The sequence below is a fragment of the Protomyctophum parallelum genome (assembly GCF_964188405.1).
Source record: "Protomyctophum parallelum genome assembly, chromosome: 19".
Classification (NCBI taxonomy): Eukaryota; Metazoa; Chordata; class Actinopteri; order Myctophiformes; family Myctophidae; genus Protomyctophum; species Protomyctophum parallelum.
Genome location: NC_139717.1, coordinates 35,285,882 through 35,357,970, shown reverse-complemented (window position 1 = coordinate 35,357,970; position 72,089 = coordinate 35,285,882). Strand labels below are relative to the sequence as shown.

The following is a 72,089-nucleotide window of genomic DNA, read 5'->3' as shown; positions in this document are numbered from 1 at the left end:
CGCTCCGGCGTTCCGACACCCGTGACTCCGGCTGCCAGACTGAGGAGGTGAAGGTTGTTCCCCCTTCTATGAGGAGGATCCGGGCTCAGAGGGGACAGGGCATCGCTGCCCAGATGGCTGGCATTTCGACGTCGACCTCGACTGGGAGCATATCTGTCTCCAGCAGTGACTGCTCCGGCGTTCTGGTGCTGCCTCCTCACATGAACAGAGACGCCTCTCGTTTCCACAGCCTGCCCCGACAGGGTGCCAGGGTGTCCCTGAGCGCTGACCCTCTCTACAGCAGCACCCCCATCAGGTCAGAAGGTCAAACCACACCCCAGAGGCAGATCGGCAAGCTGCAGGTGGACGACACAGTGGTGCACCTGAGAAACGCCCCCAGGACCGCCACCCTGCCCAGGCCCAAGTCCCAGGAGGTGAGGGGGTCACAGGCGAGAGAGTGGGGAGGAGGCCCGGCCTGTGTGGTCTCTCCACATGCTGCCTACTCGACTTCCATCATCCCCAACGCTACCCTGTCCAGCTCCACGGAAGTCATAGCCCTTCATACCGCTGGCTATTCCCCAGCCTCAGCCTACCCCACGGCGAGGCCCCTGAGCCTGGCTACCTCTAGCAATACCTTGACTTCCAGTTCCACTGCCTTCACCCACAACCCCTGTCCAGCGCTGGCCACCTCAACCCCAACACACGGCCCGCAAGATGGCGGTCTGGTGGTCTCGTCGCCCCCCAGCGAATCAGGCCGCTCGGACAGCAGTGTACACAGCCACAGCACGCTAGCGGCCACTCCGCCGCCGGGAGAACAGTGGATATATGACACACCCGAGAACGTGGTGGCACCGCGCCGCCCTCTGACCTCCAGCTGTTCCACCCCCATCAACCAGCTATACAGCAGCCTGGAGATGTCCTCCAGGACCACCACAGACTCCAGCTCCCTCTACTCCCAGGACAACGACGGCTACTACACCTCCATGCACCTGGACTCCGGTCTGCGAGAGCGCAGCCACGGCAGCGGCCAGGGCCACGGGGCGGCGGCCGGGCGAGCCACCAGGCACAGCATGTATGAGTGCCGGGAGATGGCCAACCAGGACGACACCAGCAGCGTGTGCAGCGACCGCTCCCTGTCCCGCAGCATCTCTCTTCGCAAGTCCAAGAAGCCCCCGCTGCCCCCGGCTCGCACCGACTCCCTCCGGCGCAAGCCCGGCGGGAAGAAGCCCCTTGGAGGTGTCAGTGCCATCGGCGGAGCCAACGAGAACGGGGCAGTGCTCAATGAGACCCTGATTGCCAGCTTGCAGCAGAGCCTCCAGATGGGGCTGAGGGGTGGTAACGGGAGCGGCGCGTCCCCGTCGTCGCCCTCCCACAGCCCCTGCAGTGACTATGACGACCCCTGGGTGTTGCGTCCTCGCAGTCAGAGTAGCGTCAGTGCTGCCAGCTCGGCAGCGTCGCTAATGGTCAATGCTAACGGCGTCGGTGCGGCTAATGTATACGCCCTGTGCCACGTGACTCCGGCTCACAGCGACACCAGCAGTCTGCGCTCTGACTACGCAGAGTCCTGGGGCTACTACATAGACTATCCACGTAACCATGGCGATCAGGGGACACCGGAGACCTCGGCTCACGCCACAGCTAACATGTCCACTGGTCCTCACCTAGCGGAACAACAGAATGGAGGTGGCGTTCATCATGCCAACAACAACCAGGCGGCGGTCGCCCCAGGTCAGGACGGAGGGGTGACCGTGAAGGCCAAGACCAACACTTCGTCTCCGGACAGAGTTCACCGACTCACCTCCCCCTCCAGCGGCTATTCCAGCCAGTCCAACACCCCCACTGCCGGGACCCCCGTGCCCTCCTTTGTGAGATCTATGTCTCCCTCGGGGGGCCGGCCCAAGCCAAAAGTGCCTGAGAGGAAGTCCTCGCTCATCTCCTCCGTCTCCGTCTCCTCTTCCTCCACCTCCCTCTCCTCCAACACCTCGGACTCACTCAAGAGCCTCGGCCCCCCGCCCCCACTGCCACCCCCCCTACCCCCCACGTCCTCGGCTCCCCACCCACCTCCTCCTTCTTTCCCTCCCCCTCCGCCTCCAACCTCCAGCCCCAGTGCTCCGCCTCCACCCCCGCCGTTACCCACTACCCCGCAGGGCACCGCTCTGAGCCCTCCCCCTTGCTCAACCTCCCCAGAGTTCCCCCCTCCGCCTTCCCCCGACGCATTCATCCACCCTAGCCAGTCTTTCAATGGATCTCTCAGTCCTCCCCCTCCTCCTCCCCCCCCGTTCCCACCCATGGCACCCCCTCCACCTCCCCCTCTCCCAGCCCCTGCTCCGCCTTCTGCCGCCCTCTTTGCTCCAAAGGCAACGAGGGATGCTTCTCGTCCAGCTGTGACCAACAGCCCTACCAAGGACAGCAAGCCCCTCATAACCCCGTTTGCGCTGCAGAGTGTTCAACTCCGCTCAGTGAAGCGACCAGAGAAGCCGGTCAACGGTGAGGTGGACTATGCCATGGCTCTGGAGACGGAGGTAGTCCTCATCCAGAGTCTGAAGCCCCAGACCCCACAGAGTCTAAAGCCCCAGAACCCACAGGTGTCTAAATCCCAGAACCCACAGGTGTCTAAATCCCAGAACCCACAGGTGTCTAAATCCCAGGAACAGCCCACGGTGCTTCCCTTGACAAACGGCTCCTCCCTTGTGGAAAGCCCACGCAAGTCCTCCTCGTCACCTGTTCTAAACCTCTTAGAGAAGTTATCACCAGACCGCAGGAGCTCAGACACACCGCCAGATGTCACCATCCTTAACTGTATCTCTGAGCATCATAGCCATAGCCTCTCAAACAGAAAAGTGGAAGAAAAGCAGGGGGAAGAGGGTACACCGATGTCCAGTCCCCCAGAGACCCCCAAAAGCTCTCCCGTCAAACAGAAGCCCCCTGTAATCTCCAAGAAGCCCAAGCTTTTCAATATCGGCCCACTATTTGGCCAACGACCAAAAACCAGTGGCCAGCCGCTGCCCACTCAGTTTCAGGAGACGACCAACCATGTTTCCACTGAAGACCAAGTGGACGCCCCGCATAGAGGCAAACACGATGAAATGAAAGACAAGGAATGTGTGAGACTGGAACAGGAAGCCGAGTCATCATCAGTGTGCCCTGAATCTCTGACAACCAGTTGTGAGGCATCCACAGAGACCCGAGAGGGCACCCGGCTCCCTGGCTCCACAGACGAGGACACCAGTCCTGACCACAGCCAAGGCTTCAATGGAAACGCCCAAGAAGAAGGAGGCGATGAAGTGGAACCCGAAGAGGAGGATGAGGAAGAGGACGGAGATGGATCGAGCAGTACCACAGGATCTGTCAGCTCCAAGGAGGATGAGAATGGTGAGTCTCACTGAAATGTACTTAACACGTTAAAACCGGGAAAGCAATTTTAACCACTTTACTTACTACTTTACTTTACTTTACTTAACCATTTGTACTTTGGCTAATCATGAAAATGCGTGCAAATCTTTGATATTTTCAACATTTTTACTCAAATCTTTGCTTCTGGGGGTCCCTGGATCTAAATATTTTGAGATGGGGGACCGCAGCCAAATACAAATAATTTTGGGGGTCCTTGCCATGAAAAGGTTTACATTGGTCAGTGATGTTTAACTGCAGTTGTTTTTCAAGACAAATATCCAAATGATAATGTCATAATATTATATTATAACGTCAAGATAAAAATGTGGATGGTGCTAATATTGATGGGTGGTGCTGGTGAGTTATTGAGGCCAGCACTCAGGCTGAGCTTGCCTCTGATAGTTTCCCAGTGTTACTATTTTTGACTGCAGTTTGACTGTGAAGATAACAAGGTATAAAACTGTGTGAAGATTGAGAAAAGGAAGGTTGAATTGGTGAGTTGAAAAACCTTCTATAGGTTGTTTTTAATGTGAGCAAAACCTTATTCTTCAGAGGACTGCATTTTTATGGGATGAAATCACTTGGGCCATAAACTCAGGTTTTACTGCTAGTTTCCTTAGGGGCATTTTATCTAGCTTTGGGGCTTTGTTTGGTGAAGTTAAAAGCTTCAAAATCCTGTGGCTAAACATGGTATAGATTGAATACTTTCCCCTCTATATGGTGAAAATCTATTGAATGTCATCAAGATAGCCATCAAGATAGCCAGCTGTCCTGCCTCGTCCTCCTCCACTCCGAGTTCTCTCAGAGAGGCTTACCCACAACTGCCGCAGCCTCTCTCTCTCTCCCTCCCTCCCTCCCTCCCTCCCTCCCTCCCTCTCTCTCTCTCTCTCTCCCTCCCTCCCTCCCTCCCTCCCTCCCTCTCTCTCTCTCTCTCTCTCTCTCTCTCTCTCTCTCTCTCCCTTCCTCTCCTCTCCTCTCGCTGCTATGGCTCCTGCTGCCATTCCCTCTCCCCTCCTCTGTTTTTTCCTGAGCTCATCTTTTTTCCAGCCCCCACATCCTGGTTTTCAAGTATTCACTCCCTCACTCTCCCTTTCCCTCTTATCAAGCTCACTGCGTCCTGTCCTGTGTTACTTTTCTCTGTCCTGCTTTCCTCCCTGTTCCACCACTCTCCTCAATTTCTCTCTCTCCTCTCTCTGTCTCTCCTCTCTCTGTCTCTCTCTCTCTCTCTCTCTCTCTCTCTCTCTCTCTCTCTCTCTGGGGCAAGTGTACCGGTGGAGCTGTGTTTAGGGGGAGGGGAGGGGCTCCGAGGGGAGGTGGCGTAACGTGAGATTGCCTGCAGCGGTTCAGGCTAGTGGAAGTGCAGGCACATGCGAGCGAGGTGCAAGAGATGCGAGAGAGAGCAGAATGCAAAGTGCAGAAAGACCGGATAGAAGGAGAGGGGAATATTTCTGAAGCGAGAAAGAGAATGTAAGGAGACAGTCCTGCATCAACCTCACACACACACACACCACCTCAGCATCCATTCACTGGCATCCAGGTCTCTGCTCGCTACGGGACGAAGGATATCTGACCTGTGTGTGTGTGTGTGTGTGTGTGTGTGTGTGTGTGTGTGTGTGTGTGTGTGTGTGTGTGTGTGTAGGTTGTCACTCGTCACTCTGCCGGTAATGCGTCTGACCTTTGCTGGGGGGGGGGGAACGCAACCTGTGTACATGTTGCTGCGTGTCAAAGTGCTGCATCATGTGTGTGGGTGTTTGTCATGTACATGAACACGTGTGTGTGACTCTGCCCCTGCCTCGCTCTTTCTGCTCCAGGTGACGTGTTTGACTCCAGCACGGGTGACCCTTCGCCGGCCCGCACCGCTAACGGGGCCGGTCGGGGGGACATGGTGACCCCGACGCGGCCCCGCACCACAGAGGACCTCTTCGCTGCCATCCACAGGTACGTTTCGCTTCGCCGTTCACACGTCGGCAAAACTCAAACTGTCCTCATCTTTTATCCTCTCCGGCGGTGTTTGTTTCCATTTTTTTGAAGGTTGCTTGTTAGATTTTCCAATATCGTGATCTCTCTTTCTCTCTCCCTGTGCAGTGTTTATGTCCATCCCTCAATTTCTCTGTCAGTCATTACCCTCAACATGTCACCTTTAAACCTTCCATCCTTCCATCCTTGTTAACACTCCGCCTCTCCTCTCCCACCCCCTCTCCTCCTCTCCTCTCCTCTCCTCTCCTGCCCTGCCCTCCGCCTACCAGTCATAACTTCAGCCTGGGCTGTCCCATTCCAATAGTGATGAATAGCGTCTGTCCGTACGGTCCGCTCCTTGCCTGTCAGTGACAGCATATAGATGCATCATCGGCTATGCATTCTGAGGCTGACCAGAGTCAGGCAGGGAGATACGTACGTACAGTAGCATGTTCCGAGCAGGCTGTCACTCCAAGTCCATTCATTATTAAGCCTCCCGACAACCCCCCACCCCCCAACACCACCACCACTAGCCCTAATCTAGGTTAGAAGCCACGGGAGAACGAGTCTGTGTCTCTCTATGTCACTCTGTCTCCGTGCTCTGCGCTAGTCTCACATACAGTATGATGCACATACAGTGCGTGCCTCTGTGCTTCAAAGGGAACATGCATAAATGTATCATGCAACCCACTAGCGTGTGTGTGCGTGTGCGTGTGCGTGTGTGTGTGTGTGTGTTTGTGTGTGTGCGCGTCTCTTTCATGGTCACGTTCAGCCATTCCGGCTCTCTTGAACATCACAGGATTTCATTTCATGGCATTGTATTTCTGCTGGCTTTGGGTTGAGGTTGTATTTATGGACTGTGCGTGTGTGTGTGCAATGCATAATACACGAGTAGAGTAAGTGCATGCTCAAGCACAAGTGTGCACACATGTGAGCATAGTAGTACGATTTATTGTGCACTTTAATTAAATGTATGAGGCTTCTTTGTACATGCACGCATAAGCATTGCACCCGTTGTTTGTTTACTGTTTGACTAGTGTATGTGTGTGTGTTTTACTGGCTCTGGTCATGGATGCTCCTCCTCACCCATATATACAGTATGCAGTATAACACAGCGTTAGTGCTGGAGGGGCAGTTTAACACAAACACACACAACCAGTGCGGAATAAAACTAGGCTTTCGTGGCAGACAGTGCCCCCCAAAACAACTAGTGCACTACAAGGGCCCTTTTTGTGCCATTTATGTAATAATGCATAGACGTACATTGTGTGTGTACAATGAGACTCGAACACCAGCTGCTATCTGCTGACCCAAGGTCAGCCAGACTCAATATATTTACCTTATTTTCCTGCCTCGAGCTGCCTACCTCTTCTCCTCTCCTCTCTCTCCTCAACCCTCTCCACCGGCTCTCACCCGCTCAATGTCCCTCTTCTTCTCTGTGGTCATTCACACCACTTCCCCAACGTGTCTCTCTGTCTCGCACGCACACACATGCACGCACGCACGCACACATGAGCGAGTGCACACACACACACACACACACACACACACACACACACACACACACACACACACACACACACACACACACACACCAGTTTACCAGTCTACTATGGATTTGTAACATCTCTGTTTTTTGTGTCCATCTGCGTGTTTTTGAACTTTCTGTGTCATTCTGATGCTGTGCTTACAGCAGCCTTGTCTGGGTTCAGTGAAGTCGGGTGTGTGAGTCAGTGTGTGTCTGCATGCAACTCCTGCGAGTGTGTGAGCGAAGCATGCGAGAGAGACGTTATGTAATGCAGATGCTTTAATGTGCAGAGGGAACTCCCTGGAGACTATGTTAAATGGAGGTTGAATTTAGGGCATGGGTGGGTGCACATTCCTGCAGCCGTCCCAGACTCAATCTCTACCTTCATGTTGTAATTCTTGTGTATGTTCTGTCGTAACGTCTACCCTACTGACCTCCCACTGTGTAGATTCTCTATAATAATAGATGGAAGCATTTATTTAAACCTCTTAGTCTCTGGGTCTGATCTGAGGATTAAAGGTTTGGTCTCCCTGCATCCTGATCCCCTCCTCTTACTTTTACCACCAAATCCTTCTCCTTCGTCAACTTTCTTTCCCAGGTCTTTCACTGTCTCCTTCTCTCCTCTTCTCCTTCTCGCCCCCTCCCTCCCCCTTGCACAGCGAGGGAACGCAGATCTTGGGTGCTCCATGTCTAGTGAGGTGCGGAGCGGCAAGTAGCCCCCATCCTGTAATTGGCTGGCCTTGTTTTCAAACGCCATGGCGACACTAGCATTGCATAGCATCAATAATCCTGCAGTACAACCTCTGGACCAGAGATTAATTATGCCCCCCCCCCCCCCCAAACCTAGCTGTAATCTCATATATGCTAGCTTCAGCTTTATTGCTATGCTATGTACAGTTTTGCAGTCAACTCATTTTGCACCCCCTACTGAGAGAAGACTGGATTGTCCTCGTGATTAAAAAGCTCTGGGCATGTTTCCCAGGTTGTGTGTCTAATTCCATTGTGCCATCTCTAAGCATTCCTGCAGAGCTGCAGTATCTGCAATTTCCTTAACACAAGTTTTCATTTCAGTTAAAGCTTCCCCTTTTTGAGGAAATAATGCCACTCTGTGCTTCTTTAACACTTACAATGTGACGCACCATCGCTCTGGGCATTGTTGACATATGGCAAACTGGGACGCTGGTCGCAGTTGTGTATGCCAGTAGCTAATCTGAGCTATATTAAGTGTGGTCAGTTAGCCCAAATATAGTACCATAATGAAAGTTTGTAACTTATGTGCCTCCCTTCCCAAGAGTACCGTATGTCATATTGTTTGTTTTACATATCTCCTACTTCGCCTCCCATAATATTTGACACTGCTTACACTGCACTTAAATTGCTCAGTCAGATTTCAACAAAAAAATCAATAACCTGGCTTTCTGCATCTTTGCTTAGGTCCAAGAGGAAGGTCCTGGGTCGGAAGGAGTCTGAGGAGGACAAGGCAAAGGGGGGGACCAATTCTCAGTCTCCGCCCGTCACTCCCACGGCGACGTCCCCGAGCCCGGTGACCCCACTGTCCCGCCAGTCCGGCTCCATCCAGCGCAACATCCGCAAGTCGGCCACCAGCAGTGACACCTTCAAGGCCCTGCTCCTGAAGAAGGGCAGCCGCTCCGAGACCAGCTTCAGAATGTCTGCCACCGAGATGCTGCGCTCAACTGCCCCTAGTTTCCAGAGGACACGCTCGGAATCGGCATTAGACCCCTTCGCTGCCTCACCGTCCTCGCCAATAGCCCTGCACAGCCCCTGCGCTTCCCCAGGCCGCAGCAAGAGGGTGCCAGATGAGTGGAACCGCAGTGACGGACTGGCCCTCTCCTCGCCGACTTCATTCTGTTTGCCTGTTGGCGGGATGAAGTACGGCCGCTCGCGCACTCCGCCCTCCGCGGCCAGCAGCAAGTATAACTCACGTTGTCGTCTCCTAAGCAGCCCCATGACTGTGATCTGTGAGCGTGAGGGAGAGCTGGCCGAGAGTGAATACGGAGACACCACAGACAGCTTGTCCAGTCCCCTAGCCCGGACTCTCTCTTTGCTCCAAGACTCTAATGGCACTTTATCTGAAGAGAGCAGCAGTTAAAGAGCAGAGAACTCCCCATGGGGAGATGAACTTATTCATGGCTACCAGGGAGTTAGCAGGACAAGGAGCCACTAGGAGGCCCTCTAGCGACAACTCTCTGGGCACCACCCCTTGGCCACAGGTCCAAGCAAAGGGACTCCTCATGCCCTGGTGTGGTCTGGTGTAGTCCGATCATGGACTAGGATGTACTTAGTCTGATGTGAAGACCTGGTTCAGCTTTTCAAAAACTAATTTCATACAAATCAAATCTGCTTATGTTGATGACTCATGCTTTGTGTTACAAGAACAGTTTTAAGCCTGGTGTTCCAAGTTTAGTTTTTCATTTGTTTTGCAAATTTTTACTCTATCCTGTTAGAGCTGGTGCTGATTCCAAACAAATGCAGAAGACCGCGTTCCATTTGTAATGGTTTCTCTAAAGGATAAGTATAGTGGCAAGCTAATGTGAAATGAAGGAATTGAAAAGTGAGGAGTTGTTTAGTTTAATATTGCTGCTGTGGTGCTAAGTAGCTGGAGCTGCCTGAACAGAGTGGAAGGGTATGCTAAGGGCCTTGCCTTTTAGATCTTCTCGGCTTTCTGCTTCTTACCTATTAGCTTTATAGGACATTTTACAACACCATAGCTTGCTAGTGTTGTCTTAAAAACACCCATACTCTGGAATGAATATCTGGAAAGTTATATAAGGTACAACAGATAACTCCAAGGTACAGTTCCATCTATCGTTCCTGCCATGTTTCTCTTTACATTTCTGAGGCAAGCCGTTTAGTTTGCAGAGCTGGTATTTTCAGTGGTCAATGGCACCTGCAGAGTGCTGCCCTCTAGTGAGGGCTGCAAAGTGCTGCCCCCTAGTGGTGGTCATGAATTGGGCAATGGTTGGGTGTACACAAAACCATTGATTTTGAGTTTGTAGAGTTTGCATTGTTCATATATGTTCCTTTATCTTTGTTTGTTGGTGACATTAAAAAACAACTATGTGTTTAAAGATTGTTTTATTAAACCAGTGGCGTCATGACTCACATGTTTGGAAATAAAGTGTGAATTTAAAAATGTTAAACTATGAATTACATTAATGGGGGAAAAGCAAAAACATCTCTTTCCTGTTCCGCTTATGTTCATGTTGGTTACCAAAGAGCTCTAGAATTAAACAGCCTGCTGTTTATCCTGATGTGAATCTGGAATTTGTGTTAGTTTTTTCTGCGATCAGAATGCATATGGTCCAGATTTAAGAAAGGTGATGAGACATACAAGAACCTTCTAGGGCTTAAATGATTAAGATCGCTAGATTTCTTGATTTTCATTCTGCAGTTTTACAAGGTTCTTTATGTAAATAGATAGAAAGGTGTTTTAAGTAAAATTAAATTAGACTTATTTTCAAATACTTTGTACATTTTTTTAGTCCTCTGTTGGTAAGGAATGGTTTCATTTTTGTAGACTACCGGCATTTATTTCTTAAATGGAGTGACTGCATTGCGGCACCCTGGTCTCAGCCTACCAGCAGCCAGATAGTAGGCAATGGAAAGACTGTGGATTGGGTTATAGGAGGGATCTGGAGATTCTGGACGTACAGACTGTGGATTAGGTTATAGGAGGGATCTGGACGTACAGACTGTGGATTGGGTTATAGGAGGGATCTGGACGTACAGAAGGACAGACATAGAGCCTTGTTCACTGTCCACGGGCCATGTTTACAAAGCTTTATTCCACCAGGACAATTGTGTTCCTTTCCATACCTACCAAATAGTTTGCATTATGGTGCATACAACTAGAGGTGCAACAGTTAATTAAAGTTAAGCAAAATAATCGATAATCCGTTTTAATTTAAAAATGATGATTTGAAATATATATATTTTTTCCTTTTAAAATACCAGATTGACAAGCAGATCTACAAGTTTGCATTACATCCCTTTGCAGGTCACGTGTCAATTTATCCCCTGAGCAAGCAGACAAGCTCTACTAGCTCAATGATAACAATGTCCGCAGGAAAACAGGGTTAATATCCAGGGTAGAAGACGAATGTTATATAGTGCAGCTTTAAGACCAAGAATATATTTGAACATTTAATTGCCTTTTTTTGTACTCATACCGCAATGAGTCATGAAAATCCCACTCTGGTGCTTAAATGCTGAGCAAATGTTGTCTCTGGGTGTGACAAAGTGAGGTGACAGGCATGAGACGTCTTAACCTCCCTAACAGCCATAACAGCAAGCGCTTTAATCACCTGTGACCAAAGTGTGTCTCCTGGGCAGCTCGGCCCCGGGACATGATCGAGCACTCGGTCTCATCTCACGACGGGACGACTATGAAGTCTCAATCTTGTTAAGCTGACATATGGAGAGGGAGGGGAGACGGACGGACGGGGGGGGGGGGGGGATGATGACGTGATGAACTAGAGGTTGAGGTAAAGCAAACCGATAACCCTCTCTCTGTATATCTGTGTAATAAAAAACATGGTGATATTTAAAGTGTTTCTCGTCTCTCTCTCTCTCCTACTCTCCCTCTTTCCAGCCACCTCTCTGTGTGATTCACGGCCATCTGCCAGCCCAGCACCCCAAATTATCCACCTCATTTGGGCGGTCGCCATGGTACCAATGCCCATCCGTCATCCAGATAACTCTATAGGGCATCACTCACCCATCCCGGGCCCCTCCCTCCCCACATGGGGTCATCAGTTATGTCCCTCTCTCTCCTTCTGGATATCCCATTAGAACACACTGGATCACAGGCACAGCCAATAATAGTCTCAACCGCTGGCACAAAAAGAAAAAAAACTTGCATCATCATATAACAGTCTGTGACCTACACTTGTGTTTCCTGTTTCCACCATGATGACAAGGCGTAAATGTGACCCTGCAACCTTCCTCTTTTCCCTGTAGAGATGTTATGTCAAACCGCTCACCATTCTACGTTGGGCCGATCGGCCCCCTGCCTGTCCAGATTTCATCATGTCAGAGGGTCCCGAGGGGCGAGGAGGAGGGACAGAGACCCTCCATCTCAGATTCATCAGAGGCATAAGCCTATATAGCAATACTGCCCTGTATCTCCATATTTAAGCTTTTTATGATTTTTTCCTAAATGATGCCTTATACTTCACGTATAGGGCCCTATACCGTCATACTACAGTGTCATCTACAAGTTTACAATGTATCGGATTGTTTGTAGAGCTGCTCTTCTTTTGCGTTTTGCCATTAATATTAGTGAAAGCCGTTAAGTCTGTGGGTTTTATAAATATTCAACCAATGAAAATCAACTCCAGCTGCCTTTTGCTTTTCCTCAGACAGTAATCTTTCCACCTGGCTGACAGGCATCAATCACTAGACCTCCTATCCCTTCTACAGTATTCACTGCTCTCTGCCTAAATAAATATATATACCATCAAAAGTGTTAGGTAATAAGGACCCTTAAAGGTGCTGTTACGTGATATTCTTTGTCTTTGTCTTTTTTTCACATTCCGTGCCTCCGTGCTACACACACAGACATAAAGCTAGGCAAAATCACACGTGAAGTGAGGGGCGCTGTGGCTGCCACAAGACATCACTGCTTAAAGCATTCATTAAAGGTCCATAGACCTGACTGCCACATGACGGCCTGAGTGGAGTCCTGTTTTTTGAGGGGCATGCTTAAAGACAAACGTTAAAAGTCCATAAACTTGGCTGCCACATGATGCCATTTCTGAAAGGCAGTCATTGGAGGGGCTAGTGCCCCTCAAAAAAGGTTAGAAGGCTCTATATATTCTGATAGTAATCATTGCTACAGAGTGTTTGTTTAGTAATAGGTCTCCCCATCTCTTCAGCTCTTTAACCGTTTAAACCCTCCTAGTTGACCTGATTCCCAAGGGCTATAGTAGCACTTTTGTTTTTGCTATACAATAATTAAATCTAAATCAGCCTGAAAATACATTTTCAGATTTGTCACAAATGTCATCCAATCTGGAGAGAACCCAAAAATGATAATTCATCAGTTTCAGAATTTTATAGCGTTTCCACTTCTAATTTTGTCTGTTCATATATTTTTAAAATTTTTTTGATTCGTTACTTTCAATTTCACTTGTTTATCCTGTATCCTGAGTTCTTATTCCTGATCCTGAGTTCTCTCTCCACCATTGAGATATCCAATTATTGCATTTATTTGCAGATACGGGTGACAGACAAATAAAGCACTGTAAACATCTCAAATTCTAAACAAGATTTCATGTTTGGAACTTTTCAGTTTACTCACTTGTCAATTCCCTGGATAGTAGTGAACCTGAACTTGGAGTGACGTCAGAACTGACAAGTGTCAATCACCGTCACCTGAGTGTGAGAGACGTGTGCCACGCTGATCGTTCACGGCTGGACATGATTAGTTTGGTTTGAGGAAGGAGAAACTATAAAACTGTTTAGCTCAGTATGATAAGGTGTGTCTGGAGAGCGGAGCTCTGTTCGCGTTGCTGGCGTATTGAGCCAGCTGAGCTATTTGTTTGTGCACTCACTGCTGGGGGGTAGCCTACATGGAGAAGACTGGATCATCACCTAGATCTGCATATATGGAGCCGGCCACTGGCCAGCAACTCTACATATAACCTCTGAGTCTGAGATGACCTGTCCTGACATTCCATGTTTATCCTTCCCCACTGTCCTTCTAGCCTGGTTACTGTCCTTCCTCTTCGATGTCTACCTTTTAACTGATAGGCCTACCTGTCCATTCAAACTCTAGACGGGCCCACCTCAAAGTTATTAGTGCAGACGCGCCCGGCAGCCGGCGAAAACTAGAATTCAGTCAGATAACTCAAATAGATTTAACCAATATTTATTCAGGTTTTATAGCAGAATCCCAGGGGCATTGGGCATTGGGGCAAGTATGAACGTCACCGCAATCACAGGGTCTTAGAAAAATAAACATCAATTTCACACAAAAGTACAGCCCTCAGTGGTCAAGTGTATTAGTTACATATAAGCATAGACCGCTCTTAAGTAGCCTATTGGTGACTCAGATTTAACCAATATTAAGAATGAATACAAATATGCATATATTTTATCTTGGCGATCTCTTCTGCTACATTTTCTCCCCATGCTCAGCACAATTAAACACCATCATAAAACAAAGAGCAGGGAGATACAATAACAATCCCCTATGGGATTGTTATTGTATACAAGCCGTGGATAAGGTTGGGATGGGGTAAGTGTAGAACATGGGGAACATATCCCCACAGGGATATAATGGAAGCCACACAAATGAGAAATGTCACTAATTACAATTAAACCTAATGTTTAGGTATTTGCATGAAACTGTAATACATTTGGAGCTATAATAAATCCAGAATTTGAATCTTCACTACTGTTTTGCTGTGTTTTATGAACACTTAACAGCCTACACAGTCACAAATTGTGACTGCTAATATAATGTTTGTAGCAGTTTGAACTTCAACACTGTAGTGTAAGGCCTAAGTTTAAACAGCTTTATTCTCACACTCTGTTGATTCATTCATTGTTCTTTTTTGTTTTGTTTTAATAGTTTCCAACGGCCAAGAGCCTTTGCATTAATTGTCCTGGACAATCAGCTCTTATTATTCAAGGCACACATTACTACTAACCTACTTAAGGAGATACAACAAAGTAATCTCATCCTCGTCGCCACTTTGTTGTGTATAATACTATGCAACATGGTTTGTTTATTCACTGCATCATATCACATCATATCATATGTCATATAACTGAGATGACTTGGCTTGCATCGCCCTCTAGTGGTTATAGGTAATTACAATATATGACAGACCAAGAGGACGGGGGTCTGTCACAATGTTTGTTGCTGCACTAAAAAGACTATCTGAACACTAATGCTGTACTGAATGACACCATGACAGGCTTGTGTGCTGTGCAGGCTCTGGAGTCAAGCTACGCAGAAAAACTTGTTAACATAAAGTGGTCTTACTGGAGAAGAAGGCAAGAAGCTAGGCTATGGAAATGAGTATATCCATGGAATTAGCTGCCAAGGAGGCTCACCAGCTCAGCAGTGCAAGTTCTCTCCACAGAAGGGTTACAAGGGAGTTTGGCTTGGACCAGATGCTATCTGGGAGTGGGTCACCTTGCCATAAAGTAGTAGCCTATGTCAATTGCAGGAAATGTGAAAAAATGGGCACATTGAACATGCTTAGAGCAAGGGAGCTGACAACCCCCCAAAACAAGTAGCCAGGGAGCCACAGGCCCAAAATTGGACAGGACCTGTGATTATCATGCCGTACCTTTTATTTGTGTTTTTTCTATTAATTTGGTCATTAAGGTCCACTGAATGAGAGGCCTGCTCTGCCGGAAACATTGCGAAAAAATGTTATGGCCATTTTTGTATAGCCTGCCACACCATAGACAACCAATATAAGGCAACATTTCCCAAATGTCATCATGCTTTAAGTAGCATGTGACAATTGTGGCATGTCAAACTAGGGGGTTTTCATGATTCTATCCATTCCAAGCATTAGTTTTGCACGAAAAACACTCCTTGCCCTAAATTCGGCCATAACCACCCAAATGTGCTGACCTCATCACATTTGTGCTGACCTCATCACATTTGTGCTGACAGCTATGGCCGTTTTTTAGGCCAAGGAGTGTTTTTTGTGCAAAACAAATGCTTGGAATGGATTCAGAATCATGAAAACCCTATAGTTTGACATGTCACATGACTCACATGCTTTTTTTTCGCAATGTTTTCGGCAGAGCAGGCCTCTCATTCTGTGGACCTTAATGACCAAGTGAATAGAGAAAACACAAATAAAAAGTATTACTTTAGTATTACCGCATTACTTCCGGGTATGAGGATGATGTCACACGCATACCATCAATAACTATTATGCAGAAACATGCTGCAGTGTTCAATGATGATTTGGGAAGCATGAAGGAGATAACAGTCAAATTGATCTGACAGCAGACCAAGATTCCTCAAAGCCAGACCAGTTCCCTATGCAAGTATGCAATAAGGCCAGAAGTGGAAGCAGAGTTGGAATCCTTGATCAAGAGCGGGGTGCTGGTTGATGATGTCAGCCAGTGTGACTGGGCCACTCAAATTGTACCAGTCATTAAAGATGGAATGCCATGATTCTTTCTAAAACATGATCAGGTATTATTATTATATAAGGAGGAAGGATTTTTTCAAAAACGTTTACAGTAGCCTAGGCTATTTGTTAAAATGTCGGTTTTTGTGGACACGCCCACCAGTTCATTAAGTATGCCTGATTTGCCTGGTGGGTGGTGATGGGTGGTGAGGGTGATCCACCTGAACTGGCCATAGGCCGTCATCACAAATGTGATGAGGTCATCGCATTTGGGCAAGTGGCCTAATTTAGCCCAAGGAGTGTTTTTCGTGCAAAACTAATGCTTGGAATGGGTCCAGAATCATTAAAAAAAACCTTAGTTTGACACGTCACATGCTACTTAAAGCATAATTTAAATTTGAAAATGTTGTTAATGGTTAATGGTACCCCAACTTTCAACCCCTAGCCCTGAATTTACTATATTATTTCATTGACCATTTTTAATAATGTTATTTGGATGACCCTAACGATCATAAAAAACCTCGAATCATTACTATTGCAATGTAGTTCAAACCTTAGATCGACTGTCCTACTACTTATTTTTGTGTTGAGTGAAAAGGAGTGTCATATATTGTGATTACCTGTATAACCACAAGAGGGCAATGCAAATCAAGGCAGACGAGACGTGCTTCGTGAGCGGGCCGTGCTCCGTGAGCGGGCCGTGCTCCGTGAGGAGCCAATCAGCTGGAGGCTCAGCGGGCCGTGCTCCGTGAGCGGGCCCACCCCATAGAGTATTAAAAGGGCTCAAAGAAGAAAAACAACAAAAAAAGTGTTGTAACCTGCCGTTTTTTTTCTACTTTCTAATTATTTGTTTGGCCCGAAATATTGTGTGTGTTGTCATGATTTGTCACGACAAGAGTTGGCTTCGTACGACGCTTAAAAGGTCTTTAAATAAATAAAGCACGAAATGCCTATGGCACAAATGCATTGCGATTAATTTCCTGGGCCACTCCACTCGTTGTTCTGAAAGCTGTGCTTAATCATAATTACGTGCTCGGTTTGGAAAAGTTTGATGTAGTTTGTTGTAGGTAGCCTAATAGTTGAATTGAAAGCTTATTAGTTGGTAAGTGTGCATATTTGAAGAAATGCAAATCTAACAATAATAAAATGATATGCAATAATAGGCTAGGCCTATATGGTCGAATATGACATATGATATCAAGGCATTTAAGTAATAAGTTGCTATAACCCCGTACCCCTGTCCCAAACAAGTGATATACTTGTCCAGACCATAGACCACAGACACAGGACCATATGCATTGGGGGACAAAGTTCTTATAAGAATGTGTTGTTGCGACTGTAGGCCACATGAAAACCTGCATTTCCCGTCAGTCAGTCAGTAAGTGTGTCATGTCACGCCTCGTGTCATGCCTCCATATATGGTCACGCCTCATGACATCACACCTCGTGACACGTCACGCCACCATATATGGCCGTTTCCATATATGATATACGATCACAACACTGACCTCATCAAACCCTGGATATCCATACATGGAAAAGACTGGATCATCACCTAGATCTCCATATATGGAGCTGAGCCGGCCAGCAACTCTACATCTGACCTCAAACCCTTAGATCTCCATATATGGAGCTGACCTGTTCTGACATTCCATATGTTGATCCTTCCCCACCCGTCCTTCCTCTTCGATGTTTCCCTTTTTTTTTTTATGTTCTGTTTATAAATGTTTTGTTTTTTACAAATATAGAAGTAAATTGAGAAATAAAAACAGAGTGACAAATACAAAAAACTAAAACACACACACACAACAAAACACAAACTCCAAATCAAGACAACCAAAGAACATTCAAAACTCAACAAAACAATAAAAACAATATATAAAAAATAAATAACTCCAATATAGTCAATATACATAACAGATCATGGTCACAAACATCATCCAGACAAGACAGGTTGGCCAGTCAGGCGACAGTTATTCAGGTTCAATCGGGGGCACAAGTGTAAGGCGGTCAACATGAGAGAGAAAAGGCTGCCATGCTTTACTGAATTTGGAGATTTAGCCACGCAATGTATATCTAATTTTTTCCAATTTTCGATGTTTCCCTTTTGACTGATACCTGTCCATTCAAACTCTAGACGGGCCCGCCCCAAAGTTATTAGTAGAGTTCTCAGGCCCAAAAATGAAGGTCCTAACTGGGCCCTCATCAAACCCTGTACACTCAAGACACTGCCCCCGCTGCCACCCTTAGATCTCCATATATGGAGCTGACCTGTTCTGACATTCCATATGTTGATCTGACCTCATCAAACACTGTACACTCAAGACACGCTCCATGGCCAGTACAGAATTAATTCCATATGTTGATCTGACCCCCCCATGCCAAAGCACCAGCGCTCGCCCAGCAGTCTGCCGTCACCCAGGCAGATGTGTGCACGTGACCTCACTTCTCGCCCTCAGGGCGTCTTACTGGTATAGTCTGATTGGCAAGATGGTCTACTGTTATTTATCTTTCTATTCCCACAACAATATAGTCTACAGAAAAATATGGCATATTTTGAACATCATTGATCATGACTAATACATTTTTAAGAAATGTAATGTAATGTAATTTGTTTTAAATGTAATCGTTTGACAGCCCTAATACTATACACACACACACACACACACACACACACACACACACACACACACACACACACACACACACACACACACACACACACACACACACACACACACACACACACACACACACACACACACACACACACACACACACACACACACAGCCACAGTAGAGTCCTAGCTGTAGTCTACTCCTGGTGAGAGCAGGAGTAGACCACTGGTGAGACGTAGGAGGGGCCCGGACAGGAGTCAACCCACAGAGCCTAGTCCCTCCACATGCCAGAATGGTACCTCTCAGTCCCGGCATAGTAGTTCCGGATTGGTTCCAACGGATTGTGTGGCCCTGGTCTTTCCCTAGTGGGTCTGATCGAGGGTAGCTACTAGGACGTAAGTCGGGACTTCACCCCAGCTGGGTCACCCGAGTGAGGGGTATGATGTTCGCGAGACCCGAAACCCCGATGACCTTGGGATACATCACTGAGGATACTTTCCAGTTGCATCCATGCAATGTATTTTCGTTATATATATAGCCTATATATAATATTACCAGTAAGATCCGCCTGGGTGACGGCAGACTACTGGGCACTGGCCATATATGGAGCGTGTCTTGAGTGTACAGGGTTTGATGAGGTTAGATCAACATAATGGTATGTCAGAACAGGTCAGCTCCATATATGGAGATCAACGGGTGGCAGGTGGGGGGGGCAGTGTCTTGAGTGTACAGGGTTCTCTGCACGCGCACGTGCGCACACAACATTATTCAAGTGAAATGCATAACGCCAATATTGGGCTAATATAGGCTACCAATATGTGGGTAGCCTACAGGGATTTACCCACGGAATGAATATATATATATATATATTCATCTATACCAGGGCTGCCCACACTTTATTTTACTTCAGAGCTACTTTCAAAACAACCAGCTCATATACCCACCAAACAATCATCCCATTGCAGAAAATAGTTACAAAATGTAATTGAGGCTACATACAGTGGTGTCCCCTTCGTCTGTACCAGGCTGACTTCTATAGGTTTTGAAAGGTACCTTTCTTCTTTTTTTTTAATTTTCTTTTTTTTTACCCAGGGAAGTAGCTGAGCACAGGTGCTCATTTTCAGCAACGCCCTGCACACACACACACACACACACACACACACACACACACACACACACACACACACACACACACACACACACACACACACACACACACACACACACACACACACACACACACACGTCATGTCAAAGGTACCTCTGGAAGCCACACCTCTGATGGGTCGGGTTTAGTCTTAAGGGGTGTGTTTTTTTCACCCACTGTGTAATACAATGAATGGACGGTAGGTGGCAGTAGTACAGAGGCCAGAGAAACTATAAGACAAACGCACATGGAATGGGAAATAGAGCGGGGGAAATGGAAATGGTAGGGTTTTTATTTTTGGTATTTGACTTTGCTACTGATGATTGTACGCAACAACAACTATTGCATTGTGTGTTTGAGCTGACAGGCCCTTTTTTTATGTCAATCAATCAAGTCATCTCAGGTCATCTCAAGCGGCAGATGCAAAAATAGTTTTTTATATTAAAATTATATATATTTTTAGGGCCATGTCATGTGCTCTACCTGCAAAGCCTTTGTGATCTATAACTTTTGGGCACTGCTTAACGTCAGATCAGGGGTTTTGTCGGCCAGCGCCAAAAATGCTCCCCGACAGCATAATCGGAGCAAATAATGGGCAGTGTGTATGAGCCATAACGTGTTGACTACACTACACTACACTAATAAGGAAACATAATAATAACTAATAACCCATCCGTTATTACATGTGGAGTCAACTCCCGCAATTTCCTTCTTCCCATAGTGCGCGGCAACCGGCAACGTAACTCTGGGATGAGCGGCCGCGAAATTCTAGTATATATATATATATATATATATATAAACATTACATGCTGCCTTATATATGTATATATATATATATATAATATCAAGGCAGCATGTAACTTTTACATGTTATGCATTTATATTATGTTTTTAAATTAAACATAGGTTTATTGATTTTCTTTTCAGCATAATAAGTAATTTCAATACAATTATTGACATATATTCCCCCCCCCCCCCCCCCCCCCCCCCACATCGCCATGGCAGCACAAATACAAACAAAATCTTCGAGGAAACATCAGGAAACAATAAATAGGCCTACAGAAAAAAACCCAAAAAACCCCCCACATTACATACAGTTATATTATGTTTAAGTTGATACTGTATATCAAAGTTGAACTTGGTGCAGCCAGTTAGTCGCTGACTTATGACTTTGATGGTGAGCAGTACACTAACCTCGCGTCAGGCATTCCACGAGTGGCTACTACCAACTTGCCTTGCCTCTCTCTCCATCCAGTGCATGACAGGTCATGTCATGAGAATGTGGGCTGCATTTCAGCAATAATGCTATTTATAGTGGTAGTTAGCAACAACACCTATAGGCAAGCTATAATTGAGTCTTCTTCGCATAAGTGCCAAAACACCTGCCTTCCTGGTGTAATCTAGAATTTGAATGAATGGAACTAGCCTCCTGTGTTCTACATAATGGGTTTTTTACTTTAAATATCTGGTGAGTATATATTAAAACTAATTACACTTCACTACACTGCTTCTGTCAGCCGGGGCTAACAAATTTAGCTAGAATTAGCCTAGTGCTCCCTGTCTGGCAAGGCAGTACGCCTTCGCAAGTTCGCCTAATTACTTGTTATGAAATTAAATGTACAAATTCCACACAGACGATCTTTAGAAATGTGTCTGAAAACCCGTCACGTTTGCCAGTAAATGTTTTGATACCAGGACAATTTATTTACGTTAACGATACCAACTGACCACTGCTGCCTTTCCCACATGATGCGTTAAAACATGAAATTGGAGCATTTCAAATGATTTTTTTCCCCAATCTTATTTAGCCATCTGTTTGAAATGTAATTTCACCTATGACTTGCTGACCTTACTGAATGTAATAATAATTTGACTAGTACTAGCATTAGCTCACTGAGTTCTGCCTGGGATGTTCCACAGGCCGATGGCTATCCTGCGGGTTTCCTCATTTTGAGTCCGCCAGGAGGCGAACCAGTTTGGGCCTGAGCAGCGGCTCTCAGCACCCAGCCAACCGTACTGCAGAGTGAACAACATCGCCACCTTGTGACCAACATTCAACATGTCAGGTCGGTTATAGTAAACAAACGACTGAATAACCATTATCACTGGCATCATGCACCTGTCACTTACCACCAAATATACAGTAGATAGATGATGATAATTGATTACTTACGTGTATTTTTCCTAATCAAAATACACAATGAATAATTCACCCAGCTGATGGCTGCTCGGATGGTTATGATGAGCGGATTGAGAGCTCGGGGTTAAGGTATTTGAGGGTTAAGTGTCTTGTTCAGGGACGCTTGGACACAGTCTGAGGTCGGGAGGCGGACCTTTGACCCTCTGAACCCAGTCCGCCTCTCTACCCACTAAGCTACGGCCGCCCTAAATATTATATAAGAGAGCAGAATACTGTACATACTGTTTAAAGCTTTTCCACCAACATTCTTGGGTTTGTTCGTGTGAGAGGTAATGCATGCACATTATCTGCTTTTGTTTGTGTGTTGGGTCAACGGCAACATATACAGAACATGAAATCATTGTCCAGATGTTTTGTCTGCGTTGGCGTCCATTGGTTACTGAACTCCTTGAACCATCAGCCAAGTGGCTTGCGTGGCTGCCACTCAATTCCCTTTAGGCATTTGCTCGCTCTGCTTCTCTCGTGCCCCCCCCCTCTCCTTCTCCCAGCAAGAGGGAGGCTGGATAGTGAGGTCCATTGTGTTAGTGAGATGTTTATTAATGAGCAAGAGGCACAGAGGGAGCAGAGCTGCTATAGAAGGAGTAGTAATCGCTAATCTCTTAGTTAATGCAGCTCACCCAGAGTTGGTCTTCAGCAGAGGCTGAGTTTGTGTCTGACTTTTTTGTGTGTGAGTTTTCTTTTCCTCCGGCAAGCAAGTTTGACTTTGTTTCGCTGGACAGAAAGAGGAGGAGCATGTGTGTATTTGTAGTTGTGTAGAGTGTTGTGTTGCAGCCAAACTGTATCGTGCAGTATGTACTGTATGCGAGTGAGGGAGAGGTGCAGAGTGGGTCATTTGTAATGCATTTGTGAAATTGCATCTGTCCGACTGGCAGAAGATCTTGTCAGTCTCACTTCTTAATGGGCTTTCTTGTCTGCAGAAGTGCAGCCGTATGGAGGTCTAACTTGATTTACTTTATGATAATAGAATAGAATAGAATTTGTGTTTTTCTAGTCTTATTAGAAAAACACAATCGTGTGAGAAACTTTCTGTTTGAGAGGGTTTGTGTATGTTTGAGAGAGTGTGTGTGCCTGCCATGCCCCTGCCTGCGCCTGACATCCCAGCCTCTCGCCGCCTGGCACTGGACTGTCGTACCCTCCTAGATCATCGTGTTGGCAAGGGTAGGTTCCATCGCTACCATCGCTGCTGACTCACTGATGTTTCTCGCTAGCTGTCTCTCTCTCTCTGTGTGTGTATGGTTCTGATCCATATGAACAGAGAAGAATGTTTAATTCTGAACATTTATTCCTCTCTTATTTCAGATGTAAGTATCTAATAGATGTATAATTTTTGTAAGTGGAATTGAGCTTTGGGTGTTCATATTTCACTGAAGTTTTCTTGTGCTTTCAAGCTGTCTTGTCTCCATTAAATGCATTTAGCTTAAGTCCCAAGGCCAATGGAGTTGTGATTTAAAAGCGTCTGTACTAGCCTAACAGTTCAATCATCTGGGTCACTGGTGTGACAAACTTGTTTTAATTATGTGTTGTTTTTTTCTCCTGTTGAGTGAACACACACACACACACACACACACACACACACACACACACACACACACACACACACACACACACACACACACACACACACACACACAGTATAAAACATGTACACATACTTACATATAGTCTGTACTCTGTAGCAGATGACGAGACATCATTTGGCAGCATATCAGTCATGTCCATTTAAGCATTAGATGGTGGCAGTTCAAGTATAGCCACAGTAGAGCGCCCAAGGCCGCCTGCACCGCCCTCTGTAGGGCTTTCTGTTCGAGGGTGGTACAGTTCCCATTCCCATACCAGGCGGTTGCGCAACCCAACACAATGCTCTCAATGATGCCTGGAGACAGTACTGCTGCTGAGCCTTTTTCATCACATTAGTGGTGGGTGTATCCCATTTAAGATCATCAGTGATGTGTACGGATTGCCCAAATCGCTGACTCTTTCCACTGCAACACGGGGAAGAATCTATGCCTGATGGCTATTATTTTGGTTATGTTATGTTATTGTTCAGTCTGTGAGGATAGGAGCGTGAAATTATATGGCACCATGATAGAATACCGCAGGGCTCCATGATCTCCATGATTTGTGCAGATATTAATTAAACATTAGAGATGGTTAATCTGTGAAAATTCAGCGGACGTCTTACGTAGAATAGCGGAAAGAATTTATTGCGGGTGAAAGAGAGCCAGAGTTGAGGAATGTGAGATGGCCATGTGATTTTTAAAACAGTTTGGTAGTTGGTACTGTTAAAATGAACAGAAAAGAGTTGCCTGAAGCAACAGCAATGGCACACAATGGCCTATTAGTGAATGAATAGGCTACCGTTTGTTTGCTGAGACTGTGTGTACCAGACTGCAGCCTAGAGACCAGCAGTAGTAGCTCTCAGTTTCAGAAGGATGTTTGTATTTAGCTAGGCTGTCTAAGAACAAGTTTCATGTCATGAAGTAGCCTAACCTCTGATGAAATGAAAGCTGAGAGGCTATGGCTCATTGAAAAACCTACCTGTCATCTAATACAACACACATTTTCTATGAATGTTTCTTACAATCTTTCTCAAACAGATCGATACACTGTTGGGTGGGCGCCAGAGCATGTGAGCTGAGCTGAGCAGGGAGAAATGCCGCTTCAGGGGGCTGTTGTCACACTCGATATGCGCTCATGTTGCCCCCCCTCCCAAACCCCCCACGCACGCGCACGCTATGACGCTCACCTTGATTTACACACGGCTCACTCTGCGCTCCGCTCAGCAGGCCAATAAACCACAACTGGTATTGCTGCGTGTCTGAAACACTTATTTTGGCACAAAAGCGTCCCCATCAGTGTATAGAGCGTAGAGGGACAGCAACTATGATGTACACCATCCAAGGTTGCTTCTTTTGTAGGCGATCTTTTTTATTGAGACAGATGATGGGTTAATGATTGAATGACCAGGTTTGAGAGAGTGGCAGGGATTCCACTCGCATTGTGAGAGTGGTTCAGCCAAAACCCGTCACTTGTGTTTCAAATCGTATCCTTTGATTGGCTGGTGAGATAAAATAACTGACTGAGCTTATATACCTGCCTTTCAGAAGCTCTGGCCTATGGCCTCTGTACTCTTGTTGATTGATTAGGTCAGATAAAGAGCTGAAACAACAGTGGCTACTGTAAAGTACTGTTTTAGGATAGTGCTAGACACATCTGAGCAAACAGTACCGGTCCTGTAGTAAGAGCAGTGCTTTTAAAGGACAACTTTAGTTTTTTTCAACCAAGGTTCATGTTTTAGGTTGTTATTAGAGAAAGTAAAAGATGAGTGTTAATTTTTTTTTTCATTTGCTGCTTTATTTCGTTTTAGGAATTTTAGCTCTTTTTTTGACAGGGGGGCGGGGGCATTCGAGCATGGGGCTAAATATGTATTTTTTTTTTTTTTTACAAATTTTGATGGTGATTTATTTTTTTATTATTTACTATAGTCCTAATAAACCCCAGGAAATTACATCTGACCACAGCATATCACAGGATCTACTGAATTGGAAGGCTTATACTGTGTGTATAGGCTCAATATGTCAGTTTGTCACATTCAATATATCCTGTGATCTTTTGTGGCCAGATGTAATTTCTTGGGGTCTAGTTGCGAACGCAGTGAGCCACTTACTATGAGACCCTGCTGCTCATGTCTGTGTGTCTGTCTGTGTGTCTGTCCCGCTGAGACACCACCCACCCGCCACCAGAGGGCGCAGCTGTAGCACACACACACAGGGCGCAGCTGTAGCACACACACACACACACACACACACACACACACACACACACACACACACACACACACACACACACACACACACACACACACACACACACACACACACACAACCACACACACACGAGCTGCGTTCGCTTCCCGCGTTTGCGCGTCTTACTTGTAGGACTATAGTAAATAATAAAAAAATAAATCGCCATAACATTTTGCTAAAAAATACATATTTAGCCCCATGCTCGAATGTCAAAAACTGTGAAAATCCCTAAAACGAAAGAAAGCAGCAAATGAAAGAAAATTAACATTCACCTTAACAACCTAAAACATGAACCAAGAGAGAAATATATTTATATTTACGTTCATTTAAATGTTCACATCGAATACTTACTTTGACACCATCACCTTTAGTCCCTAGTCCCTCTCTACACCGCCAGTGCCAACCCATACAGTTGGTCATGTGGGGGTGTAGAGTAGACAACCGTGTGTCCCCTCTGACAACACGCATGAAGTTGCCAGCCACTTTCTTTTCACCTGATGGTGATGACTGTTTCACTGGGAGGACATAATTCATGCAGAGAAACAGTTTCAGTTTCAGTTCTGCACCCTGCTAAACAGAACAGACCAGCCCTGCCCAACCTGTAAGAGTTGCTCCTGCCCAGCTCCCCAGAGTCCCGACTCCCCACCCACGAACATGGCCAATTGTGTTCGTTAGAGCGCCTTGCCAAGCTGGTGGCACTGCGGAGGATTTGAGCCGCAGCCGCTGATGGACAGTGCATGGATAGATTCATGATTATATATGCTGCTTCTGTGCAACTCCATTTTATTTGTATAAACAGAATATTAATATTCCTTGATTATTATAGTCTCCTCTGTAATTGAATAAAACGAATATTCAACACCTGGACTACACACATTTTGGTTATAGATAACAAAGGCTAAATTACAATGTTTATGTTTGTACTGTAGTCATGGTAAATGTCCTTTCTGTGGTGGTGCATCAGCTAAATGAATACAGAGCAAACACTGATCAGACCATACATAAAACTGAGTTATACTTGTGCATCATGTCCTGCACTATAAATAGCTGATCTAAAGGCTGTGTGACTACAGTATGTGACACATTGCGAGCTTGTAGATCTGATATTGTTGATGCGTGACTGTGGCACAGAACCAAGTATAAATCAGGGCAGGGGTGAACTTGTAAAGCCAGAGAAATAAGGATGATTAATAGGAGGGAATGGGGGCGGTGGTGAAAGGATGGATAGAGAAACACGAGAGGCATGGAAAGACCGAGGAGGGAAAGTGTGATGCAGGAAGGGGGCGGGGTGATGGAGAGAGGAAGATTGCGTGGGTGGGTGGGTGGGAGGGAGGGTTTGTCCCTCTCTACCACTCTGGTGCACGGGTTCTCTCCCCCTCTGCCTTTTGATCGGTGGGAGGATTTCGCGCGCCTGCCTGCATCTCTGTGTGAAACCAGCGCTAACAATCTTGAGAAGCGAACACTGTTCTGTTGCAGAACGCACACGGGGGAGAAGAAGCCAAGGTCATCGCATCACACTTTGCGCGTCCTTGCCTCCGCGCGCGCATGTGTGTATTTACGTAGCTCACCGCGTCAAGCCAGCCCCTGCACCAATCACGGCATGTGTTTGCGTGGCTTTTAGCTTGCACATGTGCAGGCTTTCAAAGCGAAGGGTAGGCAGTGTGTGTTTGAGAATTCTCCAGTGCCCCTCTTGGATCAGTGGTGCATGCATCTGTATGAGAGTGTCTTCATCAGTGAGGCTGCAGGCGTCTTTAGTCAGACAATTCAACACCAGAATCGATGTATGGTAAGAATGACAATTATTTCACTCTGTGTGGGTGTGCCTGTAGTATATACGTATGTGTCTAGTTGGTTGGGTGTTTGTCTTGGCCATTTCTGAAAGTAATGTGAAGCATCTACTGTAGAGCCAGTTAACCTACATTCTATAGATGGTTTTATGTTTTCTTAATCTGTCCTGTGACAGACTGAGGGAGACGTCTCTCTCTCTCTCATGTTGGCACACATTGTGACTTGGTCTCTCATGAGAAGATTACCGCTCTGCTGAATTACGGTGTTACGAAGAGCAGGCTTTGATTTTGGACATGTTTTTTTTCGTTAATGGTGGATGGCTTAATTTAGGTACCCTCTTTTTTTTAACTTGCTCTAATGACTGTTTAGCGCTCGCTTGAATGTCAGCGTGTTTGTGCACGGTGTGCTCCACTCAGACTGGTGAGTGTTATGGTACATGTGTGATAGTGAGGCTCAGTGCTGTTCTTGAAAGCATACATATACAGTAACTCTTGTGTTTTCATACAACCTTCAGTGATATGCAGGATTCAAGCAGTGCTACAATTTCAGTTTTGATGAAGGAGCCCATAATTATATTGTATGCAATAAAATATTATTGCATATTTGATGCTCTCTCCTTGGAGGTGGGTAATGGGTATTGGCATATACACTGCTGAGATTGTTTACTGCGCTCCATGGTCAAGAATATTCAAAAGGGGTTCTGAGTCACAGAATAGGCATTTGTCAACAGCTTGTTAATTGAATAGCTCTGATAATACTAAAGTTGGCATGTGAGCTGCTTTCTGCTAGTGGATTATTGATGGCAAGATGCCTGTGTTCATACTTAGTACTTAGTAGTGACTCAACATGCGTATACTGCATGTTGCCAGATGAAGTTCAGTCATGCTTTCCACTGCAATTTAGCTATGGTTATGGTCTCCTTCACACCCAATCTGGGCGCCTGTCTGACAGTGATTCATAGCACATCGGATCGGCCTTGCATCACATTGGAGATTTGTTGACAGGTGTGGGACTATATATCAGTGAGCGTGTGGTACTCGCCACCCACGCTGGATCTAAACAGACATGTGTTTTGGATCCCACGCGCGGTCTATAGATGTGGGGATAATGTAGACATTTGTCATACCCACTTGTACCCTCACTACAAGTGTAAAACTGTGTAATGTGCATATATATGTCTATGTTTGTCTGTGATTCCATGCGAACAAGACAGATGGAGTGCATTCATGGCACCTTTATGCAATGTAGCTTCTTGGTATTCCTTTGCACACCACAGTGACAGACGGGACATTTATATCAGTTGGTTTCATCGCCTGTCATTCTAGCTCAAATGACTTTGTGGCCTCCTCACTCTTACAGTGACAGTTGTGTGTGAATCACACTGGGTCTTTTTTCATCTGTTCGTATAGGTGGGCTGTTCTTGTGTGTGTGTGTGTGGTTATGTCTCTGAGCTGATTGCTTGCTGAATTACAGTGTTATGTGGCTATTCCACTGGTATGGCTATTTTTAGTGTGAGCTCACCTACCCAGCAATACAAGAACCCATCTGTAGGTTCTCTCTCTCTCTCTCTGTCTCTCTCTCTCTGTCTCTCTCTCTGTCTCTCTCTCTGTCTCTCTGTCTCTGTCTCTGTCTCTGTCTCTGTCTCTGTCTGTCTGTCTCTCTCTCTCTGTAGTAGTCTTGTACTGGAAATATACTGTAACGACCCCTGGGGATCCCTGGAACCCACTTTGAGCTAACACATACAAGGTCGAAAATGTGTTTAATAATGTCGCCCTCTCTCCGCTCACACTACTACTAACACATAATGGGGGGGTGTCTAGGCTGTAATTATTCACATTTGTCTGCCACATGTCTGTGTGTAAGCATTGGCAACAGAACAGCTTTGGGACAGCAGGTGCAGATATGACACAACAAGGGATATGTCCCGGGCTGGTGCGTCATTCTCTAGGTCTTCCATTTTACTGTCTTCCTCCTGCCATTCTCCTTCCTCTGCTGTTCGTCTGGGTCACTCAGCCTAATGTGGAAAGTTTAAGCAGGGTACCTGGGGGAACTGGAGAATGTAATCTGTTAATGCACCTGTGTTGTTATAGGGCTAAAAATAGTTTTGTCATTAGCTGTGTGGTGATTGGCTGAGGGCTGGACCCCATGTACATATTGGTTGGCATGCACGCACGCACGCACGCACGCACGCACGCACGTGCGAACACAGCAATTATACAGACAGAAAAGGGTTACAAAAAAGGTCACTGGCTCCCAGCAGCATGCAGGACGCAGCAATCTCTTAAGAGCAAACTCTGTGGGAGCCAAACCAAAGTGTAAGATCCGGAAATAATTTATAGCCATTCTCCAATGCATTCATTTGATGCTTGTTGCATCAAATGTGTGATTGATTATGAACTGTTTGATATTTCTTTCTTTCAAATGGATGATTATATAACTTAACTATAAGGAGAGATGTAGCCTTTTAGAAATATTTGCAATTGCACTGTGAATTTTATTGCGCATGAAAAGACGTGTTGGCACTGCAGACATTGCAACCGTCGTTCAGTGGATGTCTTTGATTTAATACTTTATTGGCAGAAATGTAAACAATACACAGTACAGTCAAACACTTTGTCCAAAAGGATATCACCAAAATAAGTCCTTGCTGTCTTGTTTCCATTCAGGTCCTTCCTGGGTATTCAATTCATAATCATCATATAAAGTAATGAAAATGCTGTAGGAACGCCCTCGTGAATTGACCCAGCAATGCAAGGACTCGTTGACCCAGCAATGCAAGGAAGAATAATTTGATGATTGTTTGGACCGCATTTCTGCTCACGAGTAAAGACACTAAAAGAAGCCCCTCTCCTCCTGTGATTCTTTTATCAGAGTCCATCCATATAAAGTGTACCAGCTCTACTCCAGTCATTTCCAGAGGCCCTAGTCCTCTATTTCAATTTTCAATTGCATTGCTGTGTAGTCGTCTGTCTGCCTGAGTTGCACCGAAACTGACACCTAAATGATCATTTTAAAGGAGCTCAATAAAGCATTAGAAAGTAGACACTAGCTCTACCTATCTTTCCCTACAATTTATTGTAACCCCCGGCCCTCGTACTCGACGTTTCATTGCACAGTTCTTCAGTCTGAATGTCCTCACGTTCAGGGCATGATCTTATCACTGAACAGTGGCCTTCCTTCATACTAGTTGTCACTTTCCACTATTCTCCCAGACACAATTACTATTAATTAGGAGTTATTAACGAAATTACTTTTGAGTGACGTATAGACTTCAACCTACAGTGCATGGACCACACAGTAGGTCAGAATTGCCTCCTTCCTAACAAACTTAAAAAAAGGCAGAAAGTGCACAATGGATTTTCTATAATTTAGTGTTTAATATCTGTTCTCTTCAAGTTTTCTTGAAGAGGGGGAAGATCCTCTGAAGCATGGGTTCCCAAAGTGGGGTCCGGGGACCCCTGGGGGTACCGGAGGGAGCTCCAGGGGGTACCTAGCTCAATTATAGATAGTTAGGAACCAAATGGACCCTCATGGGTCTGTAACTCTGAGAGTGTACAAATGGAACCAAATGGACCCATTATCAGAGTTAAATTAACAGTGATTTTACAATATAAATTGGGGTACCAGAGATAGAAATGCCATTAAACCGGGGGTCCGTAGCATAATGCTTGTGAAACTGGGGGGTCCATGAAATTAATATGTTTTAATGAATTAAAATGGGGGGTCCGTGGCCTAATAAATGTTGATTTGGCGGTCCTTGACACGAAAAAGTTTGGGAACCACTGCTCTGAAGGTCACTTCCTCCTCTGTGTCCTCTATGCAGAGGATGATTTCTCCTTGATGCCGGTGACTCTAGTCTACACGATGCAGTACTCTTCTGTGACTCAGTCACTACACACACGGCACGACGTCTACCCCCCTATTCTGTCTCTTCTAGCTCTCTTTAGTTGTCCCAACCCCCGCTAGCCCCCCGCTTCTCCTCTGTGCACCTCCCTCCCCAGCTGGGGGGTGTTTGGGCTGCTGTGTTGTCATTCATTTATCACTGACCCCTACTGCCGGGCGCTGGGCCAATACATAGAGTGAGGGGGGGGTATGCAGAGGATGGGGGGGGGGGTGATATGCATGTGTGTAGGGGGGGTTCATTATCTTTTGAAGCGATGGAGGACAGAGGCTATGAATAGGCCCAGAGACTTATCGGAGAGCAGGCGGAGCGTGTCGCCGTGGAGTTGAGCACGGGTAGAACTTTCGGGGGAAATTGAGGCCTTGAGGCACACTTCGCCCTCTCCTCGTAGACACACATACACACCCTTTCACCCAAAGCTGTTTTAGTCTAAACAGCGCAGATGGCTTGCTTTTCCCTCAGTTGAAGTTCAATGGCTTTTAAAGGGCATCCTGCCCATCGTTCGTCCTCCAACGTGGAGGCCACTGATGATGTATCGGGGGACAAGTGGAAAAGAGCGTCCTTTAAAAAAAGAATACACATGACATACAAAGAACGGAAAGGGGAAAAAAAGAAGACAAAACACTAGTGAAACAATACTAGTGATTATGTCAATTTCGATGTATTTCAAAGAGCATCCTTCTGATCTGTAATGCATACAGTATATTTGCGCCAAAGGACAGTAGACTGTTAATGATTGGAGAAAGGGAAGGAAGGAAGGATGGAGAGGAGACGAGGAAGGCAGTCATGTCTTTGCAGCTTTAAGCTAACCTAGTTATTGTATAGACTTGACGTTTGTTGTGTACAGTGTACATGTGGGGGTGTGCGTTTTGAAGGGTCAAGTTCGATTCATATGCTTGGGATGTGAATCGTCGTGAGCTTGTACTGTAGGTCTGTTATTCTCCACGCACAACACCGTTGTGCGACGGAGCATACATTTTGATTTATTCTCTCTCTCTCTCTGGGACCCCCTATGACTCACCAGTCACCACTGCTGAAGATCTTAGACCAATTACTGTAGATTCCAGCTCTCGGTCAGTACAGAGGCGGCATATCCTCACTGCAAACTCAAAGAGAGCCGTGTTTGTTAGTTGTTACATTGCTCTCCTCAGTGTGTGTGTGTGTAATGTGTGTGTGTGTGTGTGTGTGTGTGTGTGTGTGTGTGTGTGTGTGTGTGTGTGTGTGTGTGTGTGTGTGTGTGTGTGTGTGTGTGTGTGTGTGTGTGTGTGTGTGTGTGTTTTTTTATTGATTGATTGAAATATTTATTAACAGTTTGCAGAATTACAGTACATTTCAAGCACAAACTCAATACAAAGACTGTTAACTGTGAGGGTCCACCATGTTCAATTCATCAAAACATTTAGAGATGTACAAATAGACACTTCTATATAGTTAAAGAACAGAACAGGAATTCATCATATAGGAAGCAAAAAGGGAAAAGAAACATATACAGTGAGGGGGGAAAAAAGGGGGGGGGGGGGTGGGTTGGGGATTCAGATTTTACGGGGGCCAGTTTCAAATTGCAGCCGTCCGTAGGTGCCCTTTGAGAGCTGTTTAGAAGGAGTCAAGGGATTCACATGTCTTAATGACTGTTGGTAGGGCGTTCCACATTTTGGTGGCATAGGAGCGAAAATAATTTAGTCCCTTGTTTGTGCCGAATCTGGGTTGTACATGGTTTGTTGCACTCCCTCTGGTGTTGTGGGTGTGGACTTCGTTTACATTAAAGGAGCTATAACATAAAATTCAACTTTTTCAATTTATTTTGTGTTTTTGGGGCTCCCATATGTGTTTTCTATCCCCACAAATAACCCATTTGGAACAATCAGGCTTTCATATCATATTGGTGCTTTAATGGAAATTGCTCTCAGGAACAGCTCAACTGATTTTGGTCTCATCGTGATGTCATCAATGTCACCCTACTTTGTATATTTCCTCCTTCTTCAGTCTTCAGTTTCAAATTTGCATTTCCACTTTGTTTACAATGTCCACAATTGTTGATTTTCCAAGCTGGCAGGGGTTCGGTGGGTTCGGGGGGCCAAGTAGGAGCCTGACCAGTTTGTTTTGGAAGGTCTGTGTGGGTGGGGTGGGGACTGGGGCCTGAGTGAGAGTATGACTGAACACGTGTGTGGGGCTATATTTGTTATCTGATCATTTTTCGTTTTGTGACTGACTGTCTTTGCCACAGCAATTACTTTCTGTGTGTGACCTATCCTCTGACATCTTTATGTGGGATTCACCTTTTCTCAGCCTGGCCTTTCTGTGTGTCTTCAGTGAAATCAACACCATCTTTCAGGAACAGCTTAGACTCACGCCAGGGATTCACTCCGCAGACAGATTCTTTCCAGAGTCTCATAGCAGTGCTGTGGTGATGACTGGTGCCTCCCCTCATTGTTCTTACTCTCGGAAGCCTCTGTTGTCCAGGCCTCCAGGGTGTCTGGATCGGCATGCAGATATCAATCCTCTTTAGTACTGTGCTCCTTAGTCAACGGGGGGCTCAGAATTCAAGGTGTACTTCCACAGCTGCTTTTTTTCCTTTTATCATGCCAACTAAAAGTTTGCTCCCAATCTATTGTTTCCATCACATTTAGGCTAATCCTATGATCAACATTCCATTGATTTTGACTCTTTCTCTGTCTCTCTCTGCACCCCCTAACCCTCTGGTAACTCTTCCCACAGGAGTGTGTGGGTGTTGTGGGGCGCTGAGGCCTCGGTACAAGAGGCTGGTAGACAACATCTTTCCAGAGGACCCAGAGGTGAGCATTTCAATTAACACTTGCTCTTCAGAGTGATTTTCCCCACAACACCATGTCACTGAGGGAGCTTCTCCACAAAAGTGATTCCCCCACCCCCCCTCCTGTTCTCTCTCTCTCTCACTGATATGCACGCACACACACACAGGAAACCCTTTACTGCTTACGGATAAAAAGAAAAAACATTATTCACTTAACCCATTTAGGCCTGACCTCGAAAAAAAAAAAAAAATCTTCTAAATCCTTCAGTTTTCTGAAATAAATATTTTCACAATTTAAAAAAAATAGCAGACCTACAAGCTCGTAGCGTGCCACTCGGTGGCTCTCTATGAGCTTGTAGATCTGCTATTTTTCAATAGCTAAATTATAACATAATGTTTAAAACACCAAAAGGGGTTCTCGCCCAAAATGGGAACCAAGGTGCTTGCTGTTAGGAGGCGAGGAGGAGAAAAGGCTTCTTCCAGAAGCTTCTAATCTACGCCAACCTCCTCCCTAGCTAGTGCTGCCAGCCACTGGCTTGGCACTTAGCAATTATCAACCATCAACTAGCAACTCAAAAGACAGTATGAGTCACAAAGGCTGTTGGTTTTGGAGAGGAAAACAGGGAGAGGGGAATTCTTCACAGTTATTTGACGTACAAGCACATACAGATCTTGTTTCCTTACTGGGCACATGCTCATCTTGTTCCCTCCCAAGAAGGTGGGTGCGTGCGTGCGTGCGTGCACACATCTGTGAATATATATTCTTTCCCAGTGAACGCTTTTAACTCAAATCTTTGCTTTTGGGGGGTCCCTGGAGCAACATATTTTCAGATGGGGCTCCGGGGCCAATTACATATAATTCTGGGGGTTCTTGACATGAAATAGAGGGTATGCGCGTGACAGCATCGTACCTGGAAGTTATGCGGGAACGCCCACTGAGTGGCAAAAAACTACTTTCTGGCCTTGACAGCCCATTCATCCAAACAGAAAAGTCCTGTCTGATTGCATTAAACAATGTTAAACTCACCAACATTGCAGCTGAACGAAAAGCTTGAATTATCCTCTTTCTATCTGCAAAGTTTTTGTTTCATGAAAATCCACCATAGAAACATTATGAGCTGTCAAGAAATGCCCTGCATTTGATTATTTTTTAAGTGTCCGAGTTTGGAAGTGCTTGTTTTCAATAACACAACATTTTGCTGCTTCCTGCATTATGTGACATTTAGAAACGGGTGGTACGCAGGACGCTGAGGACGGTTGAGTGATTTCCAACGAGCGCTTCCAAACTCCAACACTCAATGCTGCTCAATGTTTTGCCACTCAGTCTAGATGAGGGGGGCGTGTGCTGATGGGATAATCATGCATGTGCATACCCTCTATAGTTTGAGAACCACTGATATAGTTCATATCAGTGGTGAACTATATCCCCCCCCCCCCCCCCCCTCTTTATCAGGATGGTCTGGTGAAGGCCAACATGGAGAAGCTGACATTCTACGCGCTGTCTGCTCCGGAGAAGCTGGACCGCATTGGGGCCTACCTGTCTGAGAGGCTGTCGAGAGACGTGGCCCGACACAGATATGGGTACGCGTCGCCTGGTTGCTCTGCTGCTGCCCCTCATTCCATACACCCAACAGCAACCACAGTAACCCGTCCATCATCTTTAATCTCTGCCAGCTCAAAATTCCGTGCCCTTCACAGTTCACACGCACAACTCATTCTCGGAAGTGCCACAGTCATAAGCCACACACATAAGCTTCATTGAATTGAATGAATTAAATGGAGTCTAGGTGAAGGTGATACGTTTTTAGATTAGTTTGATTGAACGACAGGCAGGAGATATTAGTTGTACAGGTAGAGGAGATATTGGGACAATTATTCCATCATTATACTAAACATAACCTGTTATGTAATGCATTAGGTGTGTTGTTAAAGATGTCATTGTCCTGGCCCTTATGATTCAGGTATGTGTGCATTGCCATGGAAGCCCTGGACCAGCTGCTGATGGCCTGCCACTGTCAGAGCATCAACCTGTTTGTGGAGAGCTTCTTAAAGATGGTCCGTAAGCTGCTGGAGTCGGACAAACCCAATCTGCAGATCCTGGGAACCAACTCGGTGAGTGTACACACATTTCTATGCCATATTTTACTATCTTGAAAAACATTTTAAAGGAGCCATCTTTGTAGCGAATGTGGTGATGATGATATAAATTGGCCTTGTCCCCCCCAAGTCCGAGCTGCATGTCGACATGCAGCAAAGGGATCTCACGACATACGACAGACGGCGAGTCATGGAGGTGGATGAATGAAACCAAACACTACAGCTAAAACCCAAAAATGAATGATCTGAGTGGTTGTTTAGGCTTCAGTGTGTATAAAAAGGTATTAAAGGCCAATTATATCATACATCTTATTTTAAATTCATGGTGGGGCCCATTTAAACAATTTAACAATAACAGTGTTGTATTTAAAAGCAGATGAGAATGAATCTGATGTAAATCCGAGTGGCTGTGTTGCCTGGGCATTGGCCTTCAAGTACAATAGAGATTATATGCTATATGTTTATGGGGAATTATGGCTTTATAAATAAACAAGTAGAGCACCAATTTTGGTCCACTTAGAGAAAACTTAGAGATGGCCTTCCCACTTTTAGTTGTATTTATTATTAGGTGTAAACGTGAGAGCTGAATGATTAAAAAGTTTAAGTACATTTTAAGTACATCTCCATAATCTAGAACTGAGAGAAACGGTGGCTTATTTTTAATATGTACGGAAACTCAGACTGCAAAAAAATTGTTTGTTTTATAGCAATGAATGCTCTGCATATGATCCTGATCTATTCCGTGCTTTCATATTATTGTACTAGCAGCTAAGTTGGTACTGAACTAAAATTCAAATCAATTCAAAGTTGCTGAAATGAACACACGTCTGTCACTAAGATTCCTCATTGAGGAATTCTTTCCCATCCAAAATCCAAATTGTTTCCAAAATATCTACTGGACATCAGGTGCATTCATGGCACGAAGCAACGTTGACAGGCAAGGCAAGAGTCTAATATCTGTGTTTGAGAAATGAAGCCGGGGAGAGGGGGAACATCTGTCATTGTGACGCTGGATGCTGCTATTAGCTGGTTCAGTGGAGGACACCGTGTAGAAATCAGATTAGAGTCCACACCAGCGTCACTCCGTAGTCCTGTACACAGATTGAGCGTGCATCCCTCTGACTCTCCAGACTTATAATCTCCTCTCTAATATCAATCTCTCTCAGAAACACTTGTCTCTCTGTCAGACTCGGATGTGTGCTTGCACAGAGTACGGCCAGCAGGCCCAGTCAAGGTCAAGATTAAGTTAAGGATTTGAATGTTGAACTAAAAAAAGCTTTTGTTGATAGGAATGAGTTGAATCTCTGGTGCCTTGTAAACTATGTTCAGGTCTCCTCTTGTTTTGTTTTGGAAATATTAAAAGCTTTTGAGCCGGTAGCTCAAAGAAGATTTTGATCCCCTATTTTCAGACCGTGAACTTGGATCATTCAGTTGTGCTTGCCAGCTGCTGACAGGTGTAATTAGATTCAAGAGCTTTACAGACTTAATTTGTATCATGGCTGGATTAACAATGGTGCCATAAGAGACTTGAGCCACAGTTAAGTAACCCTACGTTTTATTCAGTAGTCAGTACCCTATACATCTGTTGTTCATGTGTATGGTATTATCATGGATTAAAGTCCTTGCTTTAATCCATGCATTATGTACAAGGAGGATTCTGATGTATATCCAAAATAATCCAATAACATTCAGGTATTGACTTGCCACGCTTCCGGTTCTGCGTTAATGTGACAGATGGTGACTGACGAGGTAGACAGCATGTATTAGATTCTATTAGACGAATTTGCCTGGCTTGCAGGTTTAAGAATGGACTTCACTCAGATTGGTGCAACCGTCCTCTTGGGGCAATGGAAACATGGACTATATTAGGCCGGCTTAGGAGGTTCAGTTGATCAACCAGGTGATTAAAGCCGTACTGAATATCGGGAAGCAAACGTTAACACCATCGGGGCCCATGACGTAAAACACTGTCAAGTTCAAGTCCATGGTCATGTGCCCGAGACGGAGATTGATAATCTCCGTCAAATTAGTGCTGATCCATCGTCAGCAAGCCTAGAGGTGCTTGCTGACGATGGGCACATTTTATGAATGGATTAAATAGGCCCGGGCCCTCAAGGTAAACTGAATACGTTATTTTTTACATTATTGAATCCTAGTATTTCACATACTGAAATTGGCATCTATTTTTCTTCTCTCAACTCTCGGCCTCCATTCGCTGTCCATGCGGTTCTGAAAAGGGTACATATCATAGATCTACGTATATCGGAGGGAGGAAATGCAGTGTATCCGTGTAGCATGTCATCATTACACATCTGAGCCGATAGATGGCGCCCGTACCACTGAAACATTGTTATGAATCGAGCGCTTGAAGCAACACGCTCAGACAATGAACTACATTTGTGATGTAAGATGGAAAAACGACGTGCCAAGAGGAGAAGTTATGATGCCTTCTTTATTCAACTCGAACCAACACAGCAGTGCAGTACCTTCATAACACCAGCTCTAGGCTGTCCCACACTTTTACATGTCCCTCTAACAACATTGGCATGTAGGAACTAACATTACACGTTAAAGCAAGGAGACCTGAAATATAGCCTGATTGTTACTGGTATACCCTATTGTGATATGAATTTCTAAAATACATTAGTCTACACACATTAGTCTATACATATTAAAAGGTTTCGATAATCATTTTAAAATAAAAAGATTTTCTTTATAAAGAACCAGATTTTGTCTTCAATGTGTTTTCCACAAATTAGTCTTGAAAAATGGGGGTTGTCTTATAATCAGAGTCGTCTTATATTCGGCACAATACGGTACTACAGCCTCACATCAAAAACATCAAAAGTATTGAGCTTTTGATACTTTTGAATTTGAATCCTGAAAAGTAACAGTATAATACAAGTAATGTACTACAAATTATAAATATATATGGTACAGAACGTGTAGAATGTTTAAATATATTGATACTGTAGGTGTTCAAAAGCAAAACCAGCATCAATATACATCGACAGTGGTGAAGAGAAGAACCATATATTTGCATATCATACTGTATATATTGTATACAATTTCTAATTTGGATTTGCAACATCCTTGGTTTACTGAGGTAGGATATACTGTACTGTATATCGATATATTTTATACTGTATATCAGTGTATTGTGCTGTACTGTATTTTGATCATGTTGCAACCAAAAACAAAATAGGCCAACAGAATAGGACTACAGATTACAGAATAGAATACAGAATAATACAGGATATAAATGAACAGTTAGTAATGGTGAACGAACGTCGAACACTCACCGCACAGGTTAATTGCTCTGTGTTCTGTCCTGTCTTGTTTTTGCAGAGATGAGCACTTGTTAATTTATTAATTGGGAGAGCGCTGTGAAGCTAAATGTCAGCATGTTTAAATGGTGACATTTTCTTCCCCAGTGGGACGGTGGTCTCCCCAGGGGCACTTTTCTAAAAGGCTACGCTTTCCATTTTAGTAATACAAGCAATTCATCATGCATACTGTATCTATCTATCTGTTGTAACAGTCTCCTATATACAAATATATATTTAAATTCTTTCTCATGATTTTGTAACTCATCTTTTCACACAGTGCCAATTTCCTAAACTGTAATCCTGGTCGCTACTAGTCTCCCTCTGCCAACCTGGTGAGAGCCCCGAACTAAGCTCATGCTTGCTTCCTTCATCATTGTCTTTCTCTCTGTCTCCAGTTTGTGAAGTTTGCCAACATAGAAGAGGACACACCCTCCTACCACCGCAGCTATGACTTCTTTGTGTCGCGCTTTAGTGAGATGTGCCACTCCAGCTACGAGGACCCTGATATCCGCACCAAGTAAGTGGATGGATGGATGGAGGGAGGGAGGGATGGACGGATGGCTGGAGGGAGGGGACTGATGATTGGAAGGAGGGTTGAACGGAGGTAGACGGAAATATCGTAGGATGGATGGATATATTATATGAATGAATTGGCTGTGCAGGCCAGGGATCTTATTAGACCACTTTTATGAGTTTGTTGTTTTTAGATATTTCTAGACCTGTTTTCTTTATGTACTGTTTTATGCTTTTTATAGTAGTGCAATCAAGCAAGTGTGCAGAAATAGACCCAGTGAAGTGGCAACCTTTCAACAGATAAATATAGCACGAGCAAAAACATAGAAACAAACGAACTTTACCACCTCTGTAAAAGGCATTTCATTTTATTAATTCTTTTTCAAAATGGCCGGTTGAATGTGTGCCATTCACGCGGTAAGACAGTGAACGTCACATTTTCCTTTTCCAGCATTCGCATGGCGGGCATCAAGGGTCTGCAGGGCGTGGTGAGGAAGACGGTGAATGATGAGCTGCAGGCAAACATCTGGGACCCCCAGCACATGGACAAGATCGTCCCCTCCTTGCTCTTCAACCTACAGACTGGAGAGGGCACAGAGAGGTGAGTGTCCACTGTCAAGGCCTACGTTTCAGTACACCTGTTGTACAGACCTGTGTGTGGCTTGTTTTACCTACCTGAAGATGCAGCAGATATGGGTTGAGGTTTACTTCATGTCAGATTGTTTTGCACTGGAGCTGTTGGACAAAACAAATCAACAGATCAATAAAGTATCTATAAATATAAAAAATATTGATAAAATAATACTCATATTACTACCCCAACCTGCAGTTTAATTTATATTTATATATCTGCAATGACTGAAAACGCATGGTTCATGCATGGCGCATAACTTAGGGTTTATTTAGCTCACAATGAAAACAACAAAACAAACCAGTAAACCCCTATCAGCAGTCCTTGGTCAAACCTTGCCTCACCACCAGACCTGCCAACCACTACACAATCTTGCATATGCACGATTTGTCCCTCTAGTCTAAAGTATGCAAAATGCTGGCCTTTTTGGATTTTGTGCAGTACTAAAGTCGACGCTGCTAGGAGGCTTGCCCTAATACTGTCTGACAAAGTCAAGTCTAACATCTCAAACTGCAAATTTATGTATGTATGTACGTACAGTATGTATATCTCCGCAAGCTTAGTGTGGTACAAAAAACATTTTCCGAAGGTTGACTGGTCTACTTCACCACGTCTCTGACACCACAGGGTCACAGAACCATGGCTGTTGTTGTTGTGTATAAGCAGTATCTTTGTTTAGATGGTGTGCTGTAGAGAGACAGGACATCTAGGGCAGGGAGAAGAGAGACATGCGAGACATTATGGGAGTTGGATTCAACCTCGGGTCCTTGAAATTCACAAGGAGCATAAATGGCCAGTGCACTTACTGGATGGAATACCAGGCACCCCTTGATTAGACCATGTTTGTCCCAGTGTTTGTCATCCCAATGCCAGTGCTCATCACCATTATTAGTGCATCATTCCACTGGCAGGCCTGATGAACTTATGTGTGTGTGTGTGTGTGTGTGTGTGTGTGGGGGGGGGGGGGGGGGGGGGGGGGGGGGGGGGGGGGGGGAGAGAGAGAGAGAGAGAGAGAGAGAGAGAGAGAGAGGGGAATGAAGAGTAAATAATCGAAATGGAGGGAGGAATGCATACATGAGGGACAACATAAACGATTGAGATGGAGAGAGCGTATTGAATGATGAATGAATAATCAGAAAATGGGTTTGAGAATTACAGGAAAAAAGGAGCGTGCCAAATGCAAGGAAGGATTGCAGTGTAAGGAAACAAATTACAGAGAGTGAGAGAGGTAAATTGGAGTCGACACAGCCACCCACTCTGGGTATGGCTGCCTATGCTAAAATCCACATTGACGTCAATGGCGAGATGTGAAGGGAGTGAGGTGGGGGCTTTACTGGCAGAAGGACTAAGACATGGACAGACACGGTTCTGTAGATGGACTCACAGACAGCTCTAAGTCACGGCTCCACTCCTCTGTTCTGTACATCTGATATGCGTTCATCGGTGGAGTATGGTTTGTGTCCCCCCCCCCCCCCCCCCTCGTTATGTGTCGTCCTGTATCTCCTCGCACTGACCTCCGTGCCAATTAAGACTGACCACAGCAGTTGGTACAGAGCCCAATTAAACTCAGACTTCGCCTCATTATTAGTGAAAGTACAATTTTATTCAAAGGTGACCTTGAATGTCTCTTTCAATTACACACACATTAATTTCCTTGGATGTTAGCTTCTAGAGCGACTAAACCGGACTGTGAAAAGATCACCGGCATTATGGAGTCACCCCCCCGCCCCATTGCTAGTGGCTTGCAAAATACATCCCCTGGGAACGTTACTTCTATTTATTGCTTATTTGCGTCAATCAGTTCATCAGTCATGTTGAAGAAAATTAAATGTATTGAAGTAGCCCCTGCCCCTATGCATTTATCCATTCCAAACACTTATGTGCTTGCTTTATGGTATTATTGACCAACATAGTATTATTGACCAAAATGTGTCTCGTAAACACCCCATTTAGTTTGTATTCATTGGTGTTCCCCAGAAAAAATCCAGAAATTATCATACTGTCTTGCCATCTCATCCTATTACCCCAAGTAATGGATACTACAGTATTAGAAACTGATATCCAGTCAGCCTTACATTCTTTTATTCGTTAAGACGACCGCTCAAATTCCCAAATTGCCCTATTTGGTTTTGAGTTACGCAAGGTCATGAGGTCATGTGACCTCACCACAAACTGTGAGCCCTCTTAAGAGGAATTACTGAATTCAACCATTGGGCATGCATACCCATATTACCCATGGTGCATTGTGCTCTCAGAAAACGCAATTTAAACCCTCTCCAAACCCCCTATGCTTAAACACACCAAAACAATGCCTAAAGTTAATCATACTAACCGTGTCTAACCATAACTAAACGTATTTAAACCACACCAAAACAATGCCTAAAGTTAATCATACTAACCGTGTCTAACCATAACTAAACGTATTTAAACCACACCAAAGCCTTGTCTGACCTTTAAAGATGAGCTGAAATTAAAGAAAATATGTTTTTCACTCTTTTAGACCATATCCACAGGCACAATGGAGACAGTTAACTATTGATACCGAAGAATTACATCGGCTGGGACTCGATTGAAAAAATAATCAAATTCATGTGAGGCATTAATTTAATTTAATTAATTGCATTTTAATCACATATCAATATTTGACCTGAGAAGCATATTTATCTTTAAATTTTTTCCAGTTAAAACTGATTTTCTTTTACGAGTGAATCAATGAGGGAGTTTTGGTGAATATAAATTTCCCATCATCCTCTATTGGCTTCTTCTCCCATTGCGTGCACCGGTATGATCTGAACTGAAATTCGTGCAGTGAGAAAGCTTCTGTGGTGCAAAAACTAAGCGTGATTAAAATTCGTTGTTTCTGTAATTAATTAAATTATTAAAAACTGTAATCAGCTGTATTTGGAGGAACGTGCAGCAATGGGAATCAAACGGGTGAATGAAATCAAGATTCTTTGGGCCGCGTTAGGTCATCATCACACGGCACATTTCCGTTAAGAAAAAGTAATTAAAATGGGAAATTTTCCCATTGTTTTGGCATCTATTGTTTGTTAGGTATGCCCATATGATGACCACGGCTCTAAAAGTGTGAAAAACACATTCTTACACCACACTGAACCAGTTGTAGGTCCTAAAGCTAGCACAATGCATCCTGGGTATGCATTTGGTATGTGTGGGGAATGGTAGGTAGGGCGTGAATAAATAATATCACTGCACGACCACCTGAGGCCAGGCTTGCTGACGTGGAGTTACAGTATAGCACCACTTTCATTATGCATGAGAGCAAAGAAAGTCTGGGACCAGCGTGTGAATAATACAACGTGTTGGACCTAGACCCACAAATTACACGTAGTACAGTAACATTTATACCATATACAATATACTGACATTTCTTTTGCGACACAGAACAGCAGCCCTCTAGTACATAATACACAAATTCGACATAACGCAAACAAAAACAAAAACTATTTAATTACATGCGTAAAAACATAAAGACAAGAGCAATGATGTCGATACCGTTAAGCCTAACCATGGCCAGATTCTACATTTAAGCCTCAAAGTTGTCTGAAGAACAAAGGATTTGCAGTCTGACCTCATTGACATTTTTAACTTTTTCTATCTCATTGCATCTTCATGTTACCTCTGCTACACTTGCAAAACATCAAATATCCAGCCGTCAGCAGCAGCCCTGTCCCTCTGTATTCACCACAAGCATGTCAACTCCCACAGAAATCACTTCAAGCTAACGGAAAGCACAGAAGATGAAGTCAGTTACCCCTGGCTAAGAGGCTGTGTCGACACAGCAGTCCAGCCGCTGTGTTGGGCCACAAACAAACAGCTCGAATGATGGCGAATGTACTGAACTGATTTTCAACCCTGTTTCCCTCCCTCCCCCAGCCGCTCTCCCTCCCCTCTGCAGGCATCTGAGAAGGAGAAGGAGAGTCCTGTGGAGCTGACGGAGCGTTGCTTCAGGGAGCTGCTGGGTCGCGCCGCCTACGGCAACATCAAGAATGCTGTCACGCCCGTGCTCATGTGAGAAGCCAAAACACACAGTAGCCGCACCCCTTTCTGTTCTGCGCATACGAGCCAGCCTCTCTCCTTCTGTGCATATGACCTTCCTTTCTAGACTCCTTCGCTGCCTTCAGTGCTTATTTGCGTTTTCATTTTCTATAAGCCCATGTGCTTACTATATAGTGTCAGATTAACTACGTACTTGTATTAAGCCATCTGTCTCTCTCTCTTAGTTGGACATGTTCCGAGTGACAATGCAGCTTGTCCTTGTATTTGTTTGCAAGGACACGCTCCTCTGTTTGTGTCTCACTCAGACCTCCACATTCTGCTGTTCCACATCTATCCATCTCTCGTCTACTTTTTCTGTTTCCATATCTCTCCATATCTGTGGAGACGTTGCCACCGCTGCAGCCTGGTCTGTTTACCACGATTGGTGGGTTCTTAATACTTTGATGACCGTGTGTTTCTGCAGATATTTCTGTATTTGTTGAAGTCATTAAATTCTCTGTCAAAGCAGAACGGTTCCACAGCGTGAGGTCATGCGTTGTTGTACCCATCTGGTTATGTTGACAGAAGTTAATGTCACACACTCCCATGGGATATCTTGCTGGGTATTTGTGGTATTATGCCACCAGTCTCCCTGTATGCCTCTTAAAATGGCTTATAATTTTGCCAGTTTTCATTTTGTTTGACTGTATTAAACCATCAAATAAGACAGAATTGCAAAATCATAACCATTAAAGAAGACGACAGACAAACTAAACTCTAGTGAGTTCCCTTTCCCTTTACAGTTCTGTATTGAAGCACTCTCTCTCTTTCTTTTGAACACTCCATCTGTCTGCTCTGTCTTCCTCTTCTTTCCGGACAGTTCTCTAGTCTTTCTGAGACCTGTTCTGTCTTTCTGAGCCCTGAAACTCCCTGACAATCCATCTCCTGTCTCACTGCTTCCTCCCTACATCGTTCATCATTCCCCTCACATCTGTCTGTATGCAGGATTGTACCATCTTTAGAAAACCTGCAAAAAGCAAAACTAGTGTAATAATAATTACGCTGTGAGCCCCCCCCCCTAAAATGGCCGGGTTTGAAAGTGTTATTACAGAGGCATTTAGGGTTCTCTCTTTTCTCTCTCTGTCTGTGTCTGTATCGAGCATAAATGACGTCACGATCGATGCTGTGTCTACTGACATCTGATGCCCCTCCCCTCTGTCTTTCTATCTCTGTCTGCCTGCCTCTTTCCTTCCAGGCACTTAGACAACCACTCTCTATGGGAGGGTAAGACCTTCGCAGTACGCTGCTTCAAGATCGTGATGTACTCCATCCAGGTAAGACAACATGCAATGCTCTCTCTCTCTCTCTCTCTCTCTCTCTCTCTTCTACCCCCCAGACCTGTCACAATTATTACATAATGGCCTAATTGCAAATATTTGAGAAAATTGAAATTATTTTGCTTAGGTGTTTCTATGTTGAAAAGTCTTCATACATTTTATAAAAGGATTCAATTATGGCCTATTTTGGTTATTGTACGTTCATTATTTTGATTATTGGTCATTTGGTATTGTGTCATTGTCAGTCTTTCTTCAAGCTGTTTACCTGTAGACTCATGACGTCTGTGTTCTGACAGCCACACACACACACACACACACACACACACACACACACACCGCTCACTGTATGTTGTGACTTCTGTGAGTGATCAATGGCACACAGTGAAAAAATTGCCGATGCACTTCAACGCTAATAGGTTTTCCGGGGCCATTCTCAGCCAAATGGAACAATGTGCACAGCTTCCATTAAGCTCTCTCCTCATGACCGTATCTCAGAAACGCAAGTCACCAAGTGCTTTGTGTCCAGCCTTTGGCTTTTAGGTCACTGGCCTGGTTGAATGGCTTAAGGCCGATTTTATAGCTCGTCAAAATGACAAGGTGTGGTGGTTATGAGCTAGTACATGTGCTATACAAATAAGATTATAATAATACCAATTTTGCCTGGTATAATTAATCAAAATGGGGGCGTCGGGTTGAAAGTGGGTAACACACCACGCCACTTCCTGTTCTGTTCCTCTATATACTGTACATTCTTTCTTTCTTTCTTTCTTTAAGATAATTTATTATGTTGAAATTGCATTCTTATATCTTGCCACGTGGTCCCCAGATCGTTAATTTAGTTACAGTTAACTTACCTGGTTAAAAAAAGGTTATTTCTTTCTATATTGTGTTGCTCTTCCACAAATAATCTCTGTCTACTCTCTTTATAATTCTTTATTCATGTCATGTCTCTCGCTCTCTCTTCCACCCACTCCTCCCTTTCTCTGTCCCTTTCTCCCTGTCTCTCTGTCTGTGTCTCTGTCTCTGTGTCTCTGTCTCTCTCTCTCTCTCTCTCTCTCTCTCTCTCTCTCTCTCTCTCTCAGTCTCAGCACTCTCATCTAGTGATTCAACAGCTGCTGAGTCACCTGGATGCCAACAGTAAGAACTCGGCCACAGTGAGAGCCGGGATTGTGGAGGTCCTACTGGAGGCGGCTGCTATCGCGTCCAGTGGGTCTGTGGGTGAGTCTATACACACACACACACACACACTGTAAATGCATACAATTTCCACATTTCATGCTGTTTGTTTGTTCATTCATTGTGTGTGCGTGTGTGCACCCAGGCCCCACGGTGTTGGAGGTATTCAACACTCTACTGCGTCAGTTGCGTTTGAGTGTGGACTATGAGCTGACGGGTTGCTACGACCACAACATTGGCACCAAGCCCATCAAAACACACGAGGAGCGACAGCTGCAGGAAGCCGTCATCCGGACCATAGGTGTGTTTCTGTGTAGGATGTGCACTGCAGTGGAGGACATCATTAAAACCAGGAAGGCATCTGTGTTTAGATTTTAGCAATGGCAACATACGTTTTTCAGAAAACTGTTTCTGGATTTAGAACAGTGAGTGTTTCTCAAAGTGTGGTCCAGGGACTCCCAGGGGTCGTGAGGGGGTTCCAGGGCGTCCCCAGCTAAATTTGTAAATATGGCATCACAATCATTTTAACATATTTATCCATATTGTATATGTTCTGTAGCAGATGTACAAGCTTGCGTTGTGCTGCGCTGTGAGCTTGTACATCTGCATATCATTTTGGGTGTCCTTCGCACTAAAAACTTCACCGGCGACTCGCGTTGGTGCACACTTCCTCAATTTCCTCAGAATTGCACCTTTCTAGTTTTTTAATTATAGACCAAATGACACACTGCTGGGTAGCTTACCCTGCTAAAAAAGATATCAACCTTCGCCTTGCCTTCATATCTCTCCTTCTCCCTCCTTCCCTCTGTTTTCCCCCCACGGTCCTCTTCTTCTTGTTTCCCCTCATCAGGTTCGTTTGCCAACACCCTGCCTACGTACCAGCGTTCAGAGGTTATGCTGTTTATCATGGGCAAGACCCCTGTCCCTGGAGTCCACCCTGCACTAGCCTCCACAGGCTCTGGGTGAGACACACATCCAGGCATCTGTCATTTCGGTTGCTTAATGTCATCTTGTGGTCAACGCTTTAATATAAAATTGCCCAACGATGGAACGGGTCAGGGAAACATTAAACATTCATTCCCAGTATGTTTTTCTTCTAACCATAATAACCAGTGGACAGTTGTCTTTGTTGTATGCTTAATTGAAACTGTCTATACAGCTCCACACGCTTCCTTTTCTTTCTGTTTTTGTCTCTCTCTCTCTCTCTCTCTCTCTCTCTCTCTGTCTCACACACACACACACACACACACACACACACACACACACACACACACACACACACACACACACACTGCATAATCCCTTTGAAGAAAACATTTCTGCATTAGATCAGTTCTGTTGGTAGTTGCCGTCCGTAGATCTACTCACTGCCTTGCTGAATTCTATACTGAGTGAGGACATTTATTCTATGTGGTTACTTTTATATAGTTTTTAACCTTTTTTATTGTTGCTAAAGTTGTACGAGAAGCTCAAGGGTCAAGCATTTTGAAGATCAGATTGAAGTCAGTCAGAGACTGACTTATTGTTTTATCCCTCCTTACCGACAGGCCTGAAGGCACCAGGATGATCCAAGTGATGCTGCTCAAGTCCTTGGTCCAGGTGAGCCTTTGGCCCTGAATTATTAGATGGCTCGCAAATTCCTGGCAAGATCCATTGAGAGCAGGTGTTTTACTGAATTATACATTACACTGCCCTCATTATAGGAAATCTTCCACAAGGGATATAATAATATATATTATTATAATATAATATCCCACAATGGGATCAATAAAACACTGCAAGTGTCAGCTACCTGCTTCTCTCATGTTATCTACAGCCCCAAGCGTAGCTGATCTGCCTCTGCAACCCGCGTCTGAAATGATTTTGTGTCAGGAACCCCCAAAGAGAAGATTTGTGTTAAAAATGTTCAACATTTTAAAAGATTTTTCAAATGATCTCTCTCACAACAGGGCGCATTCTGATGCGTTGTGAGCTTCCAATCCAATCCAATCCAATCCAATCCACTTTATTCATATAGCACGTTTCAAAACTCAGGGTTTACAAAGTGCTGTACAGGAGAAAATAAAAACAAATACACTATAGCTACCACACAGAACAACAGCAGCGAGAATACAGCTTGTAGATCAGCTAATGTTTTAATTAGCTGAAGCAGAAAATAGAGTTAATGTGGTAAAAACCAATGCTGCAGTATATTATCTAATTGAGAACCACCGCTCTACAACCCTGTCCTCCAGGTAACGGTGGGCTTCCAGACCACCAACATGTTAACAGCTCTTCCCAGCTCCTTCCTGGAGCCTCTGCTGTCCTTCTCTCTGACCGAAGACCCAGAGGTCCGTTTGCTGGTGCTCACCATCCTCATCAGCCTCATAGACCGACATGACAACAGGCCCCAGGTCTCCACCATAAGGTACTGTATGAGTGTGACTGTGTGTATAAGACATAACCCGAATACGCACGTACAAATAAATCATCCGTCCAAATGTATTATTTACCACCCGTAGGCACGTAGCTTACGCCCAAATGTTGTGTGTGCTTGTTTTGAGGCTGTGGGTGTATCAATTCAATTCAAAGGAGGTTTATTGGCATGATATAACAAACGTTTACATTGCCAAAGCAAGTGTCACAATACAATAAAAACAGTTGAAAATGGCCAAATACAGTTGGAGGGCTACAGCATTTTGTAAACGGAGCTATGTCACATTGCGTTATATGTTATAACAGGGTATAAAGCTTTTTTTTAAACAAATAGCAGCACTTTTTTGCAGTCACTTTGGCAGCATTTTTTTTCAGGACTATTTAAATAGTATACAGAAAACTCAGATGCAGCTCTGTTTACATGTGTAAGGTCCAGCGGTCTACTTGGTACAGATAGTAGTCCTTAGGGTGGCTATCCATCCATTGGCTAACCATCTTTTGTCATCTTAAGTGTTAGGTGTTATGGAGTTAATTGTTCTCTCAAGAGTTAACACTATTGTAACTGGACCTCCTCCATCTTGAACCTCAGTGAGTGCATGTTGTCTCTGTGTGTGTGTGTGTGTGTGTGTGTGTGTGTGTGTGTGTGTGTGTGTGTGTGTGTGTGTGCGTGTGTGCGTGTGTGCGTGTGTGCGTGTGTGCGTGTGTGTGTGTGTGCGCAGCATTGAACCTCCGTGAAACTTACCCTGTGTGTGTCTCTCTGTGCAGCATTATCTCTGATATCTCGGTGCTCAAGCTCAAAGTTGACAAGTGTTCCAGACAAGACAACTTGTTCATGAAGAAGGTATATGTTCACTTTCTACCTCTTCCATTGTCTCTGCTAGAGCTGGGCTTCATCTGAGTGTGTTTAATGTAATTGCTAACTTTACAGCTACTTACTGTATATTCCTTCCCCCCCCCCCCCCCCCCTCTGTGTCTTCATTGAATATTCACATATTTCACTATGCAACTTAGATTATTTTCTCTGGATAATATTGGGTTATGTTATTAGTTTTTGTGGATAGAATATAAACTCAGGCAGGGAAAAGAAAGTTTTGCTGCCTCACCATGTCTATTTCAAACAAAGTGTTTTTTGACTGGGGGGGTCATAGTTTGACAGCAGGAATTGCCTGTCATAATTTGACCCCCCTGTATCAGGATGTATTAGGAGGTTGATATTCATTCATCAGCCAACACTCCCCACTGACAGGTAGTACCCCCCCCCCCCCCCCCCAGAGAGGACGTATAGGGCCTTAGTCCTACTCCTCCTCCCAGCTAACACTCCCCACTGACAGGTACAGTAGTTACCCCCCCCCCCCCCCCCCTTTTGATTTACATTAAAAGGGCATGTGAGCTCAAACCCACAATTCAATATTTTGGTCTCATTGATACAATCTTCTCCTGTACTTTTGAAAATGAAAGCAATTCTTTTTTTTTTTAAGATATTTTTTTTTGCGGCTTACGCCTTTTTATTGTTTTTTGAAGGGACAGACAGTAGGCTGACAGGAAACGGGAGAGAGATGGGGGGATGACATGCAGTAAAGGCCGTGTCGGGTCCGGGAGTCGAACCCGCGGCACACTGCGACTGGATCACCAGTCCGGTGCCCAGACCGTTACGCTACGGCCTGGGCCAATGAAAGCAATTCTAACAGTGAGAAAAAATAAGTTACAGGAGCACTACTGGTATCCCTCAGACTACTGGTTCTTATGGAAGGAAATAAGTTCAGGAGAGAACAAAATCACACATAACGGCACGCATAAAAAAATCTGGGTTATGTGGGCTACAGACAAAAACACCAATGTGTGTTGGTGTGAGCCTTCTTCAGGGTGTAAACAGTCCACCGTTTCTCACCAGCATGCACTTAAATCTGCAACTTGAGCAAAAGAAACCCCACTAAAACAAAACATCGCTCTCTGGCTGTGTCTCCATCAGTGTTTTAAACCACTTATCTTGCTGTAAACCTAATTGCCCTTCTGGGACAGTAATCAAGACCTTGAATTTGAACCTTGAACTTGTCCTTCAGCATGGCCAGCAGCTGTACAGACACATCTATCTGGGCTGCAAGGAGCCCAGCAGCGGCCAGCTGCACTACGAGACCCTGTTCACCCTGCTGGCTCTGCTCAGCATGGAGCTGGCCAACGAGGAGGTGGTGGTGGACCTGATCCGCCTGGCCCTCGCCCTGCAGGTACAGTAGCATCCACCACCACGCTGCATGCTAGAATGACACCTGCAGGTAGTATCGACCACCACGCTGCATGTTAGAATGACACCTGCAGGTAGTATCGACCACCACGCTGCATGTTAGAATGACACCTGCAGGTAGTATCGACCACCACGCTGCATGTTAGAATGACACCTGCAGGTAGTATCGACCACCACGCTGCATGTTAGAATGACACCTGCAGGTAGTATCCACCACCACGCTGCATGTTAGAATGACACCTGCAGGTAGTATCGACCACCACGCTGCATGCTAGAATGACACCTGCAGGTAGTATCGACCACCACGCTGCATGTTAGAATGACCCCTGAGAGACTGATGCACTCACTGACTTATATTGAGAAGCAGACGAACCACACGACAACACACTCACATTTTTATTATTTATTTCCTTCTGCATACAAGAGATGACAATTAACATGTCATCTCTTATTACACTTTCTTTTTCTTATATTGTTTAAGGCAATTATAGCTTTATTATCCCCCCCCCCCCTCCTTTTTTCAGTTATTATGGCTTTATTTAGATTATAGAGAGTTATTTACATTTAGAGTATAGAGACGTGAAAGTAGAGGAGGAAAGATGTACAACACATGGCTCTATCTGGATATGAACCAGAGCCCATAGATGACACTTATGCACGCACGCATGCACGCACGCACGCACGCACGCACGCACGCACGCACGCACACACACACACACACACACACACACACACACACACCTGAACTGCTGTTCTTTTGCCTTGCAGGACATGGCCCTGTCCACCGAGGAGTCACTGCCAGTGTACAACCGATGTGCTGTGCACGCTCTTGCCGCTGCCTACCTCAACCTCATCTGCCAGCTCACCACTGTACCTGCCTTCTGCCAGCACATACAGGAGGTGTGTGTGTGTGCGCGTGCATGTGTGCCTGTGTGTGTGTGTGCGTGCGTGCGCGCAGACGCCAGCCTGACTACCGTCAGTATGATGAATCTTTAATTTTCTAACGTCCTCTCCCCACCGCCAGGTGATCGAGGTTAGACAGAAGGAGACGGCCTACCTTCTTCCAGAGGACGTTTTCATAGAGATCCCCAAGTATGTGCCAGTGAACCTGTCCGTCCGCATTTTTTTACTTTGCCTTAACCTTTTGCCCTTCTTTTCGTCTTATGGTTCTTTACGTCCTTTCCTCTCCACCTTCTCCATCCAGGCTTCCGTCCTCTCTGGAGAAGGTGGAGGGTGAGGTGCTGTTCCTCCAGTCAAAGATCACGGAGGTGTTGGGAGGCAGTGGCTATAACACAGACAGACTGGCCACGCCCTACGTCCCACAGTACACAGGTGAGGGGAGCCCCACACAGAACAGGAACATCTCAATGTAACATATGGGATGTTGAACGCCTGTTGGCGGCTTGCTGCCCTATGGTGAAGTGGGGAGGTTTTATTTATTAATATGTACTTGTCTATTTATGTTGCAGCTGTCATGTCTTTGTCAGGTCGATGTACATTATTGAAAGACAGAAAGAAAGGAGAGAAGAAATCCAAAATATTTTTGGGGGCTTTTTTAACAGTAGACTGACAGGAAATGGGGAGAGAGAGAAATGGGGAGTGACATGCAGCAAAGGTCGTTGGGATCGGGAGTCGAACCCGTGACACGCTGTCAGGCGTGCTTAGCAGCCTAGGTGCCCGGACCGCTACACTAGCCACCTGGGCCATGTGCACTTTTGTGCACATGATTGTTTTAATTATTACGAGATTGTTATGAAGATGACCCTGACAGGATCTATGCCTACTTCAGAGATTGCACTGTTGCAGCTTAATTGAGAATCAGGGCAATTAAATATACCTTTAATATTGCTAAAACTAATGCTAATTTGCACACAGATATTATTTCCAGGCTTTTAACATGATAAATGTTTACCCAGCTGCAGTAGTCAAACAGCATGCAAAGGGTTTGTTACTTTACTTTGTAGTATAAGCTTTAAAGCTCACATTTACCTACTTAAACGGTAAACCCTAAGTGGTCTGTTTTCAATGACTTTTCAATGACTTTGCCTTCTGGGGTGCTTTTGACTGCCTGTGCTGACTGAGGCTGACTGTGTCATTTTCAGACGAGGACCGTCTGTCCAAGAGAAAGAGCGTTGGAGAAACCATCTCGCTGCAGGTGGAGGTGGAGTCCAGGAACAGCCCGGAGAAAGAGGAGGTAAGGTGTTCAAAGCACCCGCATGATGGCCACTGATGCTATGACTCAGACTGTTCATTAACCATCATACATTGACTGTTTTTTCTGTTATTTCTGGAGGTCCAATAGCTTTGAACAGTGTTGAGTGGGGGGAGTTTTCTCTCTGTAGTGTATAACGCGCGATTATGGGTACCGTTTCCTAACCGCTTTTCGCACATATTATTTCATTGCTCTACAGAGGACACCGGCAGAGGAGATTACATTTGAAACCCTGAAAAATGCCATCGGTAGGTCAAACCACTTATACACCTTTGTGGGTTTTAACTAAGCATTTACATGGCATTGTAGAAATGTTGGTATTAAAGTGTTTGCTGTGTGTATGTTGCCCCCCAGTGGACACTGTCGGTATGGAGGAGCAGGAGAGGGAGCGTCGGAGACAGGTGGTGGAGAAGTTCCAGAAAGCTCCATTCGAGGAGATAGCTGCCCATTGCGGTGCCAGGGTACAACGCTCACTTCTCACTCTACAACATTCTTTCTTTCAGTCAGACATGGAGGGATAGTTATTATTTAACCCATTCAGACGGACGGGAACCCCTTTTGGTGTTTTAAAGATTATGTTATACTTTAGCTGTTGAAAAATAGCAGATCTACAAGCTCATAGTGAGCTTGTAGATCTGCTATTTAATCTTTGCTTTAATCTGGGGGGGTCCCTCCCTGGAACAACATCTACCACTCTATGAATATTGGAGGGGCTTATTGCTTCAACATTTGGATCCAGTTGGATATCGTATTATTCCTGAAGAAGATCCAACTGGATGGAAACGTTGCAATAAACCAGTGGAGCTGGCCAAGTGGTCAGCGGTCCAGGCACCTTGGCTGGCAATCCATTCTGGCGGTGTACTGCGGGTTTGACTCCCGATCACGTCATCCCCCCCATCTCTCCCCATTTCCTTTTTTTTTTTAAACATATGTTTATTGATTTTCTTTACAAAGAAGTATTTTCAAAACAATTTACATATATTCCCCCCCCCCCTCCCAACATCCCCATGGCAGCACAAATACAAACAAAATCTTATCACGAAACGTTTTGACAACAATAAATAAAGAACAAAAATAAATAAATAATGACAAAAATAAAAATAAAATAAAACACATTACATACAGTTAAACAAACAATGTCCGTCACAGTTCCCTACCCCCACCCCACAGCTGACTACTCCAATTAACCACTATACACCCAAAGCCTCTTCAATATCACCTCGCTTAATGAAGTCCACGAACTTCTCCCATATCTTATAGAATACCGCAGGTTTCTTCCTAATTACATATGTTAGTTTCTCATGTGCCAAACTGGTTGTTAAGTTCCTCAGCCAAAAGCCGATCGTAGGGGCATTGACATTCTTCCAACATAGCGCAATTGAGCGTCTGGCCTGTAACAGGCGAAGGTCGGTCATCATTTTTTCATTACCATTTAGTGTACAATTTAATGGATAAATACTGAGTATACATAATTTAGGACAAAGAGGAACTGGACCTGATGTAATCTGAGAGACATAATGGACCACAGACCTCCAGAATGTTTTAATCTCCTCACATTCCCATAAGCAGTGGAACAGTGTACCTTTATGTTCCCCACATTTATAACATGAATCAGGAATGTTTGGATAAAATGTATTTACTTTCTCCGGGGTTATGTAAATTCTCATTATCCAATTATACTGAATTAGTCTTAATCTAGTATTGATAGTTTGTGTTTGTGCCTTGGAACATATTAAACCCAATCAATTTCTGAGATTTCTCTCTCCCCATTTCCTGTCGGCCTACTATCTATCCCTCTATACGAAAGCCACAAAAAAGTTTTTAAAATAAAAAACAGTGTAGCTGAGTATTAACCAGTGTTGCGGACTCATTTTAGATTTTAACCATTACTTTGGATATTCAAAAATAGCAGATATACAAACTGTGTTGCGGACTCATTTTAGATTTTAACCATTACTTTGGATATTCAAAAATAGCAGATATACAAACTCATAGCACGTCACTTTGTGCTGCACTATGAGCTTGAAAATGTGTGCAAATCTTTGAATATATACTTTTAAAGCAGACATTTTTAACTCCTCTTTGCCTCTGGGGTTCCCTGGAACAAAATATTTTGAGATCTGGGTTGACAGCCAAATACATATAATTTTTGGGATCCTTGAAAAGGTTTTGAGTACCACTGAAAACTGTTTTTATCCTTGTCTGATGCTACTCTGCCCATCTCTTTGCAGGCCACATTGCTGCAAAGCAAACTGAATCAGATCTTCGAGATTACAATCAGGTAAGAGGCAATGCTATATCAGTGCTATGGACATAGTTTGAATATAAACCATAATACACTGTGAGGAAATCAAATGAGTGTCTGTGGGGTGAAATGGTAACAACAGCATAGCACAGAATACAAAACTCTGGTGCTGGCATTCAAAGCAACCAAAGGTATGGCTCCCCCATATCTTGCAAGTATGATCGAACCCTACAAACCCTCCCGCGCACTCAGATCAGCCAACGCAGGGAAGCTGGAAGTACCCTCACTAAAAACGCCGGGACAACGCTCCACACGTCCCAAACTCTTCTCCCTTCTGGCTCCAAAACTGTGGAATGCACTTCCCATTGCAGTCAGAACTGCAGCATCACTCCCAATCTTCCGCCGTAGTCTGAAAACCGACAGACTCCATCATGGCCCATAGCACTTACCCCACCCCCTTAGATAGCATGTTATGTAGACAGCACTATAATTGCATTGTATGTAGTCATAGCACGCAGGGCTTAAAGTTCTCCGTCCTGGGGACGGATTTCCGTCCTGAGGATTTCATAGGTCTTTTATGAGATCAGCGCAGATTAGCAAAAAAAAAAATGTAAGGGGGAGTATGTGTATAGTGTAGCGATATGATGGCCAAATCCGTGAAAATGCAGCCTGTCTCTTTAAAGCTAGTGTGCGTGCTCGCCCCTCCCACTCCCCACTCTCTGCGCTCAGAGAGAGAGAGCACGGTGCTCCACTGCTCCTGCGCTGCTGACAGAGAGAGCCTAAATGCGTTCATATTTCCCTCTACCCAGGCCAGAACAGTCAGAGGGTTTCCTTTAAATTAGCTTAGTGCAGTGATACTGTGGAGGATTTATTTTCAACGCAAATGTGTATTGCTTGCCTCGTTGTTGGTATAACAAGCAACACTCTCTAGCTGGCTAGTGGCTACTAGCCTAGTAGCCGTTAGCTGCGTGCATCGGTCCTTGTCCTCCTGTCTGCCAGCCTCTACATTCTCCTGCTCAACTGTACTGAATATGAATACTGATTTTATAATATTGAATGGAACTCACAGGGAAGACAGTGATAAACTACACAGAGGCTAATGAATGTAGACATAAATGTACCATGCACATTCGTTTTCAAATATAATTACTATAACTATACTATTACTAAATAGCCAAAGTGCCCAGATGTTGCTGGGAACTACAGCTCCATCTCACTGAATTAGAATATTTTGTAAAAGTTGATTTTCTTCTGTAATATAATTCAAAAAGTGAAACTTTCATATAATCTTTCTCAATTCATTGTGCATAAAGTGAAGTATTTAAAACCTTTTCTTGTTTTAATCTTGATGATTATGGCATACAGCTCATAAAAATAAAAAAATATCTCAATGAATTAGAATATTTTACGAGAAATGTCGACCTTCTGAAAAGTATACAGTTAATACTTGGTCTGGGCTACTTTTGAACAAATAATTTCATCAATGGGGCGTGGCATGGAGGTGATCAGCCAGTAGCACTGTTGAGGTGTTATGGAAGCCCAGGTTTGCTTTGATAACAGCCGTAATTTAATTTGGATTGTTCAGTCTCATGTATCACACCTTCCTCTTGACAATACAACCTAGATTCAATGTGGGGTTCAGGTCAGGCCAGTTGGCTGGTCAGTTAAGCACAGTAATACCATGGTCATTACACCAGTTACTAGTAGTTTTGGCTCTGTGGGCAGGTGCCAAGTGCTGCTGGAAAAGGAAAATCAGCATCAACATAAAGCTTGTCAATGTACAGAGGCACACAGTGCTGTAAAATATCATAATAGATGGTTGTGTTGAGACTCTGGACATGACAAAACACAGTGCTGATTTAGGCCATGGTATCTGCATGGTGTTGGTCCACTGACAGTGAAAACTTAACAATGGTTTCAACACATCTTTTTAGCTTCAGTATGTTGACAAGCTTCATGGAGATGCTAATTTTCCTTTCCAAAATTCCAGCTAGATTTGGCACCTGCCTACAGAGCCAAAACTACTAGTAACTGGTGTACTGACCATGGTATTACTGTGCTTAACTGACCAGCCAACTGGCCTGACCTGAATCATCAAGATTAAAACAAGAAATGTTTGAAGTACTTGAAGTACACTTTATGCACAATGAAATGAGAATATATGAAAGTTTCACTTTTTGAATTTTATTACAGAAGAAAATGTACTTTTACAAAATATTCTAATTCAGTGATATGGAGCTGCATATAGTGCCCACTGCCCACCTATCCCACTGTCCCATTTTAGTTGCCAAAACCAATGGGTTCTCTTGTAATTGACTTTTGTTCTCACTTGCAACCTTATAATGCAGGTGCATAATGGTCTACTGAAGGCTACATGCCTATAAGTGTCTTCCTCTGGGTTTTTTTTTTTTACTTTAACACACTGTTGCTATGCACCATGTGGCTGTAAAGGCAAGCCCTACAGTCATTTCAGAGTATTTATTGATTGGCCGGACTAGCAATATAATACAACATAACTTCAAAAGCTGCTTCTATAAAATGAAGCATGGATTGACACACATTCGGTAAAGGCAACTTTGGGAAAACATCATTTTACAACCCCAAAATTTGGTGTGCGCTGCGCGCGCCATGGTATTAATTTATGATTCATTTGTATTTATTTATTTTATCGCTGTCTAGGACAGGGGTAGATCGGTGCAAATGTGGGGGGTTCGCCACATGGTTTGAAAAGTGGTCTGAAAATTTTCAGTCTTGGGATTTTTTTTGGCTTTAACCCCTGAGCACGTCATAGTACATATATCATAGTAGTATAGATGTATAGTTTATATGTATAGCTTCATTATATAGATATTCCACTGTTACTTTCTTAGCTTACGCATGTTTCTTGATAAATGTTTTTATGTGATGTATTCCCATGCTTTTTTGTTCTTGCTTAATGTTCTAGCCTTAAAATAATCACCCCATGAGGACTGATAATGATGCATCCTTTAAAAGAATATTGCTGGAAGCAATTAACATAATATGGTCCAGCTTTGTTTATATTATAAACAAAGCATCATATTTTTAAAACAAAACAAAAAGTTAATCTTAAGCAAGGAACAAACTGTGTACTTTAATTTAGTGTTCTTGTCCTCCCCCAGACCTCCACCCAGCCCCTCTGGCACCATCTCATCAGGTTACGGCCAAACCCAGAGCAGATCTGTACCAGTCTACGAGATGAAGTTCCCCGACCTCTGTGTATACTAGTCCAAAGGCGCCACAGGTCTCTGTGCGATCAAGGAACTGTTCAAAGGTGAAAGTTGCCTGTAGAATACTGATAAAGGGACGGTTTTTGCCACTTCCCGACTAATGGTTGAGGTTTGTTAAAAGGGATGGGGTAAACTTGTCCTGGGTCAGTACTCAAAGGCAACTTTATCCTGAAATAAATCAAAGGCCATGGGGAAAGAGGGGTCCACCTCTGTGTTTAAAGCCAACTTCAAAGCAATCTACTGTATATTTTGACAGGACGTGTAAAGAACTGCGGGAATAATACTGTCACAGACACTGATGGGCTGAGAAAAGGGAAGATTGTTACTTGCAAGTTGCAACCCATTGAATACCTTCCATATCAACTGACTTGCAGCATGACCACTAACTTGAATACACTACAATTCACCAACATAAGTACTTTTTTTATTTTAGATTATTTTTCCCTCCCTTGTAGGTTGCCATTGTAAGCTATAACACAAACTCGGATTGAACATCAAACAGGATATTTTAAATGGAATTCTTATTATTTTTTTATTTGAGGAAGAAAGCGTGGAACACACTTTACTGCTGAAATTGATGTTTTGAGGGGATTTATTAAGTAAAACTCACTGCCCTGTTCCATTCTAACCCAAATATTTGAGCGCCAAATGAGTTGTTTAGTGTTCAATTCACAATTGTACTGTAGCTTTTTAATTTTGCCATTTTAGTGTACTTTGCCGTAAGTGCTATTTTTATTTTATCTGGGGCATTTTCCTTGAATAGTTTTTATTGCCGTTATTATAATTGTATTTATTATAATTATATATTATTATATTAGTGTTTTTGTATTTTTTACATTTTTGGCTTAGGAGTGTGTGTGTGTGTGTGTGTGTGTGTGTGTGTGTGTGTGTGTGTGTGTGTGTGTGTGTGTGTGTGTGTGTGTGTGTGTGTGTGTGTGTGTGTGTGTGTGCGTGTGCGTGTGCGTGTGTGCGTGTGCGCCTTACAAGGTAACTCAAGTTAAAAGTGAAGCAGTGTTCAGTCGAAGGCACTTGTGTGTTTTTTGTGTGTGTGTGTATATATATATAGGAAACCGATGACGGTCCACTGACTGATTTCGGCCATAGATAATGGTAAAGAGAACGATAAGTACTTGGCTGGTATCAAATGTGTTTGTTTGTTGACGTTCTCATCAACAACTAACCAGCATGACATCAAATGGAACTGGATGCTAGATTGTGACTTAAGTTGTGACAGCCTGCTGCAGGCTACTAGTGTTCATTCACGTCATTGCCAGCCTGCATGTTGGGTCTGACCGGACTCTTACTCCAATCCATCTGATTACCGTGAGGAGACAACAAGCTTAACTGCCATTTTCAACTCGATGACACTAGCCGAGTGCTTCTTTTTATGGACCTGCTTTTAGTATTGCTGTCTGTACTTTGATGACCCCCCCCCCTACAGCTTAATTGTTGTAACTTCTTGCAGCAGCTAGCTAGCTTCTAAGAGTGCATTTGTTTCTTTCCAGTACTTGTGAATGACAGCCATTGCACACACACACACACACACACACACACACACACACACACACACACACACACACACACAAAGTATAATGGCAATAATTTAGTGTGATATTTGTATTTCTCTGGAAGGACATTGCACGGCCTAGTGAGGACAATTCAGAGTGCGTTAGAAAGAGATTGGCTCTCTTGACAAACAAGGCCAAAGTTTAAGTAGCATGTCCTCTTGTCGGTTTTGATACTTGACTGCTTCAAATTCTATAACATTGTAAAGAGACCCTTCCCATCTTGTGCTTCAGTGAATTGACTTGTCTGACTGGGCATGCAATGTTCTGTGTGGCCAGCCGCATTTCATAGATTGATTGTCCTGTTGCTGTCCAGTCAGCTCTGTTTGTTGTACTGAGTTGTTGCCACGTACTGTCCTGAATGCGTGTATATTTGTCCATACATGCCAGTGTATCGGATTGGCCATTAACCAGTGTTCATGTTTACTCACTTTGTAATTGTCTGTGTGAATTTTTGTCTGTGTGAATTTTTGTGTGTGTGTGTGTGTGTGTGTGTGTGTGTGTGTGTGTGTGTGTGTGTGTGTGTGTGTGTGTGTGCGTGTGCGTTACCCATGACCAAATTCATGCCCTGTTTACAAACCAGTTTCCTTATGATTTTATGGAGAACATGTTAGCTACTGTAACAGCAGTGTGCAGCTGTCTAAACCTTCCACTCACATTATGCTACAGTTGTAAAATCCTCTTTGTAGTGGCTCCTGAACTGTCATACCGACGATGCATTGTGCGAACAGCAAGTGCCGGCCTAATTTAAAGTTTGACCTTAAAATCTGTTGTCCTTAGGCATTAGGTTAGAGATTGTTAAATACGGTAAATCGTGGATTTGGTGTAGTTGGGTTCAGAGTAAGGGTCTATAAGGGAAGTAAGACCTCAAACAGCAGAAGCCAGAGCTCCTAAAACGGTTAGGTACGGTTTCAGGAGCCACGACTAATCATTTTTACAGCACCTTGCCACTTTGCAGTGAAGACTTGTAAAAACTATTGAGCAGCTTGTTATCACATACTGTATGATGTAACCTTAACTTACAGTGATCCACTCACATTTACATGTCTGGTGAATATATCTGTTTACATCATAGTGCTGTAGGTCAAATCTGAACTTTGCACTTTAAAACTGGATAACCTAGTGACAAAGGCAGCTTTTACATGGAGAAGATGCCTTACGAGCGCCAGACCTGACTTTGCATGCTAGTGATGTAGCTGTGCTGTACAGTCATTTGACCTTCTGTGAAATTAAACTCATCTGTAACCATTTAATTCTGATCCAGTTGGCTGTAAATTGATATTTGTTCATGATACTGGAATTCTGTCAGGAAAACTAAGTAGGAGATTGATGTTGTTCAGAAGTCAATGGATCTCCACTCCTAGTCCTAATCAAATGTAGGTTAGCTGCATGAGCTACAGAATGCTGAAAACATTGGCAGTGTAGATTTTGTTAAAACTTCCAGATTCCAGGACAACTCATTGTCGCACAGGTCACTCAACAAGGTCGGAGACCTACACACACACACACCAGACTGCATGTGACATTGGTTATTGTTAACTTCTTTATCACAGTTGCAGTGTCGCTCACCACAGTATTCACAGCAGTAAATAAGTGTTATCTTGTTATCTATATCTGGCTATGTGCGGTATGAGACCTTTTCAGACTCTCCGTGTAATGGAAACTCCAATGTATGACATGGTGTTGATACGGGGCTCATTTTACCATCTGTTGCTACAAATGGTTTTTATTTCTGTCAGATTGGATGTTTGTTCAGAATAAAATTCTACATATGGATCTGTGTAGTCTACTTTCTCCTTTGCTCACTGCACTAATATAGAATATAGCTCAAAACTATTTTATAATCTCTAAACCATGTGCAATCTGAGCTTTTCCAGATGTGTGTACTTGTGTCTCTTGTGTCTCTTGTCACGCACAGCTCAAAGACAAAAATAGCTTTTTTATTTGGAAAACCACAAACCAACATTTTGAAATGATGTCTTTTGTATCCGACTGTTTTCTATCATTAAATAAAACAGTGTTTGTATTTTCCATGGTCAGCATTTCAGCATTGCTGAGCACTGCTCTTGTTGTCTTGCATTCATGACAAGTCATGACAGTGACCATTATTCTTCTGTATGATCTTTAATACATTTCTACATGAAAAGAGAAAAAGAAATTGTCTTGATCCCACCCACCAGCTTTACATGTATATCGTTCTACAGTTGCCCACATGAAATTATATTTCCCAGCATTCAAACCAAGGCCATGTAGCTCAAGGCAGTAGGTGGTGAGTTCAAACCGATAACACTTCCCTGTTTGTGTTTAAATGGGGTGTAAATAGGGTCAGAAAAAGATACTATTGGTCCAAAAGATGAACTATAGCATGCTCCTGGTATTGTGGAATGCCTGTGATTTTATATGAAGAGGTGTGTGTTTCAATGGCATGCATTTTGCTCTTTAACCTTGCTTTTCCCCTCTCCCCATTCTGCTGCTCCTTCTGTCGTTGAAACTTATTTCTACTCTAATCTAATTATGTTCCTGAACTGCTTGGGCACAGGCTTTTGAGATCCCTGCTCCCGCGGCATCGCAAAGACACCATATCTCTTCCTCGCTGTTGGACTGCCCCACCGGAAGTGACTCATCCGGTAGTTTTCGTAGTTTCTGTCCTGTGGGGACACCAGCAGGGAAGCTGGTTTTGGTGTGAAAATTCATGATACTGGAATTCTGTCAGGAAAACTAAGTAGGAGATTGATGTTGTTCAGAAGTCAATGGAACTCCACTCCTAGTCCTAATCAAATGTAGGTTAGCTGCATGAGCTACAGAATGCTGAAAACATTGGCATTAATTTGTGTAGATTTTGTTAAAACTTCCAGATTCCAGGGCAACTCATTGTCGCACAGGTCACTCAACAAGGTCGGAGACCTACACACACACACCAGACTGCATGTGACATTGGTTATTGTTAAATTCTTTATCACAGTTGCAGTGTCGCTCACCACAGTATTCACAGCAGTAAATAAGTGTTATCAATATCTGGCTATGTGCGGTATGAGACCTTTTCAGACTCTCCGTGTAATGGAAACTCCAATGACATGGTGTTGATACGGGGCTCATTTTACCATCTGTTGCTACAAATGGTTTTTATTTCTGTCAGATTGGATGTTTGTTCAGAATAAAATTCTACATATGGATCTGTGTAGTCTACTTTCTCCCATAGATAATGGTAAAGAGAACGATAAGTACTTGGCTAGTATCAAATGTGTTTGTTTGTTGACGTTCTCATCAACAACTAACCAGCATGACATCAAATGGAACTGGATGCTAGATTGTGACTTAAGTTGTGACAGCCTGCTGCAGGCTACTAGTGTTCATTCACGTCATTGCCAACCTGCATGTTGGGTCTGACCGGACTCTTACTCCAATCCATCTGATTACCGTGAGGAGACAACAAGCTTAACTGCCATTTTCAACTCGATGACACTAGCCGAGAGCTTCTTTTTATGGACCTGCTTTTAGTATTGCTGTCTGTACTTTGATGACCCCCCCCCCCTACAGCTTAATTGTTGTAACTTCTTGCAGCAGCTAGCTAGCTTCTAAGAGTGCATTAGTTTCTTTCCAGTACTTGTGAATGACAGACATTGCACACACTCACACACACACACACACACACACACACACACACACCCACAAAGTATAATGGCAATAATTTAGTGTGATATTTGTATTTCTCTGGAAGGACATTGCATGGCCTAGTGAGGACAATGCGTGAGAGTGCGTTAGAAAGAGATTGGCTCTCTTGACAAACAAGGCCAAAGTTTAAGTAGCATGTCCTCTTGTCGGTTTTGATACTTGCCTGCTTCAAATTCTATAACATTGTAAAGAGACCCTTCCCATCTTGTGCTTCAGTGAATTGACTTGTCTGACTGGGCATGCAATGTTCTGTGTGGCCAGCCGCATTTCATAGATTGATTGTCCTGTTGCTGTCCAGTCAGCTCTGTTTGTTGTACTGAGTTGTTGCCATGTACTGTAGAGTCCTGAATGCGTGTATATTTGTCCATACATGCCAGTGTATCAGATTGGCCATTAACCAGTGTTCATGTTTACTCACTTTGTAATTGTCTGTGTGCATTTTTGTGTGCGTGTGCGTGTGCGTGTGCGTGTGTGTGTGTGTGTGTGTGTGTGTGTGTGTGTGTGTGTGCGCGCGTTACCCATGACCAAATTCATGCCCTGTTTACAAACCAGTTTCCTATGATTTTATGGAGAACATGTTAGCTACTGTAACAGCAGTGTGCAGCTGTCTAAACCTTCCACTCACACTCACATTATGCTACAGTTGTAAAATCCTCTTTGTAGTGGCTCCTGAACTGTCATACCGACGATGCATTGTGCGAACAGCAAGTGCCGGCCTAATTTAAAGTATGACCTTAAAAACCGTTGTCCTTAGGCATTAGGTTAGAGATTGTTAAATACGGTAAATCGTGGATTTGGTGTAGTTGGGTTCAGAATAAGGGTCTATAAGGGAAGTAAGACCTCAAACACCAGAAGCCAGAGCTCCTAAAACGGTTAGGTACGGTTTCAGGAGCCACGACTAATCATTTTTACAGCACCTTGCCACTTTGCAGTGAAGACTTGTAAAAACTATTGAGCAGCTATACATAGTACATACTGTATGATGTAACCTTAACTTACAGTGATCCACTCACATTTACATGTCTGGTGAATATATCTGTTTACATCATAGTGCTGTAGGTCAAATCTGAACTTTGCACTTTAAAACTGGATAACCTAGTGACAAAGGCAGCTTTTACATGGAGAAGATGCCTTACGAGCGCCAGACCTGACTTTGCATGCTAGTGATGTAGCTGTGCTGTACAGTCATTTGACCTTCTGTGAAATTAAACTCATCTGTAACCATTTAATTCTGATCCAGTTGGCTGTAAATTGATATTTGTTCATGATACTGGAATTCTGTCAGGAAAACTAAGTAGGAGATTTATGTTGTTCAGAAGTCAATGGAACTCCACTCCTAGTCCTAATCAAATGTAGGTTAGCTGCATGAGCTACAGAATGCTGAAAACATTGGCATTAATTTGTGTAGATTTTGTTAAAACTTCCAGATTCCAGGACAACTCATTGTCGCACAGGTCACTCAACAAGGTCGGAGACCTACACACACACACCTGACTGCATGTGACATGGGTTATTGTTAACTTCTTTATCACAGTTGCAGTGTCGCTCACCACAGTATTCACAGCAGTAAATAAGTGTTATCTTGTTATCTATATCTGGCTATGTGCGGTATGAGACCTTTTCAGACTCTCCGTGTAATGGAAACTCCAATGACATGGTGTTGATACGGGGCTCATTTTACCATCTGTTGCTACAAATGGTTTTTATTTCTGTCAGATTGGATGTTTGTTCAGAATAAAATTCTACATATGGATGTGTGTAGTCTACTTCCTCCTTTGCGCACTGCACTAATATAGAATATAGCTCAAAACTATTTTATAATCTCTAAACCATGTGCAATCTGAGCTTTTCCAGATGTGTGTCTCTTGTGTCTCTTGTCACGCACATCTCAAAGACAAAAATTGCTTTTTTATTTGAAGAACCACAAACCAACATTTTGAAATGATGTCTTTTGTATCCGACTGTTTTCTATCATTAAATAAAACAGTGTTTGTATTTTCCATGGTCAGCATTTCAACATTGCTGAGCACTGCTCTTGTTGTCTTGCATTCATGACAAGTCATGACAGTGACCATTATTCTTCTGTATGATCTTTAATACATTTAGTACATCATTTCTACATGAAAAGAGAAAAAGAAATTGTCTTGATCCCACCCACCAGCTTTACATATATATCGTTCTACAGTTTCCCACATGAAATTATATTCCCCAACATTCAAACCAAGGCCATGTAGCTCAAGGCAGTAGGTGGTGAGTTCAAACCGATAACACTTCCCTGTTTGTGTTTAAATGGGGTGTAAATAGGGTCAGAAAAAGATACTATTGGTCCAAAAGATGAACTATAGCATGCTCCTGGTATTGTGGAATGCCTGTGATTTTATATGAAGAGGTGTGTGTTTCAATGGCATGCATTTTGCTCTTTAACCTTGCTTTTCCCCTCTCCCCATTCTGCTGCTCCTTCTGTCGTTGAAACTTATTTCTACTCTAATCTAATTATGTTCCTGAACTGCTTGGGCACAGGCTTTTGAGATCCCTGCTCCCGCGGCTTCGCAAAGACACCATATCTCTTCCTCGCTGTTGGACTGCCCCACCGGAAGTGACTCATCCGGTAGTTTTCGTAGTTTCTGTCCTGTGGGGACACCAGCAGGGAAGCTGGTTTTGGTGTGAAAATTCCCTGCGACTCCTGCTCATAAAGCCTTGCTAGGTCCAGGACGTCCCCATTGCCCTCATCCTCCGCGCTGGCCAGTTGTCTGCGTGCCTGCAGGTCAAAGCTGTCCTTGGAATCGCCCTGCTCTAGAGGGATGGAGTAGACTTTGATAGGCCGCCGCTTGCGGAGAGCCGGTTTCCCCCAGCGGAAATGCTCCATGGAGTAGCTAGAACGCCGATCCTCACTTCGGGAACTGGGATCTGACTCCAGGACCTTCCCCTTAGAGGTCAAAGTGGCCAGCAGGACACCCAGTGAGAGCCTCTCCTGATCAGGTGACCCCACCAAGGCACTTAGCCCCGGGTACTAATTCAGGAACATGGGCACAGGTGAAAGCAATTCTGTGAGTCGTACCAAGACAATTTGAATACAGGTGAGTCCATACTGTACAGCAGTGGTTCCCAAAGTGCGGTCCGGGGACCTTGAGGGAGTTCCAGGGGGTCCCCAGCTAAATTATAGTTTGGAACAAAATGGACCCTTATGGGTCTGTAACTCTGAGAGTGTACTACTACGGGTCCGTTTGGTTCCATTTGTACACTCTCAGAGTTAAATTAACATTGATTTTACAATATAAATTGGGGGTAGAAATGCCATTAAATGAGGGTCCGTAGACTAGTTCATGTCAAACTGGGGGTCTTTGAAATTAAACGGGTTGAGAATCACTGCTAGAGCCATAAAAATATTTTCTTATGCGGGTCCCTGGCATATCTTTTCAAATGGGGGTCCGCAGGCTTATAAGTGTCAATATGGGGGTCCTTGACATGAAATAGTTTGGGAACCACTGCTGTACAGACATTAAGGTAATTGATAGGGGTGTAACAATATAGTAACGAAATATCAATTTAAAGAATTCGAAGTATATCGATAGGTAAACAGCAAATATAGTATCGTTTGACTTTGTATTTGGAGGTGCTGGGTTCAAAAAGTGACAGGAAAAGAGAAGGGAACCCGCACACTCATATGCTCCAAAACATAAATTTATTGACAACTTTTAGAGCCAAGGCTTTGGTTTGACCAGATGAAGAGCCTTGGCTCGAAACGTTGTCAATAAATTTATCTTTTTGACAAGGTATGGGTTTGTCCACATGTGTTCAAATACAATGTCCATCTATTTGCCAGAGAATCACTTATTTATATCCATAATAAATCTTTCCCTTGAAAAACCTGCACTATCCACAAGTTTCACACATTTAATGTATTTGCTAAATAGTTACTGTATTAATTTCAAATCATTGAATCGTACCATATCGCCATAATGAACCAATGTCGTCCATGTATCGTATCGTGAACCATGTATCGTGATGCGTATCGAATCGCTGTTAAAATGTATTACACCCCTAGTAATTGACCAATAGGAGTCCTTGTGGCTGTCATAATGACTTGAGGTTCGTGGATCTCATGTCGATGTTAATGAAGGCTGTATGGATCAATATGTTGCTGTAATTTTGGAAATGGTGATCATACGTACCAGTAGGCTGTTCTTGCAGACAGAGTTGCCCCAGCACAGCTCCCCAACTGCTGGACTGCACACATACACCACAACCACGGCCAACAACCAGTATACACACAGCATCTTCTGCCTGGCACAGCATAAAAGACACAGAAACCAGTTGTGACTGTACCATACACCTGGGTCAGCAGCTTTTGATTATCGACTAATGATGTAAACACTAGAAAGGCGAGTGTTTTTTTGTAAAGGAACATCACACTGTGCATTTAACCCCAATCTGTCAGCATTCTGTACTATTTCACTCACACACCCATAGCTCTTGTATTGTATTTGTAAACAATTTATCTTTGCTTTAATCTATATCTTTTTTGTTTGTTACCATCATCAGTCTGCAGAATGATGAGTTTTTTGCATTATCTGCCAGTGCCAAACCTCTGTCCACCTTGCCTTTGTTATGTTGGCGTGCGAGAAGTCTTCTTGGTATTCTGTTTGGCATACGCAGTAACGCACTTGACTGGAAAACCTTTAGACAATTTTCAACAAGAGAGCAAACTTTTCTCTCATCTTTTCTGGACAGGATTAAAAAGAAAATTGGTTTGACAAAATATATATACTGAACTCTGGTAACACTGGATGATGGAGGATAAATTCATTCACTTGTGGAGGAGTTCCATTGGATTGTACTGACTTTGCCCTGCACTATTGTTCTACACAGTATGACTCACTCAGCTCAGCCTGGCTCAGTCTGCACACATTGTCAGCCTTCTGAGTTGGAATTAAAACAAAATGACAATATTGTGTCATGCATCGCTGACATAAAAGATGTAAATATATGGTTTAGGGTTAGATTGTAAACATGCATGTTGAGCAATGTTATAGTTGACTTTTGAAAATACAAAAAAGCCTAATGTTGATCTTATCTCTGTGTGCATAATGTAAACAATTATGCTGTGGCAAATGCCATGCTGTTTGAGTCTGATCACATCAGAATAATATATCACTTGACTGTGAACATAACAAATTTGAGCCAGGAATTGATCAATCTTACCTTTGCAAAATCTCTCGACTTCTCGTGTCCTTTTCCTAAGGTTTCTGCTCCCACAGGACTGTCTGTTTGCAGCCGGCAACAACTGTTGAATGTCTTTGTCTCTTCTCCCTAACTGCTCTCTGGTGAGTTGTTCTGTGGCTGAAGGTCTGCTTCCTCTAGCATCCCTTTGTGCTGTCTCTTTTTATAGACACAAGAAGTTCAGTGCAAAGACACTCAAAGTGTGATTGAGGTGATGGTGGTGGTGGGAGGGGTGTGTGTGTGTGTGTGTGTGTGTGTGTGTGTGTGTGTGTGTGTGTGTGTGTGTGTGTGTGTGTGTGTGTGTGTGTGTGTGTGTGTGTGTGTGTGTGTGTGTGTGTGTGTGTGTGTGTGTGTGTGTGTGTGTGTGTGTGTGTGTGTGTGTGTGTGTGTGTGTGTGTGTGTGTGTGTGTGTGTGTGTGTGTGTGTGTGTGCGCGCATCCGCGCGCGCACACGAGTGCCATCTATCTTGCCATATCTCAAGATGGATTCTATACTAGCCTTTTACAGGGCTAGTAAAGAATCTATCGTGAGATATGGTATGTCTAACTGGTTTGGCAATCTAATTGTAAAATACAAATCTCAAATGAATAGGCTAGCAAAAAAAGAAAGAAAGAAAAGCTCTGATTATTGTATCTGACCCTTTGCATGTATTAAACAGAGAGTACGAGCTAATGCCATCCGGTAGGAGGTATAGAACTCCACGTTGTGAGTATAATAGATTTAAACACAAATTTGTTCCTCTGTCAATAAAAAACCTCAATCAGAGATTGCTAAATGGCAGCAACCATAACTGACTAGATTTTATTAGACTTTATTGACTAGTTGCACTTTATCAAGGGAATGTGTGCAATATCTCTTTCTGATGTTTGTGTGTTTCATGGTGTTTTTGAGTGGTGCAACCACTCCTATAGACAGCTATGTGTGTGGCTGTGTCCGTCCCTGTCCGAGCAGTACAGTACAGTCCCCCTGTGGACCCCCACACGGTAACATTTTTGGACCGTTTCGGACACGGGGCTGCTCGCCGGAAGCGGTCCGTCACCCTGGGCGTATTCCTGTGGGTTCAAACTCAAACGCCCGCACGCACGCACACACACACACACACACACACACACACACACACACACACACACACACACACACACAAAAATCACCAAATGTGAGCTAAGGTGTATAAATTAAGGCTTACACTGTTTAACCCTGTAAGACCTGAGGCCCATTCTACGAACGCCACAGTAGTTCTATCAACATTTGTTTTCAAAAATAGTAGATGTACTACAAGCTCGCTGTGAGCTTGTAGATCTGCTATTTCTGTCTAGCCAATGCAAGACTCTCTAAAATGTCACGGATGCTTTCCCCGTTTCAATGGGTTAAAAATGAGTGAGTCATGTCTAAACCAGTGAGTCAGAGGAATTACATTGACGCTCAGGAGTTTGAAGTGGAGTGCTGGGAAATCAAACCTTAATTGGAACAGCCCAGGAGACAGTTGAAATGGTGTTTGTTGAGCATCTGTGTGCATGCTTCCTTTTCCTATATGTACATTGCCATAAAATAAAAATGACTGATCGTGATCATGGGCAGTTCCGTAAAAAAGGATCCCTGGCTAATAAGCCTTATATGCCTTAGTGAACTATAATTGCCCTCTATAACTAAAGTTTTTAATTAAATAACACTTTAAATATTTTTTATTTATATTACATTATTTTTCACAAGGGTGACAACGTCCGTCACAAGTTATCATTTTCCATGTATGTGGTTCAGCCCTATTGTATGTGCTAAATCACACTTGTGTGAAGTGAGGGGCGCCCAATGTATTTCTATTGGCCACATGATGTCTCGCGTCGTCAATGTTTGTTTAACTGCTGCCATAAACAAACATTATTAAAAAGTCCATAGACTTGGTTCACTGCTATTCCATTTATGGCATAAGCGCTCTAAATCATGGGTTTTCAACAGGTGGTCCGTGGACCACTGGTGGT

General features: G+C 44.0%; 3 protein-coding genes across 6 annotated transcripts in view; 2 read left to right on the top strand and 1 right to left on the bottom strand.

Moving 5' to 3' along the window:
• nhsl1b (NHS-like 1b) overlaps positions 1-10,032 on the top strand; it is a 123,137-nt gene extending 113,105 nt beyond the window's left edge. For 2 of the 3 annotated variants that reach the window (XM_083790360.1, XM_083790359.1), the window contains 4 exons: positions 1-3,351; positions 5,184-5,310; positions 7,516-7,554; positions 8,291-10,032. The exon at positions 1-3,351 is cut by the window's left edge and continues 90 nt beyond it. In XM_083790360.1, the coding sequence (XP_083646486.1) occupies positions 1-3,351; positions 5,184-5,310; positions 7,516-7,554; positions 8,291-8,966 (4,193 nt within the window). In that variant the 3' untranslated portion in view covers positions 8,967-10,032. The remainder of the gene's footprint in view (positions 3,352-5,183; positions 5,311-7,515; positions 7,555-8,290) is intronic. The other variant, XM_083790358.1, reaches the window with a different exon arrangement.
• Positions 10,033-21,030: 10,998 nt separating this feature from the next.
• On the top strand, positions 21,031-60,530 carry LOC310877125 (protein EFR3 homolog B). 2 transcript variants are annotated; one of them, XM_083790846.1, is made up of 24 exons: positions 21,031-21,218; positions 21,671-21,816; positions 34,161-34,237; positions 35,669-35,796; positions 36,177-36,327; positions 40,037-40,158; positions 40,606-40,755; positions 44,683-44,817; positions 46,040-46,118; positions 47,204-47,339; positions 47,443-47,598; positions 48,148-48,259; positions 48,845-48,896; positions 49,532-49,704; positions 50,478-50,553; positions 51,773-51,934; positions 52,720-52,851; positions 52,976-53,043; positions 53,156-53,283; positions 54,054-54,145; positions 54,363-54,411; positions 54,518-54,624; positions 56,395-56,444; positions 59,549-60,530. In XM_083790846.1, exons 2-24 carry the CDS (start codon positions 21,810-21,812, stop codon positions 59,652-59,654), a joined length of 2,448 nt encoding a protein of 815 aa, XP_083646972.1. In that variant the 5' UTR covers positions 21,031-21,218; positions 21,671-21,809; the 3' UTR covers positions 59,655-60,530. The 2 variants fall into 2 exon arrangements, with proteins under 2 accessions (XP_083646972.1, XP_083646971.1); XM_083790845.1 differs by lacking the exons at positions 21,031-21,218; positions 21,671-21,816 and adding an exon at positions 22,865-23,108.
• A 6,478-nt stretch (positions 60,531-67,008) lies between these two features.
• LOC310876539 (pro-opiomelanocortin-like) lies at positions 67,009-70,232 on the bottom strand. The gene is made up of 3 exons (XM_083790105.1): positions 70,096-70,232; positions 69,066-69,177; positions 67,009-67,903 (listed from the first exon to the last, which is right to left on the bottom strand). Exons 2-3 carry the CDS (start codon positions 69,168-69,170, stop codon positions 67,373-67,375), a joined length of 636 nt encoding a protein of 211 aa, XP_083646231.1. The 5' UTR covers positions 69,171-69,177; positions 70,096-70,232; the 3' UTR covers positions 67,009-67,372.
• Between the last annotated feature and the right edge of the window lie 1,857 nt (positions 70,233-72,089).

What these genes read in the sequence shown, in the direction of transcription:
- LOC310877125 (XM_083790845.1), top strand. Translation starts at nt 22,997, where the DNA reads ATGTTTGAGAGAGTGTGTGTGCCTGCCATGCCCCTGCCTGCGCCTGAC. An exon ending in GCTGTCACGCCCGTGCTCAT is followed by an intron (nt 44,818 to 46,039) that starts GTGAGAAGCCAA and finishes CTTTCCTTCCAG; the next exon opens with GCACTTAGACAACCACTCTC. An exon ending in ACAGCCCGGAGAAAGAGGAG is followed by an intron (nt 54,146 to 54,362) that starts GTAAGGTGTTCA and finishes ATTGCTCTACAG; the next exon opens with AGGACACCGGCAGAGGAGAT.
- LOC310876539 (XM_083790105.1), bottom strand. Translation starts at nt 69,170, where the DNA reads ATGCTGTGTGTATACTGGTTGTTGGCCGTGGTTGTGGTGTATGTGTGC. An exon ending in TCTGCAAGAACAGCCTACTG is followed by an intron (nt 67,904 to 69,065) that starts GTACGTATGATC and finishes TTCCTGAATTAG; the next exon opens with TACCCGGGGCTAAGTGCCTT.